Source organism: Rhinopithecus roxellana, chromosome 5 (assembly GCF_007565055.1).
Source record: "Rhinopithecus roxellana isolate Shanxi Qingling chromosome 5, ASM756505v1, whole genome shotgun sequence".
In the NCBI taxonomy this organism is placed as follows: Eukaryota; Metazoa; Chordata; class Mammalia; order Primates; family Cercopithecidae; genus Rhinopithecus; species Rhinopithecus roxellana.
In genome coordinates this window covers 70,764,991-70,837,079 of record NC_044553.1, presented here as the reverse complement: position 1 = coordinate 70,837,079, position 72,089 = coordinate 70,764,991, and positions in this window count along the sequence as shown.

Genomic DNA, 72,089 nt, shown 5'->3' with positions numbered 1-72,089 from the left:
GAACTAGAAATACCATTTGACTCAGCCATCCCATTACTGGGAATATACCCAAAGGATTATAAGTCATGCTGCTATAAAGACACATGCACACGTATATTTATTGTGGCACTATTCACAATAGCAAAGACTTGGAATCAACCCAAACGTCCATCAATGACAGACTGGATTAAGAAAATGTGGCACATATACACCATGGAATACTATGCAGTCATAAAAAAGGATGAGTTCATGTCCTTTGTAGAGACATGAATGCAGCTGGAAACCATCATTCTCAGTAAACTATCGCAAGAACAGAAAACCAAATACCGCATGTTCTCACTCATAGGTGGGAATTGAACAATCAGATCACTTGGACACGGGAAGGGGAGCATCACACACCGGGTCCTATTTTTAGGAGGGGGGAGGGGGGAGGGATAGCATTAGGAGATATACCTAATGTAAATGATGAGTTAATGGGTGCAGCACACCAACATGGCACATGTATACATATGTAACAAACCTGCACATTGTGCACATGTACCCTAGAACTTGAAGTATATATAAAAAATAAATAAATAACACTGCATGTTCTCACTCATAAGTGGGAATTGAAAAAATAATAATAATAATAAATATTTATTTTTATTGCTTGCTATGTCCCAGGTTGTTTTCATGGTTCTCATTTCTCTACGTCTTTCTGGTTTTCATTTCTCTATGTCTTTCTGTTTTCAGCACCTAAAATTCAATGCCTTGTCTTGTAACCTAAATTCAGTGCAATCCCCTCTTCATGTCATCCAGTGGTTTTCCTTTAACATTTTTTTTTTATTAAACTTTTTTTTTTTTTTTATTGAGCCATACTTTGCTAGGCTTAAAACTCTCCCAGGTGGCTATCTCAGATTTATTATCCCCCTTTCTTCAATCAATTAGCACAGTTTTTCTGTTTGCTTCTCTTCTACTTACTTTGGCAATTACTGGAGTCATACAGTAATTTATCTTGTTTGTCTGGTCTCCCCAAGAAAGAATTTAAATCATGTATGTTTTCAAGGGAGGTACTGTGCCTACTGTTTTAAATTCTTCTCATTTGTTCTATAATGTGGTCAGTGACAAAAGCACGTGACAAAAAGTTAACAAAATGGAAAAACAAATGTCTTTATGATTAATATGTTAAATTTCAAATGACTGCTACTCTATGTAGAAAAAAGTAGATTATGGATATTAGAAACGGGTGTGATGTAAATGTATTCATTGTAATACATTTTATTTCTTATTAATATATTTAAGTGTAGGTTGCACTGAACTCTTCAATATTATAGAAATGTGTCAAAGGGAGCTTATAAGAACACAATATTTCAAAAAGGCAGACCGGGGTGTGGCTGGCAAGATGGCCGAATAGGAAGAGCTCCAGTCTGCTGCTCCCAGTGAGATCAATGCAGAAGGCAGGTGATTTCTGCCATTTCCAACTGAGGTACCCAGCTCATCTCATTGGGACTGGTTAGGTAGTAGGCGCAGCCCAAGTAGGGTAAGCCGAAGCGGGGGGGGCATTGCCTTACCAGGGCATCACAAGGGTCAGGGAACTCCCTCCCCTAGCTAAGGGAAGCCATTAGGGACTGTGCCATGAGGAATGGTGCATTCCAGCCCAGATAGTATGCTTTTCCCATGGTCTTCACAATCTTTAGACCAGGATATTCCCTCAAGTGCCTACACCACCAGGACCCTGGGTTTCAAGCACAAAACTGGGCAGCCATTTGGGCAGACACCGAGCTAGCTGGAGTTTTTTTTCACCACCAAGTGGCACCCGGAACACCAGTGGGACAGAACCATCCACTCTTCACTCCCCTGGAAAGGGGGCTGAAGCCAGGGAGCCAAGTGGTCTAGCTCAGCAGATCCCACCCCCATGGAGCCCAGGAAGCTAAGATCCAACTGGCTTGAAATTCTCAGAGCCAGCACAGCAGTCTGAAGTTGACCTGGGACAACTTCAGTTTGGTAGGGGGAGGAGCGTGCGCCATTACTGAGGCTTGAGTAGGTGGTTTTCCCCTCACAGTGTAAACAAAGCTGCTGGGAAGTTCAAACTGGGTGGAGCCCACTGCAGCTTGGCAAAGCCTCTGTAGCTAGACTGCCTCTCTAGATTCCTCCTCTCTGAGCAGGGTATCTCTGAAAGAAAGGCAGCAGCCACAATCAGGGGCTTATAGACAAAACTCCCATATCCCTGGGACAGAGCACCTGGGGAAAGGGGCGGCTGTGGGCACAATTTCAGCAGATTTAAATGTTCCTGCCTGTCGGCTCTGAAGACAGCAGTGGATTTCCCAGCATAGCTGTGCTAAGGGACAGACTACCTCCTCAAGTGAGTTCCTGACCCCTGTGCCTCCTGACTGGGAGACACCTCCCAGCAGGCATTGACAGAGACCTAATATGAGAGAGCACCGGTGGGAATCTGGCAGATGCCCCTCTGGGACAAAGCTTCCAGAGGAAGGAACAGGAAGCAATCTTTGCTGTTCTGCAGCCTCTGCTGGTGATACCCAGGCAAACAGGGTCTGGACTGGACCTCCAGCAAACTCCATCAGACCTGCAGCAGAGGGGCCTGAGTGTTATAAGGAAAACTAACAAACAGAAATGAATAGCATCAAGATCAGCAAAAAGGCTGTCCACACAAAAACCCCATCTGAAGGTCACCAACATCAAAAACCAAAGGTAGATAAATCCGCGAAGATGAGGACAAACCAGCACAAAAAGACTGAGAATTCCAAAAACCAGAACACCTCTTCTCATCCAAAGGATCACAACTACTTGCCAGCAAGGTAACAAAACTGGATGGAGAACGAGTTTGATGAATTGACAGAAGTAGGCTTCAGAAGGTGAGTAATAACAAACTTATCTGAGCTAAAGGAGCATGTTCTAACTAACCCAATGCAAGGAAGTTAAGAACTTTGAAAAAAGGTTAGTGGAACTGCTAACTAGAATAATCAGTTTAGAGAAGAACATAAATGACTTGATGGAGCTGAAAAACACAGCATCAGAACTTCCTGAAGCAGACACAAGTATCCATAGCCGAATTGTTCAAGTGGAAGAAAAGACATCAAAGACTGAAGATCAACCTACTGAAATAAAGCGAGAAGACAAGATGAGAGAAAAAAGAATGAAAAGGAATGAACAAAGGCTCCAAGAAATATGGGACTGTGTGAAAAGATCAAATCTACGCTTGATTGGTGTACCTGAAAGTGTCAGGGACAATGGAACCAAGTTGGAAAACAATCTTAAGAATATTATCCAGAAGAACTTTCCCAACCTAGCAAGACAGGCCAACATTCAAATTCTGGAAATACAGAGAATACCACAAAGATACTTCTTGAGATGAGCAACCCCAAAACACATAATCATCAGATTCACCAAGGTTGAAATGAAGGAAACTATGTTAAGGGCAGCCAGAGAGAAAGGTCAAGTTACCCACAAAGGGAAGCCCATCAAACTAATAGCAGATCTCTCTGCAGAAACCCTACAAGCCAGAATATAGCGGGGGCCAATATTCAACATTCTTAAAGAAAAGAATTTTCAACCCAGAATCTCATACCCAGCCAAACTAAGCTTCATAAGTGAAGGACAAATAAAATCCTTTACAGACAAGCAAATGTTGAGAGATTTTGTCACCACCAGGCCTGCCTTAAAAGAGTTCCTGAAGGAAGCACTAAATATGGAAAGGAAAAACTGGTACCAGCCACTGCAAAAACATACCAAACCAAATTGTAACGACCATCAATACTATGAAAAAACTGCATCAACTAATGGGCAAAATAACCAGCCAATATCATAATGACAGGATCAAATTCACACATAACAATGTTAAATTAACCTTAAATGTAAATGGACTAAATGCCCAAATTAAAAGACACAGACTGCAAACTGGATAAAGAGTCAAGACCCATTGGTGTACTGTATTCAGGAGACCCATCTCACATGCAAAGACACACATAAGCTCAAAATAAAGGGATGGAGGAATATTTACCACACAAATGGAAAGCAAAAAAAAAAAGCAGGGGTTGCAATCCTAGTCTCTGATAAAACAGACTTTAAACCAACAAAGATAAAAAAAGACAAAGAAGGACATTATATAATGTAAAGGGATCAATGCAGCAAGAAGAGCTAACTATCTTAAATATATATGCACCCAATGCAGGAGCACCCAGATTCATAAAGCAAGTTCTTAGAGACCTACAAAGAGACTTCGACTCCCACACAATAATAGTGGGAGACTGGCAATATTAGACAGGTCAACGAGACGTAAAATTACCTCAGCTCTGGATCAAGCAGGCCTAACAGATATCTACAGAACTCTCTACCCCAAATCAACAGAATATATATTCTTCTCAGCACCACATTACACTTATTCTAAAATTGACCACATAACTGGAAGTAAAACACTCCTCAGCAAATGCAAAAGAATGGAAATCATAACACAGAGTCTCTCAGACCACAGTGCAATCAAATTAGAACTCAGAATTAAGCAACTCACTCAAAACTGCACAACTACATGGAAACTGAACAACATGCTCCTGAATGACTACTGGGTTAATAACGAAATGAAGGCAGCAGGAATAAGTAAGTTCTTTCAAAGCAATGAGAACAAAGACATACGTTGTGTCTTTGTCCCAGAATCTCTAGGACACAGCTGAAACAGTGTTTAGAGGGAAATCTGTCACCCTGAATAACCTCAGGAGAAAGTGGAAAGATCTGAAATAGACACGCTCACATCACAATTAAAGGAACTAGAGAAGCAAGAGCAAACAAATTCAAAAGCTACCAGAAGACAAGAAATAACTAAGATTAGGGCAGAACTGAAGGACAAAGAGACATGAAAAGCCCTTCAAAATATCAATGAATCCAGGAGCTGGCTTTTTGATAAGATTTAAAAAAAAAAAAAAAAAAAAAAAAAAAAGACTGCTAGCCAGAGTAATAAAAAAGAGAACAGAGAATAATCAAATAGACACAATAAAAAAATGATAAGGGGGATATCATCACTGATCCCACAGAAATACAAATTACTATCAGAGAATACTATAAACACGTCTATTCAAACAAACTAGAAAATCTAGAAGAAATGGATACATTCCTGGACACATATACCCGCCTAAGACTAAACCAGGAAGAAGTCGAATCCCTGAATAGACCAATAACAAGTTCTGAAATTGGGGCAGTAATTAATAGTCTGCCAAGCAAAAAAAACCTGGGACAAGACAGACTCACAGCTGAATTCTACCAGAGGTACAAAGATGAGCTGCTACCATTCCTTCTGAAACTATTCCAAACAATAGAAAAAGAGGGACTCCTCTCTAACTCATGTTATGAGGCTGGCATCATCCTGATACCAAAACCTGGCAGAGACACAACAAGAAAAGAAAATTTCAGGCCAATATCCCTGATAAACATCGATGCAAAAATCCTCAGTAAAATACTGGCAAAGAGAATCCAGCAGAACATCAAAAAGATTATTCACCATGATCAACTCTGCCTCATCTCAGAGATGCAAGGCTGGTTCAGCATATGCAAACTAATAAATGTAATCCACATAAACAAAACCAATCACAAAAACCACGATTATCTCAATAGATGCAGAAAAGGCCTTTGACAAAGTTCAACACTGCTTCATGCTAAAAACTCTCAACTACTAGGTATTGATGGAATGTATCTCAAAATAACAAGAGCTATTTATGACAATCCCACAGTCAATATCATACTGAATGAGCAAAGGCTGGAAGCATTCCCTGTGAAAACCTGCACAAGACAAGGATGCCCTCTCTCACCACTCCTATTCAACGTAGCATTGGAAGTTGTGGCCAGGACAATTAGGCAGAAGAAAGAAATAAAGGTATTCAATTAGGAAGAGAGGAAGTCAAATTGTCTTTGTTTGCAGATGACATGATTGTATATTCAGAAAACCCCATTGTCTCAGCCCAAAATCTCCTTAAGCTGATATGTAACTTCAGTAAAGTCTCAGGATACAAAATCAATGTGCAAAAATCACAGGCATTTCTATATACCAATAATAGACAAAGAGAGAGCCAAATCATGAGTGAACTCCCATTCACAATTGCTACAAAGAGAATAAAATACCTAGGAAATCAACTTACAAGGGATGTGAAGAATCTCTTCAAAGAGAACTACAAACCACTGCTCAACAAAATAAAAGAGTATACAAACAAATGGAGAAACGTTCCATGCTCATGTATAGGAAGAGTCAATATCATGAAAATGGCCATACTGCCAAAAGTAGTTTATAGATTTAATACTATCCCCGTTAACCTACCATTGACTTTCTTCACAGAATTAGAAAAAATCTACTATAAATTCCATGTGGAACCAAAAAAGAGCCCATATAGCCAAGACAATTCTAAGCAAAAAGAACAAAGCTGGAGGCATCACGCTACCTGACTTCAAAGTATACTACAAGGCTACAGTAACCAAAACAGCATGGTACTGGTACCAAAACAGATACATAGACCAATGGAACAGAACAGAGGTCTCAGAAATAACGCCACACATCTAAAATGGTCTGATCTTTGACAAACCTGACAAAGTGGTCTTGCCACTTCCCCCCTCTACCTGCCTCAACGTACCCCTGAGTCCCTGCGGCCCACCCAGGCCACCCTGCGGCCACATTTTCGCTTGTGGGAGTATTCTGTTAGATACCCAGGTAACCTGCTAAAAAAGTCTGAGGCATTACAGTCCATCTGGGACAGCCCTGGGGGCTTCTGGTATGGGAGAGGCATTCTTGGGAATCTCCCAGCATTCCCTGCAGTCTCGTCACTTTTCCCTTCTGCCTGCCTCAACATCTATTTAATAAATGGTGTTGGGAAAACTGGCTAGCTATATGCAGAAAACTGAAACTGGACCCCTTCTTTAAACCTTACACAAAAATTAACTGAAGATGGATTAAAGACTTAAACGTAAGACCTAAAACCATAAAAACCCTAGAAGAAAACCTAGGCAATACCATTCAGGAAATGGGCATGGGCAAAGACTTCATGACTAAAACACCAAAAGCAATGGCAATAAAGGCCAAAATTGACAAATGGGATCTAATTAAACTAAAAAGCTTCTGCACAGCAAAAGAAACTACCATCAGAGTGAACAGGCAACCTACATAATGGGAGAAAATTTTTGCGATCTATCCATCTGACAAAGGGCTAATATCCAGAATCTACAAGAAACTTAAATTTACAAGAAAAAAAAAAACCTCATCCAAAAGTAGGTGAAGGATATGAACAGAGACTTCTCAAAAGAAGACATTTATGTGGCCAACAAACAAGAAAAAAAACTCAACATCACTGATCATTAGAGAAATGCAAATCAAAACCATAATGAGATAGCATCTCATTCCAGTTAGAATGGCGATCATTCAAAAGTTGGGAAACAACAGATGCTGGAGAGGATGTTGAGAAATAGGAATGGTTTTACACTGTTGGTGAGAATGTAAATTAGTTCAACCATTGTGGAATACAGTGTGGCGATCCCATTACTGGGTATATACCCAAAGGATTATAAATCATTCTACTATAAAGACACATGCACATATATGTTTACTGCAGCACTCTTCAGAACAGTAAAGACTTGGAACCCACCAAATGCCCATCGATAGACTGGATACGGAAAATGTGGCACATAGACACCATGGGGTACTATGCAACCACAAAAAGATGAGTTCATGTCCTTTTCAGGGACGTGGATGAAGCTGGAAACCATCATTTTCAGCAAACTAACACAGGAACAGAAAACCAAGCATCGTATGTTCTCACTCATAAGCGGGAGTTGAACAATGAGAACACAAGGACACAGGGAGGGGAACATCACACACAGGGGACTCTCGGGGGGTGAGGGTCTAGGAGAGGAATAGCATTAGGAAAAATACCTAATGTAGATGACGGGTTGATGGGTGCAGCAAACCACCATGGCACATGTATACCTATGTAACAAACCTGCATGTTCTGCACATGTATCCCAGAACTTAACGTATAATAATAATAAAAAAGGCAGATCAATGGCAGATACTGTACTTCATTCTTAAATGAAGTTTTAAGAAATTTTAGAACAGTTTCCAGTCTCTTTAGGCTTTCTTATCAGTAAAACACAGTACTTAGATTTACATGAATAAATTACAGGTTTTGGAAAGTAATAGGAATTAGATAATGTAGAAATATGAGCTCATGGAGTTTATGAAATAGTTGTTTTTCATTACTTACAGATTTGGCTCACAAAATTATCTTTCCTCACTTTGCACCTTGTATTTATTTATTTTTTTATTAGTGAGCTTCCCAACAATCTTCCTGTTTCTTCTCATTATGTATATGGCTTCCCAGTGTTGAAAATGGTGTTGAATGAGAACAAGCATTGTCAGCTGGTGATGTTAATTGCTGTCCAGAGTTTGAGAAATGAGGTAGAGATGGATGCTCAACATAAGCTTAATGCTGAGCCCCTCCCCCTTCATCTAAATGAGTTGCAACTTTCTTCCAAAGTTGGAAAACCATCTGAGTCAAAACATATCTACTGCTTGTTATCTGGTAAAAGGGGCACTTTGAGAGCAGAGTCAGCAGAATTAAGGTACGTAAAAACTACCTGCATTTTTGAATTTCTTGATACTGAACTGGTTCCTTTTGATATGGCACTTACTTCATAGAGGCTTTTCTTGGGATGGGGTTCTCTGCTGTGAGGACAGAGAATGTCCGAGCCTTAGGTCAAGTTTTTGTTTTTTCCTGGTGGCCTTTCATTGTACATACAGTAACAACGGAAGTAGTTCATTGGGAGATGCAGGCAAGCGATCACAGATTAGTGTGATCTGACTTGGACCAGGCAGTGCAATATTGAATGTGATATCCAGGCAAGAGCTAAATACAACAAAATAAAGTCTGATTGATTGATCATTTGTCCTGAAGTCGCATCAACATTCATGTAGTTAAACTAGTGTTGATGGACAACTGAACGTAAGCATCTGGAGTTACACTGTCCAATATGGTAGCTACTAACCAGATCTGCCTACTGAACACTTGAAATGTGGCTTGTTTAAATTGAGATGTAACATAAGCAAACGGTTCAAAGAAAAGAATGTGATATAATAATTTTTTATATTTAATATATGCTGAAATAATATCTTAGACATATTGGATTAAATGGAATGTATTATTAAAATGAAATTTTCACTTGTTTCTTTTTTTCACTTTTTAAAATATGCTTAAAACAAAATATTTTAAAAATCACATATGTAGCTCACATTTTATGTTATTTGGCCATGCTTGTTGAGAGCTTTCTATTAAGACAGACCTGGCTTTGAGTCCTGGCTCTGATCCATGGAAGTCATTTAATTTCAGTAAGTCTCAGGTTCCTTCTTGAATAATAATAGTACTTACCATAGTGTTTTTATGAGGATTAATGGAGATAATGTTGGTAAGGTACTTGGTAAATTACCTGGCACAAAGGAAATAAACATTTAAATAAAAGCCTAAGACTAATATTCTGGAGATCTAGATTCTTTTGCCTTCTAATCACTCAGGCAGCATTGAAGGAGTCACTTATTCTCTCTGGCTTACCCATGTATAAAATTATGTCACTTTAACCATGTATAAAATTATGGGTTTGTGTAAAATATTTAAAATATTTACAGTATCTACTTGGGTAATTTGCATCACTTCTTTGTGAATCAAGTCTCCTCATTTGGGAAATGATGAGGTGGATTACATTACCTCTGTGGTCCCTTTCAGCTTGAAATTCTGCAATTTTATAACTTAAATCAAATATGAAAACTTTGTCATTGCTGACAAAGCATTTCTAGTAGGTTTGACTATGGCAGTGATTTAATTTAGATATGTTTCCCTTCCTGTCGAAACAGTGTGATATGATATATGCCACATCAAGAAGGCTTCTTCCAAAGACTTATTTCATAAAATAGGGAATTATAAAAGTGAATTTCAGTAACTAGTATCACCTCTGAACCTAACCTAGTTACAGTCTGTCAATGTTTTATTGCCTACATCTGTGCAATGGGCCCAAAGAATTTGTCAGATATCCGATTATTGCAAAGACAATAAATGGTTGTGCTCTGTGGAGGAAAAAATAATTCTCATTTGAATATGAAAAACAAAGAGTATTTCTCATGAAGGTGTCTCTAAGAATGATTTCATTAAAAAATGTAGCTATTTAAAAATATAGAGATGGTAACAGAAACAGATTTGCGAAATATCTCATGCTTCCAAGTACTTTGTATTTTTTTATGTATATCTTTTATATTCCCTACTGCCTGACTCTGGATATCAGAAAGGAGAATTCTTATTTTTCACTACACACTTGATCTTTCAGTAACTTGGTTCATGGGATTTTTCTGTTTGTAAACAATATTGCATGGGAACAAGTGACACAGAATGTTGTTTACTGAGCATATCTGTTACTAGGCATGGGTGAACACTGCGGAGTGGAATAGATTCTCAGCCTAGAGAGTGGGGATTATACATATAGGGGAGGTTGAATGATGAAATTTAAAAAAATACAATCACACCAAGAGTAAGAGAATGAGTAGAAAAGAGGCAGCAAATTCTTTGGGTCTACCATATATCTAGCTTTATGGTCACTGTGTTCTTATGAGACGTCTTTCAAAAACATCAATGTTGAAATTTTGGTTTCACTATTGGGCACTTGCTATTTTTCTAAATTACTGTAACCAAGAAATTGACTAACACACTAAGAGTTATAGTGAAATTGTCTGGGAGACAAAATCCCACTTTTACGAGTAGTGTCCCTTTCTAAGGCAATTTATCCACATAAATTGGTTGGTCTTCAAATAATTGAAATTTAAATTATACTTCAATGTCCCTTCTCTACCATGCCAGTTAAGTTGTAGTGTGAAACTTTGTAATCTATTACATTTTAAAATTTTTCAATGTGTTTGTCTTACTCTATTTTATTATTTTTATCAGGATTAGAACTCAAAATCTTGGTTATCGTTAGCAGCAGAGTTGATCCTTAACAGTATGACTAGCTTTGACAGTATGGACAAATCCTTATAATAGAACTCAAAGGCACTCGATGATTTGACACTAAAGTAAAAGAATGAAATTCAGACGAAATAAATGTAAGTATGACAAATCAATAGATGGAAAACTTTATACATGTGGTTTCTAGCCATTATCAAAGTCTGGAAAGATACAAACTTTTAAAAAAATGTTTACATAAACAGTGGTTAATATTCATAGGAAGGGACAAAATCTAAGTGACAAGCCTGTGACTAGGAAAGAAGGAAATCGATCATGTGTCAAACACTACACTACACATTTTCATATATATTAGCTCATTATGCGCTGGTAGTGTAAGTGGCCAAACTCTTCGTCAGTAAGCGATGGGATAATAATTCTAAAACCAGCCCCAGCTGATGTTTCTTACATTTGAGAGCAGAAGGGAATTAATATGAAAGGGCCTCTGTGAATCTATTATCTCTAGTGACTATTATATCATGATGAACTTATTTGTAAAAAATCTGCCTTTTAATGTTGGGGATTTATACGTTTAGGAATTCCTAAAACCCTGCTGCTGCATGACAATGGCATGCAGACAATACAAAGAGTAGACAGCAGAACTAGGACAGTGAGTGAGCTCAGTGCAAGGAAAAACTTGAAAAAGCTAACAACATCTTCACTTGAGATAATCTGCTGTTCTCATGGAAAAAGAAACTAAGCGATAAGTCCTCAGGAAAACTGGAAACGGGTGGCCAGCAGCATCTAAGATTGTTAACTCAGTGGATTAGGGAAGGAAATTAATAGCTATGAGGAAATACAGTAGCACATATAGCTCATAATTTTGAGCTTCTTTTCCCATATTGCTCCCATCTGTCATGCTGTTGCCCACTCAATGTCCAAAGCTGGTGTAACCACCGGGCAGCTGTGCTCTTAAGACGGGAGAGGTCTGCAGATCACAGGTCACTGGTGATTTTTTCTTTGTATCAAAAACAGTGTCTAACAAGTTACACAAACTTTAGTAATAGTAACCATGATGCCCCAAGCATTGAGACAAATGCTAGGTGAAATTTTAAAATGTGCCTTACAGGGTTCATGGTCATGTGAAGGAGAGAGACATGAATAACCAATGGAAAAGTAACATGCTTCCATAGGGCTAAAACTTAGGAAGCACTAAAATATTAATTCCCATATTGTCTTTACAAAACTGCTTAACTACTGGAATGTCAGTAGTGTTAGGCCTCATTGCTTTTCTCTATGAAATGGACATGATGGTAATGACTTCCTTTGCAGAATTTCTGTGTTGTATAAATGTACTGATATAATTCAATATATGTCCACTCTCTATTGTCTTTATCAAGAGGAAAAAAATTTGGTTGGGGGTAAAAAATGGAAGACAAATCTATCAAATATATTTTTATAAATAATCATTCAAACATTTCCTGAATAATTTTACATTACTTAATTTAAAATTTAAGGTCCTTATTAATAATTTTAGCATATAAGTATACTTTTAAATCCCCCTTTTGCACAGATTATAACACGAAGAACCAGAAAAATCAAGGGAATTTCTAAAGATTACTCAGCTAATAAGTGGTGGGGTCAGGCTTGGGTTCAGACCTTCTGACTCCTGCCTTGGTGCTCACATGCCTAGTTTTGTATCTCAGAGTATTGGACTTGGCTAGTGTCTTAGTCCATTCTCATGCTGGTATAAATAAATACCTGAGACTAAGTAATTTATGAAGAAAACAGATTTAACTGACTCACGGTTCCACAGGCTTAACAGGAAGCATGACTGAGAGGCCTCAGGAAACTTACAATCATGGTGGAAGGTGAAGGGGAAACAAGGACCTTCTTCACATGGTGGCAGGGGAGAGAGAGAAAGAGAGCAGGGGGAAGTTCCGCACATTTTTAAACTAAGTAATTTATGAAGAAAACAGATTTAACTGACTCACGGTTCCACAGGCTTAACAGGAAGCATGACTGAGAGGCCTCAGGAAACTTACAATCATGGTGGAAGGTGAAGGGGAAACAAGGACCTTCTTCACATGGTGGCAGGGGAGAGAGAGAAAGAGAGCAGGGGGAAGTTCCGCACATTTTTAAACCATCAGTTGTCATGAGAACTTACTCACATTCACGAGAACAGCAAGGAGGAAATTCACCCCCATGATCCAATCACCTCCCACCAGACTCCTTCTCCAATACATTCCACATGAGATTTGGGTGGGGACACTGAGCCAAACCATAGTAGCTAGATTTGCCAGTTTCTAAGTAGAAAAAGGACTATAACAGCAAATGTTTACATCACTTTTTTTGTCTGCTTAGCTTCTTTATCAATTTATTTTTATTAACATAAAATACTGTCAGCTGAGTGAAGTATGATATACCTAAAAATTGTCACTAAGTACTTCTGTATTTAAGCACATCTATAGAGAATTTTGTTACTGAAAGTGTAATCATGTACTTCCTAGGAGTTAGCAGAAAAAAAAAACCCAAGATTAATATAATCTTATACAATATATTATTCCCTTTTATGTCATCCAGATTTATTCCCATCAATATAAATGTATTCCTATACATTACCGTGTATTCATGAATTGGATTTCTTAGGAGCATGTGAGCTCAGACAATTTTCTATTTATACCAGAAAAGTCTTAGTCTTTGCAGTCATGGTCAATAAAGCAGTAATTTGAAATGTAAATCATAACATTTCCAAACAATATAATGAATAAATATAAACATAATATAACCTACCTTTATTCAATTTAATCGGTTTGTTCTTGATTGTACCTGAATGAGTTTGCTGGTTCCCCAAGTCCAAGTAGAAAATGTCTTACTCCTGTTCGATTTTCCTTGAGTCACTGTGGTAAACCTTTTTTCTGATGTAGAAAACACACATAAAATAAAACAAACGTTATTGATGGACTCTTGATAAGCAAATTCCCTAAAGGTTAGCTGAAACTCAACCCCTTTCTTCACACTAAGAAAGCATATCGACATGAAAGTTGTATTTTTAAGTAATAAACTAAACTATCTCTATCTATCTATCTATCTATCTATCTATCTATCTATCTATCTATCTATCTATCTCTATCTATCCATCCATCCATCCATCCATCCATCCATCCATCCATCCATCCATCCATCTACCCACGCATCCACCCATCCACCCATCCACGCATCCTCCCACCCATCCATCCATCCATCCATCTATCCATCCATTCAGTCATCCAATCTGTCTATCTTTCTGGCTAGCTGTTTTCAAGCATCAGTATGTTAGGTATTATTGGTAACTCAATGTATAACTGATCAGCTCTATCAAGGTATCAAGATTCCACTGGGATCACTCCAGCCTTAGAAGGGAGTAACATGGATTTGCATGGAATGCAGTGGATTAGTCACTGAGGCAAACACATCACCTTCTGATGGCCAGATCTACAGGACACCAGTATTATCTTGCAGTGCCTGGATTAGAAGTTATAGAACATGTGAAGACATTTAATGAAGTATCATTTTGGGGGTGTATTTCAAAATTTTCATGTGTAGATCGATGTTCAGAACTTTTTGGGGTCCTGTTTCTATTGATTAATCTAAAGAGTGTATATGTGTGTGTGTAGAGAGAGGCCTAATGACAAATTTTCATCATTACTTAATTTTATTGTTTTGTTGATTCAGAGAGTCTTGAGTTCCTGGGATTGCTGCAGATTAAAATATGACACGCTTGCGTAGAGTTAGTTAGGTCTCCGGCATCAGATAGACCAAGTGGGGGGTTCTGGCGTGGCCAGTGGAACCCTGATCTGTGACATTTACTCTCTGTCTGCTTCCTCATCAGGAAGATGAGAAAGATGATTGCAAGGATCAAATGAGATAATGCATATGAAGTTTTGTTTTCCAAATTCTTGGTACGTAATGTGCACTTAACAGTAATAAAAGTAATGATTCTATAATTTACACCAGGATTTAATCAGCAAGGCAGCAAACACCGATTTTATATTTGCCCTGGTTTGTTCTCTACAAAAGGTGAGATGTTCAAAGTGTATGATACTGCCAGCAGGTGCCTGTGCTTCCTGCCTCACTAAAGGGAGTTTCATGTGAATTTCAAAAGAAATTCCAAGTGATATTCTTCTAAAAGAGAAATAGCGTCTGTGGGTCACAACTGAGGAAGCCACTGATATACAAAAGTCTACTTTCTATAATACTGCTTTGGTATATTGATCGGTTTAACCAGCTTAACCTTTTAGAGTCTGTTACTCTTTCATAAATGTTGTTAGTGTTTGGTGTACTAGATGTTAAATGGATAGTACAGTGTATTGATTCTGAATCTAATTTTGGTTTCCAGGGTATTGAGGATAACTGCATCTGGCATTTAAAGCATTCCAGTACTGCATGATAATTTTTTAAAATATTTTTTCCGAAAAAAGACATTGTAAGCACATTTAAAGAGTTCCTAGTAAAAATTAAGTCTATGCAAATTTTTGTTATTGAAGATATCATTAGGCAGCATTGAAGAACTAAATTTATTCCAATAATCATTACAATAATGAAAAAATTCCTTGCTTCAATAATTGATTTATGCTTCATTTAAATGTACAGAGTAGTTCCAATATAATTTCTTATTAGCTCTAATGACGAATTTTAAAGTAGCATGACTCTGAAATAAAGATGAAAATTCTCCATACAACTTATTGCATTTAAATGGAATTAATATTTAATATTTAAAAAATCATTTGATGTAAATAGCCATCATGAATCACTGCAAATATACTAAGATGTAATTAAACGCTTTTTTCTTTTCAAATGCATCTACTTGTTTCATAATAAATTATTTTTGTACTCTTTCTTCTTTTAAGCTGTGCTATTACTTTTGAAATTATTTTTAATTGTGAAATAGCATCAACTCTAAAAATTAGCAAATTAAAATATCTCCTCCTAGGCAAATTCAAAATAGCTGAATTATTGTTTAACATTTGCTTTTATCTTGCAACTGTTTAAACCATGATAGTAAACACTCATTTTCTAAAACAGAATGAAAATGGGCAAAACTAGGGGGAAAGGCAAGATCCTGTGATTATAAAGCTTTCACTGCATAAGACTGTGCACATAGAGAAACTACTCTGTTACCTAACTCTGTACTTGACATTTTTGGGGGTCACAATATGTGTCACAAACTTGGTGGGGCAGGATTAGTATAGTTCCTATTGGCTAAATCCAGGAATCAGGCACCTAGGGGTATAGTGTTCAGAACAGCTGCCAGTACATCTGGGAGTTCTTGGGTCTATTTTGTGGCATTGTGAAATTCAGAAGGCTGGCAGTGTGGGCTGTTATCAGATTCTCTTTGGCCCATAAGGATCTGACCAATCTCTCTCTCTCTCTCTCTCTCTCTCTCTCTCTCTCTCTCTCTCTCTCTCTCTCTCTCTCTCTCTCTCTCTCTCTCTCTCTCACACACACACACACACACACACACACACACACACACACACACACACACACACACCAAATAAGAATTCAGGGGCAATCTCTATAGTCTATGGAGAATAAACTTATTTTAAGTAGACTACAAGACATCAGGACAGCAGCTCTTCTGCCTGAGTAGTAGTTCTTGAAGCACTCTGGACCCAGCTCTATACACTTAGTATGTTGAGAGGAAAAAGTCATGAAAAATAAGCCAAAAGTCCTAGTTCAGGTTCAATAACTCTCACGGCCTCAGTTTTCTCATCTGTTACATAAAATCCATGTCATTTTTCTGGTAGATCCTTGGGATTCATAGACTGACCATGTGAATGAATGCTTGTTAAGTTAGTGTGACTAAATTTTATCATCTAAACCAGGACAAGTTTGAGACTGCAGGAGGGAGATACTGTTAATTATACTGGTACAATATCCATAAACCAGGACTACCTGGGGCAAACAGGGTCATATGTTTACTCTAGGTATAGTGCTTTTAAAATTAGGAAGGTCTCTCTGACTATAAGATGTGATAGTGGCAGTGGTGATAGTATTTGACTATAAAGTGTGACAGTGGCAGAGGTGACAGTATCTAAAGCCTGGCTACCAAACCCGATTTGACAAGGTATAGTGAGTCTTTCTGTGACATCAGAGGAGGGAATATGAACAGCACAACCTGTGAAGTTGCCAACGTTCTGATGAGGAGAACATACAGATAGTGATTTTATACTTTCTTTCCATAGTAAACCATGGATGAAAAATTCTTGACTCCACCATCACATTCCAGCCATGACCATGTTAAGATATTTGTGTTATTCCCATCTGCCCTGAACTTCCCCTCTAACCCATTCAGGAAACTAGTATTTTTGGATGTCGAATATTTTCACTTCAGAAAGCTGGCTGTGGTGGCTCATGCCTGTAATCTCAACACTTTGTGAGGCTGAACGGGGAGGATCGCTTGAAGCCAGGAGTTCGAGACTAGCTTGGACAACAAAGACCCCATCTCTAAAGAGAGAGAGAGAGAGAGAGACAGAGAGAGAGAGAAAGCTAATTTCCCTGATAAAAGTTCACAGTGCCCTAGAGGTCAGTTGCTTGAAAAAGACAGATTAGTCCATAGTCCAATTCCTTTTAGCATTATGGATTTGTGTAATGGCCTACACTCGATACTGTCAGGTATGGTTTGCAATAGGGTACAATATTAAAATGAAATGGGTATTTTGAGAAAAGAATTCTTAATAAATTTCTTTGAAAATTTGAAATATCTTTATGCTTCAAAGCCTTATAGAATGTTTTTTAAAGATGTATCTATACTGTTTGTAAAGCAATAATAAGCGAAGTTCTTTTCTACAATTTTCCCTTGTATAAACCAGGCTTTCAAATAATGTAATCGGAAATGATGGATGTGAATATATTTGTATCTTCCCAGTTTAATAGAGCTCATAGAGAAGAAAGGTTGTATGCTATTCTTCAAGGTTATTATCAGTTATCACTATTAATTTTGGCCAGGAAAATGAGTCTATTGAGTTAAATAATCTTGATGTTTACTTAGAGAAAATAATTTTTTATTGCTAAACTATCTTTCTTCTTTCTATCATGCAGATTAGAGAATAAGGAAAACAAAAATACTAATTTTTGCAGCTGTTTGATTTAATAATAGAGACAAAAATCTGTTGACATTTGTATTATTTAATCAACATTGTACAATCTGAAAAAAATCGTATCAGCTACATTAAGGTTCCTTTTTTTCAAACAACTCTTTTTAAAGAAAATTTATTCTTTTATAATATTTTGTGTTAAGCTAATTGCTAGAATCAGTGAAATCAGGAAATTTTAACAAATAATAATCTAACTGGTTACAGAACCTTTATTCCTTTTATTTTTATTTTTATTTTTTATTTCAACAGGTTTTGGGGGAACAGGTGGTGTTTGATTACATGGATAAGTTTTTCAGTGGTGATTTCTGAGATTTTGGTGCACCCATCACCTGAGCAGTGTACACTGTACCCAATGTGTAGTCTTTATCCCTCACCCCTCTACCGCCCTTTCCCCTGAGTCCCCAAAGTCCAATGTATTATTCTTATGCCTTTGCATCCTCATAGCTTAGCTCCCACTTATGAGTGAGAATACATGATGTTTGGTTTTCCATTTCTGAGTTACCTCACTTAGAATAATGGTCTTCAATTCCATCCAGGTTGCTGCTAATGCCATTATTTCACTTCTTTTTATGGCTGAGTAGTATTCCATGGGGTGTGTGTGTGTGTGTGTGTGTCACATTTTCTTTATCTACTCGTTGATTAATCGGCATTGGCATTTGGGCTGGTTCCATATTTTTGCAATTGCAAATTGTGCCATCATAAACGTGTATGTGCAAGTATCTTTTTCATTAATAATTCTTTTCCTCTGGGTAGACATCCAGGAGTGGGATTGGTGGATCAAATGATAGATCTACTTTTAGTTCTTTAAGGAATCTCCACACTGTTTTCCATAGCGGTTGTACTAGTTCACATCCTTTATTCCTAAGAATATACAGGTGGTCTAAATTTAGGATTATCTAGTTCCACATAAGGAATATACGGATTTTCTATTGCATACAGCAGGTGGTATCAACAAGAATAATTGCCTTAGCATACACTCAGTAAAGACTAATAAGAAGAAATTACATTACCAAACAGACAGATGACGTTCATTTCCTTGATGCCAAACTGCACAGACTTAATAGCATTTTTTCACTAAAAAATTTAAAATCATTTTAAGTAATATATAGTAGAAACGGTAAGTTTAAAATCCAAAAGACTCTTCCTGGTAATTTATAGGACTCAATTTTTCCTTTGATGTATATGCATAAAAATTATTCTTCAGCCATAGCTAAAAACAAGGCTGGAAGTATTTAGAGTTGTTACCAAAGTCATGCAAACACTGTTGGCCAATCTGGAAAGAGGCAACATTTCACTGACATTTGAAATTGAATTGGAAATTCCATGATTGTTTTTAATAAAGAGTATTTGTTTAGAGACAGTGTCTCATTTGTTTGCCTAGGCTGAAATGGGGTGGCACAATCACAGCTCCCTGAAGCCTGGAACTCCTTGGCTCAAATGATCTTCCTGCCTCAGCCCCAAGGTGCTGGGACTACAAGCATGAGTCGCCATGCCTGGCCAACACTCTTTTTTTTTTTTTTTTTTTTTTGTAAAGGGGATGATTATAGTGAACCATACATTTTATAAATGAGTACCATTTCAAATATGCATACACTGGGTGCCTACAGTATTTCCTATCCTTTTTGAAATTTGTTTTTTTAAAACAAGTCATAGTGTATAACTTAAGGGCTTATCATCTCTTACTGTTTCTGAAAGGAAAAAAAAAGTGGACATAAATGGGTTTAAAATATGTTTGTTTCAAGTAAAAAAGAATGATTTAACATACAAGCAGCCAACAAACATGAAAAATGCTCAACATAATTAATGTTCAGAAAAATGCAAATCAAAACCACAATGAAATACCATCTCACATGGGTCAGAATGGCTATTATTAAAAAGTCAAAAAATAACAGATGTTAGTGAGGATGCAGAGAAAAGGGAATGCTTGTACATTGTTGGTGAGAATGTAAATTAGTTCAACCTTTATAAAAAACCATATGGAGAGTTCTCAAAAAACTAAAAATAGTACCACCATTCAACCAAACAATCCCATTATTGTGTATCTACGCAAAGGAAAATAAATCATTTATTTTAAATTAATAAATCATCTATTTAAATCATTATATCAAAAAGACACCTGCACTTGTATGTTAATTGCAGCACTAGTCACATTAGCAAAGATACGGAATCAACCTTAGTGTCCATCAATGGATGACTGGATAAAGAAAATGTGGAATATATACATCACAGAATACTATGCATCCATGAAAATGAATACAATCATGCCTTTTTCAGCAGCATAGATCAAGCTGGAGGCCATTATGCTGAGGGAAATAACTCAGAAACAGAAAATCAAACACTGCATATTCTCACTTATAAGTGGGAGCTAAACAATGGGTAAACATGAACACATAGAGAGAAATAATAGACACTGGAGACTCCAAAAGCAGGGAGAGAGAGTTGAAAAATTACCTCTTGGGTACAATGTTCATCATTTGGGTGATGGGTACATTAAATGTCCAGACTTCATCAATATGCAGTGTAACAAAACTGTACATGTACCCCTTGAATCTATCATTTTTCAAGAAGAAAATGATTTAGGAAACAGTTTTGTGACTTCAGTAATCCTCAAAATTTTGTTTACATTAAAGAGTCATAATAAAACTGGATTTTACAGTTGCTTCCTAATTTCAGCTGTATTATGCCATTAATCTATACACATAATCAGAGGGCATATCTTAGAATTTTTTTCACATATTATGAATTACGAAAAGAAAGGTAGCATACATTTAGAATGTGTTTCATAGATAGTATTTTCATATTTTCTGTTCTTAGTTTTTAAAGTGTGAAGGTTCAACATGTCATAGTCTCAATACTACTAATAAAATTATATTAAACTTAGTCACTTTTCATATGTAGTCCTTTATTTCTTAAAAAACAACTGGGATTTTTGACGGAAAAAAATGCAAATTGCTGGAGAGCAATGAATAATGCAGATTCACAGTGTTCTCCACATATCCTTACAGATAAGCTTACATTTATTGAGAACTTACTGGTTGCTGGGCACGGTGCTCTGTGAGGATCCAACTGATCCTCAAGAACATTTGCAAAAAGAATATAAGTAAATTGTTATTCTAGGTTCTTACAAATTTTGGTTCTAATGTTCTATAGTTGTCTCATGCACACCTCAATGTACAGTGATTACTTCTTCTAGAAAGTAATTTGTCTTCATTTACACATTCATAATTTCAATTTTTTAGAAATTGAAACTTTCTTTACATACTTTTACTTATTTATCTTATATATTTATAGATGTAATTCTATATATTTATATATTTAAGTTATGGAATTGCAATAACTATTACTGGCATAAATAGGATTGGAAATGAAAATGCTGTCAGAAGTATGCAACTCAATTGGTATTCAACATTGCTGTGGACAGCAGTCTATATGCTTTAAAGGGGAAATGAAGAATCTCCAATCTCTTCCCAGCTATAGGCTGTACAACTTTCTAGTTCTTTGTGTATTTATTCTTAGAATATGTCTGAATGAAAGAAGTTGTATAAATGCAAAGTAGACAAAAGGCAATGACAAGATTACAGGCTGCTGGGTGTGATGACACATAATCTAAGTGTTGTGATTATGAATAACATGTGCTCATTAAAATTTTTATATATATGTGAATATTCTAATGTGCTAATCTTTAAACATTTTGAGCAATTGTTATGTGTTTTTATACTTTTCTAAGAGTTTTCTACTGAAGTATCAAAAATGTTGCAAATGTGTTAAGGGCCACAATATATAACCAAATAAATTATGTTTCTTCATTCTAATATAATATTCTTAATGGTAAAAATGCTTAGCAGCTTACTCCAGAGCAATCTTTTATGTCATATACTACATTTAAATGACATGATAATTAAAATATATTTCAACTAAGGTATATATTTTTGATTTGATAAAATAATTTGAAAGATGTCAACTCAAAACATATAATGCCAATTATCTTAATAAAATAAAATAGAGTCAGTTTTTTTCTAATAAGAACATGTCTGGCCTAAAGTCACACTTTCTTGTGCATCTAACAGTATTCTCAATTTATCATAGTTTTAAAATCCACACCTCATACTGTGTTACCTTATACGGATAGTGCTAATGACACATGTAGTAAACCTTCTATTTAGCTCTGTAGTTGAACGGATTTGTTTAATTTCGGTTGTCAAATAATGTGAAAAAAAAATTCTAGTAACCCTGTGAGTTAAAATATGTTAGAACCATGAAAGCAAATGTTTCACAAACAGCAATAATTTATTGACCACATTCTCTGCCAGTATAAAATTAAAAGTTCAGAATATGTCCATTTGGGAAGGCTGATGACTTACTTTTCTGAGTGACTTAAAAGAAACTTTGAACAAGTTTCTTTTTAAAGCAGATAAAATGAATTAAATGCTAGGAATGTTGTTTCTTCCTTATATGTCACAAGGAATAATTCACTATGGTTCACAAAGCAGTTTCTCGGTGCCTTAAATTACAAAAGAAATAATCTCTAAATTTAATAATTAAAACAATAAAGGGATAAATAAAATATTCTCGGTTGCCCTTCTGCACCAGTCCTACACCCTTATTGATCTAGTATAAATGACTTCTTGTGCATCTTTTTTTGGTGCTTTCTCCTCTGCATTTATTAACCTGTGCAGACACATGGGTTGTTTTCACGTGAGCTCTCAAAATACAGACTCTGAGACAGGCTGTTGCATGCAGCAGGGTCTTTTCAGTGAGCACTTTGGAATACACCTCTCAGATATCCACTGAAGGAAGGCAGGAAGGCAGCACTGGACAGGAGAACAAGCTGATCTTGGATGAAGTTGCAACTGATGCCTTGGTCAAACTTACAGAGAAACTCTACAGGGAAGAGTGCTAGGATTTTGTATCCCCACATCAGTTATTGGCCAATCTTTGGAAGTAGTTCCCAGAAAAGTATAAAACGCAGAGTCATTATTAGTTGATAATCTGAGCAACTGCAGAATGGCCTTGAAGAGGGAATCTGCGTGGAGGACTCCACAGTATCCTTTATGTCTACATATGCAGTTAAGATTTCCATTGATTTAATAAAAAATAAAATCACATATGCATGACTTTCAACTATTTGCATTTTTATCTATGTAATGTACACATCCTTCTAAGTGAAAGTATATAGTTCTGTCTCATTCATTTTAGTGGTTACATAATAATCATAATATATATTTAATTTGTTTTTGTTTTCTTTGTTGCTAATGCAAACAATGCTACAATATCTTTTTATGTATGTTTCTCTGAATTTATACTTTATTAAAAATTTCATTTTACCCAATATGGATTTAAAAATTTTAATGAATGTAAAATTAACAATTTTTTACTAAGTAAATTAATTAATTAAATTAATAATATTAATTGCTAGGTAATAATTTTAAAATTCCAATAATTGTTTTATTATACAAATAATTTAACTTGTTAAATAAATTTCCAGAAGTTCAAGTATACATATATTTAAATAAACCATAGACTTTGCTAAATTGTTATAGTAACAAACTACCACAAAGTTTATAGAAATATGTTTAATCTAAAAGTTTTAAACATAAATATATTTATATATATTCAACATATATATATTCAATATAAAAAATATATTTTGCCAATAAGGACCAGAAAATGTTTTATTATTATTACACTTTAAATTCTAGGGTACATGTGCACAATGTGCAGGTTTGTTACATATGTATTACATGTGCCATGTTGGTGTGTTGCACCCATTAACTCGTCATTTACATTAGGTATATCTCCTAATGTTATCCCTCCCCCCTCTCCCCTCCCCACAATAGGCCCAGGTGTGTGATGTTCTCCTTAAGGACCAGAAAAATATTATTTGTAATTTTAATTTGGATTTTCTTGACCTTTGGCACATTTGTATATTTTTTAACGTTTGTCATCTATTTGTTTTGCCTACTTTTCCTTTTCCTCTTTTTTGGTGGCAGATTTTGTTTATCTTGTTCTCATAAATATATCCTATGTGTTTTAATATTTCCACCTAATGAATTGCTTAAATGATTTTGCTTTTGCATCTTTTAGATACAGAAGATCTACGTTTGTGTCTTTTAACTTAGTTAAGAAATCCTCTCACTGCAAGGTCCACAAATATTCTGCTATAATTCTTCTAAACTCATCCTAATTTTATTCTTGTATATATACATATTTAGATGTCTAGATCATACTTAGGAAGTGAAAAAACAAATTTCAGAGAAAAAAGTATAGTATAATCATATTTTGGAAAATAAAATAAATAATTTTAAAAACCCTAACATAGTTATGTGTACAGAAGCAGAGAAATCTCTTCTAATAAAAGTAAAGTCTGCAATAGCATGTGCATCAAACTGCAGATGACAGCACCTCTGGGGGATGGAGTTGGACCAAGGAAAGGGGAAGAATTTCATTCTTTATGCCTCTTGAAAAACAGAAAAAGTAATGATAAAATAGTGGAAAATTTTTATATTCTATTTTGGGCTTTACTTTTTTGGTCAAGTTTCCAATTATATATATATATATATATATATATTCTCTCTATATATATAATATATACTCATTAATTATATTTTAATTGTGTTTCATTACCAGAAAATAAAATTTAAGACTCTGAGGAATCCATCACTAAGTGGAATAGTTTTGAATATTTCTTTAAATTGAAGATGAATTATTTCTTACATTTATAGATTGTTAAAGCCTTGCCTAGGCCTTATAAAACATTCCTTATAATTATTCATCCCCTTGGGGAAGTGAGACTGGTACAAGTTGCAAAAGGATTGATTAAAGTTCAGTCCTATCTGAGGCTCGGTTTGCAGAAAAGGTAGGTCCTGGCAACAAATTTGTTCTCATTCCTGAGTCAGGTTCTCCCTTTAGGGCTTCCTGCCTACATTTTTAGTCTATCTAAAATTTTTTCAGTTTATGGTTTGAGGTAGGGATTTATTTTTTTCAACTTCAGTTTATATATAATTTATATACAGTAAAATGTTGAGTTTAACAAATTCATGCAGTCATAACTTGCATCAAAATAAAAATATATAATATTTTCACCATTTCTAAAAGCTCCTTCATGATCCCTTGTGGTTAATACCTCCCCTATACTCCCAATCCCTAGCAACAACTGATATGTCTCCTCTATAGTTCTGCCTTTCCCAGGAAGTCATACAAATGGAAAAATATAGTACGCTGCCTCTTCAGTCTGGCTTCTTTCACTTAGCATAATTCTTTTGAGACTGATCCATATTGTTGTGTGCATATCAGTAATTTGTTCGTTTGAATTGCTGAATAGTATTCCATTGTACGGATGTACTACAATCTGCTTAACCATTTTCAGTTGAAGGACACTTGAGCTGTTTCCAGTTTCTGGCAATTATGAAAATAATACATTGTTATAAACATTTACATACAAAGCTTTGTATGGATATGTTTTCATTCTCTTGGGTAAATATCTAGGACTAGATTTTTTTTTCATGGATAGTCAGGTATCCATTGATTGGATAATCTGTTTTTTCACTACTGGTTAGAATATGGTTTTAATAAAATACTAACTACCCCTCTTATCATTCTTTCACAAGATTTTCTTGGCAAATCTTACACATTTTTCTTCCATTTTAACTTTTGTGCAATTTAATTGTGTTTCAAAAAGCAAAGTAACAAACAATCCTGCCCTGCCTGGATTTTGATGTTAATACATAAACATATGTAACATATATAAATACATAAACATATGTTGTATCTATTAATTCAAGAAGGATCTGTATTATTATGATACAACAGTCTTTCCATCTAAGAGCATATCATGTCTCTCCATTCATGCAGGTTTTATATGTATTTTTTTTTTTTTTTTTTTTAAGATGGAGTCTTGCTCTGACCCCTAGGCTGGAGTGCAGTGGTGAGATCTCAGCACACTGGAAGCTCCGCCTCCCGGGTTCACGCCATTCTCCTGCCTCAGCCTCCCGAGCAGCTGGGGCTACAGGCCCCCACCACCACGCCTGGCTAAATTTTTGTATTTTTTTTAGTAGAGATGGGGTTTCACCGTGTTAGCCAGGATGGTCTCCATCTCCTGACATCGTGATCTGCCCACCTCAGCCTCCCAAAGTGCTGGGATTACAGGCGTGAGCCACCATGCCTAGAGCATCCCTGTCTTATTACTAAAGATAATAGAAAGGCTTTTAACATTTCTTTGACTTGCTGCTTATTTTGGCTTTTGGTAAATACTAACTAGTGTACATAGAAATGTTTCTTCAAATTCTTTCTTAATTATAGACTTTAAAAATCAGTTATAGCAAATGGAATTATGTCAAACATTTTGTCTACATCTATTAATATTTTTCTCCTTTTAAATAACTCATGTTGACAGACTTTCTACTATTAAACCATTCTTGCATTTCCAGACTAAATCTGATTGGTAGCAAATAATTAAAGTTACATTCTTGTATTTGTTTTGTTAATAATTTAAACATTGTGCTTTTAGATGCTGGATCTGGTTTACTTTGTAATCATATTAATATTCCCACAGAAAAGTGTTTGAATTAGACTTAGGAAGTCAGGTTTTTCTACCAAATCAATTTTTGAAAAGCACTTTTTGGTTTTGGATCTAAGAACTGGGGGAGATACTGTATAAGAATTTTATGCTTCTTAAAGTTCTATCTGTATCTGATCGTCTACCTTTTTCAACGGTAAAATGTTAACATCTTCTATAATTATTGGTATGCTCAAAATTTCTATTGTTGGATCAATATTTAACATTTATATTTTGTTGAGAATGTATCCATTTTCCTCTTTTTACATTTATTGCTTTGGTGTCGAGATGAGAAATCAATCAAGCATTGGAGTTTGGAACGTATCTAGGGTCTTGGATGAGAAAGAACATCAGTAAAGAAATAAAAAAAGAAACAGACAAAAAGCTGCAAGAAAAGGTTTGTTAGAGTAGGATTACATGAGTTAAAGGAAAGAAAATTTCAGATGAATTAACCTTGCTCTAGGTCCCAATTTACATAAATATTTGTACCCATTTAATCTGGGCTTTAAGTTTGAATTGGGCTGTCCGTATTACTGGTGTCTTCTAGAAAGTATCTCCTATAAAGGGAGAGGCTTCTAATACCAAATTAATCTTACCAGTGTCCTTGAATCTGCAGTCACTTAAAATCAGTATATACTCCTAAAAAGATACTGTGAAAAAGGACCTAGGGAGAGTTCAAGAGTGGCTTGGGATAACCTCTGATTTAGGAGAAGTCAAACAAACGTTACAGCGCTTCTTTTATTTCTCTCCCCCACCGCCGCCCCCCGACCCAGGGACAGGTTCTCATTCTGTCACCCAGGTGGGAGTATAGTCGTGAAATCGTGGTTCACTGCAGCCTCACCTCCTGGGTTCAGTTGATCCTCCCACCTTCCTGTGTTGTTGGGACTACAGGCACGTGGACTATGCTTGGCTCATTTATTTTTATTTTTGTAGAGAGGCGGAGGTCTCAATATGTTTCCCAGGCTGGTCATGAACTTCTGGGCTCAAGCAGTCCTCTGGCCTTGGCCTCCTAAACTGCTGGGATTACAGGTGTGAACCACTATGCCTAGCCTATTTTGTTTTTGTTTTTTTTATGCCTCCATCGATCCTCTTGAGGCAACACTCTTCATGGCACTGAATCCAGAATCTGTATTCAGATGCAATCTGTCCACTACATCATTGATATTTCACTTTCAAGATTAAGATGGGAAAATTTTGAGTTTTTAAGTCTTTCTTAAGAATAACTATCTTGCGAAATTCAGTCAATAATGTTCAGAGATCCTTTTGAACTATAAAGCAGACTTAACTACAGTTGAAATTTGTAATAGTTTCCTTCACATTAATATTAAATTCATATTCTTATTTTTTTCAGACCAAAGTTACTTACTGAGAGAAATCAATTACAGTATGAAAAACATCTAATAACTTAAATCCCTCAGTGATCAACTAGTGCATATATTGTTTTGGTTAATAATCCTGAGGCTTTCAGATTTAGAATTTATCAGGAAGGAGTAAAGGATGTTGCATGTTGTAATCTTCATCATGAGAGTTGTATTTGGATTTACATGTTTCTACCAGTTCTTGTATGTCACCATACAGTATTTCAGACAAAATATATTTCTACAACCCTTTGTTTAATGCTCCTACAGTCATTTAAAAATCTATATATTTTAAAATTTAAGTTCTGGGATACATGTGCTGAACATGCAGGTTACATAGTTATACGTGTGCCCTCATGGTTTGCTGCACCTATCAACCTGTGATCTAGGTTTTAAGCCCCACATGCACTGGGGAAAGGGGAGGGAGAGAATTAGGACAAATATCTAATTTGTTTTAATCTACTCTTGATTTGAATAGCTTCTATTTCCCAAAATTCCCATTTTAGAGTTTGAATTGTTTTAGCTGTTAATTTTTCTTTTCTTGCTGACCATGGACTAGACAAATAAATATTGACTTTCAGTAGTTGACAGTAGTTGACATAAACTTCTGGTTCCAGAAAAACAAAGGGGGTCTTTGTAATTGAAATAAAGACATGTTTACATTTCATCCTGTTAATCTGTCTATCGAAATAGATCCATGATACAGATGTTTCTAGGTAAAAAGCATCAGTTAGTGGTATTTACCACTTTATTCAAAGGCTTCACAAAACGGGCATTTTTCAATCAAAAATTGCTCTTTTCCTTGGCAATCACATCCAGCCAAGGTTTAAAGAGTGTGTTAGAAGATCACACAGTGATCTTTAATTTGTAATTAATTATTAATATATAGTTTTTTGGTTTTTTTTCTTCATTATACTTTAAGTTCTAGGGTACATGTGCACAATGTGCAGGTTTGTTACATATGAATACATGTGCCATGTTGGTGTGCTGCACCCATTAACTCATCATTTACATTAGATATATCTCCTAATGCTATCCCTCCCCCCTCCCTCAACCCCAGGACAGGCCCTGGTGTGTGATGTTCCCTGCCTTGTGTCCAAGTGTGCTCATTGTTCAATTCTCACCTATGAGTGAGAACATGCAGCATCTGCTTTTCTGTCCTTGCAATAGTTCGCTCAGAATGATGGTTTCCAGCTGCATCCACGTCCCTACAAAGGACATGAACTCATCCTTTTTTATGGCTGCACAATATTCCACGATGTATATGTGCCACATTTCTTAATCTAATCCATCATTGATGGACATTTGGGTTGGTTCCAAATCTTTGCTATTGTGAAGAATGCCGCAATAAACATACATGTACATGTGTCTTTATGGCAGCATGATTTACACTCCTGAGTATATACCCAGTAACGGGATGACTGGGTCAAATGGATTTCTAGTTCTAGATCCTTGAGGAATCGCCACACTGTCTTCCACAATGGGTGAACTAGTTTACAGTCCCACCAACAGTGTAAAAGTGATCCTATTTCTCCACATCCTCTCCAGCACCTGTTGTTTCCTGACTTTTTAATGATCACCATTCTAACTGGTGTGAGATGGTATCTCATTGTGGTTTTGATATGCATTTCTCTCATGGCCACTGATGAGCATTTTTTCAAGTGTCTGTTGGCTGCATAAATGTCTTCTTTTGAGAAGTGTCTGTTCATATCCTTTGCCCACTTTTTGATGGGGTTGATTTTTTCTTGTAAATGTGTTTTAAGTTCTTTGTAGGTTCTGAATATTAGCCCTTTGTCAGATGAGTAGATTGCAAAAAAAATTTTTTTTTAATTATACTTTAGGTTCTATAGTACATGTGCACAATGTGCAGGTTACATATGTATACATGGGCCATTTTGGTGTGCTGCACCCATTAACTCATCATTTACATTAGGTATATCTCCTAATGCTATCCCTCCCCCCACCCCACAACAGGCCCCAGTGTGTGATGTTTCCCTTCCTGTGTCCAAGTGTTCTCATTGTTCAATTCCCACCTATGAGTGAGAACATGCGGTGTTTGGTTTTCTGTTCTTGTGATAGTTTGCTGAGAATGATGGTTTCCAGCTGCATCCATGTCCCTACAAAGGACATGAACTCATCCTTTTTTATGGCTGCATAGTGTTCCATGGTGTATATGTGCCACATTTTCTGAATCCAGTCTGTCATTGATGGACATTTGGGTTGATTCCAAGTCTTTGCTATTGTGAATAGTGCTGCAATAAACATACATGTGCATGTGTCTTTATAGCAGCATGATTTATAATCCTTTGGGTATATACCCAGTAATGGGATGGCTGGGACAAATGGTATTTCTAGTTCTAGATCCTTGAGGAATCGCCACACTGTCTTCCACAATGGTTGAACTAGTTTACAGTCCCACCAACAGTGTAAAAGTGATCCTATTTCTCCACATCCTATCCAGTACCTGTTGTTTCCTGACTTTTTAATGATCACCATTCTAACTGGTATGAGATAGTACCTCATTGTGGTTTTGATTTGCATTTCTCTGACGGCCAGTGATGATGAGCATTTTTTCATGTGTCTGTTGGCTGTATGAATGTCTTCTTTTGATAAGTGTCTGCTCATATCCTTTGCCCACTTTTTGATGGGGTTGTTTTTTTCTTGTAAATTTGTTTGAGTTCTTTGTAGATTCTGGATATTAGCCCTTTGTCAGATGAGTAGATTGAAAATTTTCTCCCATTCTGTAGGTTGCCTGTTCACTCTGATGGTAGTTTCTTTTGCTGTGCAGAAGCTCTTTAGTTTAATTAGATCCCATTTGTCAATTTTGGCTTTTGCTGCCATTGCTTTTGGTGTTTTAGACATGAAGTCCTTGTCCATGCCTATGTTCTAAATGGTATTGCCTAGGTTTTCTTCTAGGGTTTTGATGGTTTTAGGTCTAACATTTAAGTCTCTAATCCATCTTGAATTAATTTTTGTATGAGGTGTAAGGAAGTGATCCAGTTTAAGCTTTCGACTTTTGGCTAGCCAGTTTTCCCAGCACCATTTATTAAATAGGGAATCCTTTCCCCATTTCTTGTTTTTGTCAGGTTTGTCAAAGACCAGATGGTTGTAGATGTGTGGTATTATTTCTGAGGGCTCTGTTCTGTTCCATTGGTCTATAGCTCTGTTTTGGTACCAGTACCATGCTGTTTTGGTTACTGTAGCCTTGTAGTATAGTTTGAAGTCAGGTAGCATGATGCCTCCAGCTTTGTTCTTTTGACTTAGGATTGTCTTAGGAATGTGGGCTCTTTTTTGGTTCCTTATGAACTTTAAAGTAGTTTTTTCCAATTCTGTGATGAAAGTCATTCGTAGCTTGATAGGGATGGCATTGAATCTACAAATTACCTTGGGCAGTATGGCCATTTTCACGATATTGACTTCCTATCCATGAGCATAGAATGTTCTTCCATTTGTTTGTGTCCTCTTTTATTTCACTGAGCAGTGGTTCATAGTTCTCTTTGAAGAGGTCCTTCATATCCCTTGTAAGTTAGATTCCTAGGTATTTTATTCTCTTTGAAGCAATTGTGAATGGAAGTTCATTCCTGATTTGGCTCTCTGTTTGTCTGTTACTGGTGTATAAGAATGCTTGTGATTTTTACACATTAATTTTGTATCCTGAGACTTTGCTGAAGTTGTTTATCAGCTTAAGGAGATTTTGGGCTGAGATGATGGGGTTTTCTAAACATACAATCATGTCATCTGCAAACAAAAAAAAAAAGACAATTTGACTTCCCATTTTCCTAACTGAATACCCTTTATTTCTTTCTCCTCCCCGATTGCCCTGGCCAGAACTTCCAACACTATGTTGAATAGGAGTGGTGAGAGAGGGCATCCCTGTCTTCTGCCAGTTTTCAAAGGGAATGTTTCCAGTTTTTGCCCATTCAGCATGATATTGGCTGTGGATTTGTCATAAATAGTTCTTATTATTTTGAGATACGTTCCATCAATAGCACATTTATTGAGAGTTTTTAGCATGAAGGGCTGTTGAATTTTGTCAAAGGCCTTTTCTGCATCTATTGAGATAATCATGTGGTTTTTGTCTTTGGTTCTAGTTTTATGATGGATTACATTTATTGACTGGTGTATGTTGAACCACCCTTGCATCCCGGGGATGAAGCCAACTTGATCTTGGTGGATAAGCTTTTTGATGTGCTGCTGGATTCGGTTTGCCAGTATTTTATTGAGGATTTTTGTATCAATGTTCATCAGGGATATTGGTCTAAAATTCTCTTTTTTTGGCCGGGCGCGGTGGCTCAAGCCTGTAATCCCAGCACTTTGGGAGGCCGAGACGGGCGGATCACGAGGTCAGGAGATCGAGACCATCCTGGCTAACACGGTGAAACCCCGTCTCTACTAAAAATACAAAAACTAGCCGGGCGAGGTGGCGGGCGCCTGTAGTCCCAGCTACTCGGGAGGCTGAGGCAGGAGAATGGCGTAAACCCGGGAGGCGGAGCTTGCAGTGAGCTGAGATCTGGCCACTGCACTCCAGTCCGGGCGACAGAGCGAGACTCCGCCTCAAAAAAAAAAAAAAAAAAAAAAATTCTCTTTTTTTGTTGTTGTGTCTCTGCCAGTCTTTGGTATCAGGATGATCCTGGCCTCATAAAATGAGTTAGGGAGGATTCCCTCTTTTTCTGTTGATTGGAACAGTTTCAGAAGGAATGGTACCAGCTGCTCTTTGTACCTTTGGTACAAAGAATTCGGCTGGTACTGAAAATTCGGCTGTGAATTCCTCTGGTCCTGGACTGTTTTTGGTTGGTAGGCTATTAATTATTGCCTCAATTTCAGAGCCTGTTATTGGCCTATTCAGGGATTCAACTTCTTCCTGGTTTAGTCTTGGGAGGGTGTATGTGTCCAGGAAATTGTCCATTTCTTCTAGATTTTCTAGTTTATTTGCATAGAGGTGGTTATAGTATTCTCTGATGGTAGTCTGTATTTCTGTGGGATCAGTGGCGATATCCCCTTTATCATTTTTTATAGCATCTATTTGATTCTTATCTCTTTTCTTCTTCATTAGTCTTGCTAGCGGTCTATCTATTTTGTTGATGTTTTCAAAAAACTAGCTCCTGGATTCATTGATTTTTTGAAGGGTTTTTTGTGTCTCTATCTCCTTCAGTTCTGCTCTGACCTTAGTTATTTCTTGCCTTCTGCTAGCTTTTTAATGTGTTTGCTCTTGCTTCTCTAGTTCTTTTAATTGTAATGTTAGAGTGATTTTAGATCTTTCCTGCTTTCTCTTGTGGGCATTTAGTGCTATAAATTTCCTTCTACACACTGCTTTAAATGTGTCCCAGAGATTCTGGTATGTTATGTCTTTGTTCTCATTGGTTTCAAAGAACATCTTTATTTCTGCCTTCATTTCGTTATGTACCCAGTAGTCATTGAGGAGCAGGTTGTTTAGTTTTCATGTAGTTGTGCAGTTTTGAGCAAGTTTCTTAATCATGAGTTCCAGTTGGATCACACTGTGGTCTGAGAGACAGTTTGTTATGATTTCTGTTCTTTCACACTTACTGAGGAGTGCTTTACTTCCAACTATGTGGTCAATTTTAGAATAAGTACGATGTGGTGCTGAGAAGAATGTATATTCTGTTGATTTGAGGTGGAGAGTTCTGTAGTTGTCTATTAGGTCCGCATGGTGCAGAGCTGAGTTCAATTCCTTTACATCCTTGTTAACTTTCTGTCTCGTTGATCTGTCTAATGTTGACAGTGGGGTGTTAAATTCTCCCATGATTATTGTGTGGGAGTCTAAGTCTCTCTGTAGGACTCTAAGGACTTGCTTTATGAATCTGGGTGCTTCTGTATTGGCTGCATATATATTTAGGACAGTTAGCTCTTCTTGTTGATCCATTTATCATTATGTAATGGCCTTCTTTGTCTCTTTTGATCTTTGTTGGTTTAAAGTCTGTTTTCTCAGAGACTAGGATTGCAACTCCTGCCTTTTTTTGTTCTCCATTTGCTTGGTAGATCTTCCTCCATCCCTTTATTTTGAGCCTATGTGTGTCTCTGCATGTGAGATGGGTCTCCTGAATACAGCACACTGATGGGTCTTGACTCTTTATTCAATTTGCCAGTCTGTGTCTTTTAATTGGAGCATTCAGCCCATTTACATTTAAGGTTAATATTGTTATATGTGAATTTGATGGTGTCATTATGATGTTAGCTGGTTATTTTGCTCGTTAGTTGATGCAGTTTCTTCCTAGCATTGATGGTCTTTACTTTACAATTTGGCATGTTTTCGCAGTGGCTGGTACCGGTTGTTCCTTTCCATGTTATTCATTCCTTCAGGTGTGCTTGTAAGACAGGCCTGGTGGTGATAAAATCTCTCAGCATTTGTTTGTCTGTAAAGGATTTTATTTCTCCTTCACTTATGAAGCTTATTGTGGCTGGATATGAAATTATGGGTTGAAAATTCTTTTCTTTAAGAATGTTGAATATTGGCCCCCACTCTCTTCTGGCTTGTAGTTTCTGCCGAGAGATCCACTGTTAGTCTGATGGGCTTCCCTTTGTGGGTAACTTGACCCTTCTCTCTGGCTGCCCTTAACATGTTTTCCTTCAATTCAACTTTGGTGACTTTCGTGTCTTTGAGTTGCTGTTCTCGAGGAGTATCTTTGTGGTGTCCACTGTATTTCCTGTATTTGAACGTGGGCCTGCCTTGCTAGGTTGGGAAAGTTCTCCTAGATAATATCCTTAAGATTTTTTTCCACCTTGGTTCCATTCTCCCCATCACTTTCAGGTACACCAATCAGACACAGATTTGGTCTTTTCCCATAGTCCCATATTTCTTGGAGGCTTTGTTTTTTTTACTCCTTTTTCTCTAAACTTCTTGCTTCATTTCATTCATTTGATCTTCAATCACTGATACCCTTTCTCCCACTTGATCGAATCAGCTACTGAAGTTGGGGCATGTGTAATGTAGTTCTCATGCCATGGTTTTCAGCTCCATCAGGTCATTTAAGGTCTTCTCTACACTGTTTATTCTAGTTAGCCATTCATCTAATTTTTTTTCAAGGTTTTTAGCTTCTTTGCAATGGGTTCGAATATCCTTCTTTATCTCAGAGAAGTTTGTTATTACCGATCGTCTGAAGCCTTCTTCTCTCAACTCGTCCAAGTCATTCTCCATCCAGCTTTGTTCTATTGCTGGCGAGGAGCTGTGTTCCTTTAAAGAAGATGCGCTCTGATTTTTAGAATTTTCAGCTTTTCTGCTCTGGTTTCTTCCTATCTTTGTGGTTTTATCTACCTTTGGTCTTTGATGACGGTGATGTACAGATGGGGTTTTGGTGTGGATGTCCTTTCTGTTTGTTAGTTTTCCTTCTAACAGTCAGGACTCTCAGCTGCAGGTCTGTTGGAGTTTGCTGGAGGTCCACTCCAGACCCTGTTTGCCTGGGTATCACCAGCAGAGGCTGTAGAACAGCAAATATTGCAGAACGGCAAATGTTGCTGCCTGATCCTTCCTCTGGAAGCTTCGTCTCAGAGCGGCATCTGGCTGTATGAGGTGTCTCCCAGTTAGGCTACTTAGGGATCAGGGACTCATTTGAGGAGGCAGTCTGTCTGTTCTCAGATCTCAATCTCCATGCTCGGAGAACCACAACTCTCTTCAAAGCTGTCAGACAGGGACATTTAATTCTGCAGAAGTTTCTGCTGCCTTTTGTTCAGCTATGCCCTGTCCTCAGAGGTGGAGTCTACAGAGGCAGGCAGGCCTCCTTGAGCTGTGGTGGGCTCCACCCAGTTCGAGCTTCCTGGACACTTTGTTTACCTACTCAAGCCTCAGCAATGGCTGAAGCCCCTCCTCCAGGCTCGCTGCAGCCTTGCAGTTCAGTCTCAGACTGCTGTGCTGGCAGTGAGCAAGGCTCCGTGGGCGTGGGACCTTTCAAGCCAGGCGCAGGATATAATCTGGTGTGCTGCTTGCTAAGACTGTTGGAAAAGTGCAGTATTAGGGTGGGAGAGTCCCAGTTTTTCAGGTACTGTCTGTCATGGCTTCCCTTGGCTAGGAAAGAGAATTCCCTGACCTATAGTTTTTAAACAAGTCTCTGAATTAGACAAAATGCAAGGTTAGTAAAAGAAAAAAGAATCTGATAAGGTTTAGTGCTTGTTCATATTTTGTTTTAAGGCTGTCTCACTTATCATTCTCCCATATAGCATAATTATTTTTGGTACTGCTCGACTGAGATTCCTAACTTTATGAAACATGGAAACACTCCATTTTGTGGCAAAATTTCTGTTTTTTGTTAGTAGATCATTGAAATGACATTTTGGATAACAGACCATCAGAAAGAGGCAAGGAAGAAAATCCAGAATAAATGAAAGAAGTGCTGGGAAGCAGCACTGTGAAACATGATTTGGCGGGGAAATAGAGAATTTTCGGTGTGAAAAGTGAAATGTCCTTTTTGGAGGCATCTGTAAATCCTGTACCTCATTATAGAATAATCCTCTTAGCATACTTCACAATATATTTTTTTCTTTTTTCAATTCAGTTTTAATAGTTTATTTTTTCAATGTATTTGGGTAAGTTTAATTTAGAAGGAACTTAAGATGCTTGGACAGCCTCAAAATCATGACTATAAAGTTCTTTTTTTCCAGAAGAGCTCTCTTTTTTGGCTTAAGCTCTCTTGGTGCATTTCCTAATCATCTCTGTTGGAACTGATCCTGTCGAAACTCTCTTAGGAAAAATTTTAAAACTCACCTGCCTTTGGTATGAGTTTCTATATAATCTAGGGACTTATATACATATGTAACCTCTCCTTCCCCCACTGACTAGGTACCAACCAACTTGGGGGTCAGTCCTGTTTCATATCCATTTTGAAAAAAGGCAGCAGGTAATAATTAAATTAGTAAACAAATAAATATGCCTGTGGTTACTGACTAGATCTTGCTCATCTTTGTATGACTTGCAGCACCTATGGAAGCCACAAATAATGCTTAACAGATATAATCTTACTGTGCTTTAATCCCACTCCCAACCAACCTTCATATTGATTGATACCTAAGTGACTGTTATGATATACAAATCCTTTATTATTATTCCCTCACTTAAAATTCTCTTGATATAGAGCTGCCTCGGTCTCTGTCTCCTATCCTCAGCTACCAACGCACTGCATGCTTTTTACACCATATAGATACATAAAACTTAGTCTGAGTTCCTCACATGCTCTCTCAGGCTCTTTCACTACTCTGAACCATCTTGCATGCTGTTCCTTTAGTACAGAATATCATTTTTCTTCTAAGTCCTTTGTGTCCTTTAAAACTCATTTAGTTTATTGGAATTTTTTTCTAGATGCCCCACTTTACCTATTGACTTTAGTTCCCAGGTATAGTCTTCCCCTAGAACATCCTTTGTATGTATCTTTGGCCAAGTTTTAAAAATGTATTATAATTGTTGGCTTACTTGACTAATTTCTCCTAGAATACAGAACTTCTGAAGATAGTATGTAGTCTAGTGCTTAGCAGAGTACAGCCACATAATTGATTCTTGATAAATAACATTGACTGAATAAATACTGCCTTTTGCACAAATCCAAGTTATTCTAAAGCCAAGGATTGGAAAGAAAGTCATTGAACCACTCTCAGAACACAAAAACATATGTGAAATGAGTATAAACAGATAATTATAGTAATCAAATTGTTTTAGTGTGATAGGAGCTTTGGGAAAGTAATGTTATATTTTTTAAAGAAAGTGTCAATAGTACTATCAAAATCTTATGACTGCCAGTCATCTGTTTTAAGCCAATGGCTCTTAACAAGGGCTGTGCATCACTTTTAGTAGTCCAAGATTAGGTATGGGCTGGCTCCTGGGCATATGTAATATCACCAAGTTTCCTACAATATTCCTATGTGTTCTCAGTGAAAAAAATGTATGGAAGTCTATCAAATTTTTTAATAAATCTCTTTAGTCAAAAGCAATTAGCATGCCAATGTCAGTGTCATCTTTTTTCCACTCCTAAAATTATTCATCTGTCCCTAAAAATATTTGTATTGCTGTTGACACATAAATATTAAAATATTCTTGATCCCAATGTTCAAACCAGTACCTGCCTTAATATCCAGAGAGTTTGCCATTATTATTTTTAAAATTTGTATAAATTTAAGGAGTTCAAGGGCAGTTATTTTACATTACATAGTGGGTAAGTCTGGGCTTTTAGTGTAACCATCACCTGAGTAATGTACATCGTACCCATTAAGTAATTTATCCTTTGTCCCCGTCCCATTCTCCCACCCTTCTGAGCCTCCAATGTCTATTATTCCACACTCTATGGTAGTGTGTACACATTATTTAGTTCCCACTTATAAGTGAGAACATGTGGTATTTTACTCTGTTTCTGAGTTATTTCACTTAATGGCCTATAGTTCCATCCATGTGTCTGCAAAAAAAAATCATTTTACTCATTTTTATGGCTGTATAATATTTCTCTCTCCCTATATATATATATATATATATATATATATATTCTCATATTTTCTTTATCCAGTCATCTATTGATGGGCACTCAGATAAATTCCATATCTTTTCTTTGCTATTGTGAATAGTGCTGTGATAAACGTATCAGTGTGCATATCTTTTTGATATAATGATATAACCTATAGTGGGATTGCTGGATCTAATGGTAGTTCTAGTTTTAGTTTTTTAAAAATATCCATACTTTTTTCCATAGAAGTTGTACTAATTTACATTCCCAGTGACAGTATATAAGCATATAACTTTCTCTGCATCCTTGCCAACATCTGTTAATTTTTGTCTTTTTAATAATAGCCATGATGACTGGTATAATATCCCATTGTGGTTTTGACTTGCATTTCTCTGATGATTAATGATGTTGAGCATTTTTTTATATGCTTCTTGGCCATTTAGTATGTCTTCTTTTGAAAAATGTCTGTTTATATCTTTTACCCACTTTTTAGTTGGGCTATTTGTTTTTTGTTATTGTTGTTGAGCTGTTTAAATATCTTGTAAATTTTGGATATTTGTCCTCTGACAGGTACGTAGTTTGCAAATATCTTCTCCCATTCCGCAGGCTGTCTGTTCATTTTGTTGATTATTTCTTTTGCTGTGCAGAAGCTTTTTAGTTTAAATAAATCCCAATAGTCAATGTTCTATTTTGTTGCTTGTGCTTTTGAGGTCGTAGTTATGAATTCTTTACCTAGACCAATGTCAAGGAAGAGTTTTCCATAGGTTTTCTTCAAGTATTTTTATAGTTTCAGATCATACACTTAAGTCTGCAATTCATCTTGAGTTGATTCTTGTGTATAAGAGACAAGATTCCAGTTTTATTCTGCTGTATATGGCAATCAAATTTCCCACCACCATTTATTAAATAGGGTATATGTTTCCCTGGTGTATGTTTTTGTTGACTGTGTCAAGGATCAGTTTGCTGCAGATATGTAGCTTTATTTCTGGCTTCTCTATTCTACTCCATTGATCTATGTGTCTATTTTTATGTCAGTACCATGCAGTATTGGCTACTCTAGCCTTGCAGCATAATTTGAGGCTAGGTAATGTGATACCTCTACCTTTGTTCTTTTTGCTTAGGATAGATTTGGCTATTCAGGCTTTTCTTTTCGTTATATATGATTTCTGGGATTATTTTTTTCTAATTATGTGAAAAAAATGACATATATTAACTTTATTCATTCTTCCTTCATTAACAGAGAACCCCAGCAGAGTACACTAAGTACTCGGGCAGGCAAAATAGCTCAGATTGAAAAAAGGGATGGACATTTAGTGCCTGCTATTCCTAAGAAAAGTATGAAAATAGTCAGTGTTATATAGTATAATTTGCTGGGAGGAAACAATGCCTTCTTGGTTCATAGCAATAAAGACCCTTTAAAAATAAAACCTAAATTTTGTATTTGACACAAATTGCCAGTCAAGTCCTTGACACAATGATTTTATAGGTATTTACTCGAGCAAGAATGCTCCTACTTCATCTCTTTCTCCAGTCAACTTTTGCTCACACTTCATATCTTGGTTTCAAATAGACTTCTTTTAGAAAATCTGGCCAGCAGCAGGTGGCTCACACCTGTTAATCTTAGTACTTTGGGAGGCTGAGGCTGGCGGAGTGCTTGAGCCCAGGAGTTCAAGACAAGCCCAGGCAACATGGCTAAACCCTGACTCTAAAAAGTTACAAAAAATTACCCGGTATGGTGGTATGCATCTGTAGTCCCAGCCACTCAGAAGGCTGAGATGGGCGAATCACCTGAGCCTGGGAGACCGAGGCTGCAGTGTGCTGAGATCACACCAGTGCACTCCAGCCTGGACACCCAGAGTGAGACTCTGTCTCAAATAACGAAAAGAAAAAAAAAAAAAAAAAAAGAAAAGAAAATCTTTTCTGATTCCCCAAGGCATTTAAATGGCCTCAGTTCATATGAATTCTCATGCTAACCCTGTACATGGCTTAACGCAGCACAGATCCAAAGGAATGTAGACCTAGTAGGGAACAAGATTCTTACCAGCAGGGATTGGACCTTGAAGCCCCAGTTCATAGGACAGAATCTGAGCATTTGCTCAACACATATGTGTTTAAATAAATACATAAAATAATGAATCAATACATATGATCACACCATTACAGGGACAATCATTTTGTTATGGACCAGCAGTGAGGTAAATTAGAAGTTTACATCTGGACATGATTATGTATTATTTGGAGATTATAATATGTATGGCCATTTAAGGTATTATTTTACATAGTAAAGAGTGGATTTCTCACTCCAATGTATGGTTGTAGTCATTTGCAACCAATACTACAGTCATCTCCCAAAAAGTCTGAAGTTTAGAAATACCTTCTGGTATTTTTATAGAAGGATGTGCGAACTTAGTGTAACCTCCCTCACATCCACCCCTCCTCAATGATTCTAGCTCCGATTCCAAAATTCACAGGATTCAAACTCAGAGAAGCAGCACCATTTACAGAATGTGCTTATAGTCAGGTTTATAGCTAATTGTTGCACCAGGTGTTACATGTTACAACAGCCTCAATCGAGTAAAATATCTGACCCAATAAAGCAACAGAAAAACCCAGCTTCCCTCTTTGGAAGTTATAGGAAACCAAAAAAGATTGCAAACTTTTCAGGAAGAGCTTTGAATATTCCCAGGAAAAGCTAACTTGGACTAGTACACTCAAATGGCAGAGAATGAAGGGTAACCCAAAATATTTCAAAAAATAACTGCAAAGTAGACCTTGTTTGAAAGAAAGTTTTCTGTCACTGGAGAATGAAAATCAATCTGAATAATAGGGTGCTACCAGAAGCACATTCTCAAGGCTTTTTGCCTTAAGATAGTGGCTGTGAGCACAAGCCATGGCCTTGAAAAACTAGAACCCAACTTAAACTTGACTTTTTCCTAGCTCTTATTAGACCATGGGCATGTCCAAAGGCAGTCCCATTTCTTTGGCTTAGCAATAATGGGGCTCTTTATAGGTTTTTTAATTCATAAGAATCTCTCCCCACAGCCTCCCTGTTTCTTTCTCTCATCACCAGCTGCTGGTAGAGCTGATTTCTTCATTTGACTCTCCTTCATCAGTCTTTCTCTACCTGCCACAGGACATGGGACTAAAAATAATGCGCTACTTAGTCCAATTCTATGCATAACCTCAGCATGCTAGGACTCATGTCTTCAGATTGTTCTCCCTGACTGGTAAGATCTGCTATCCCCTGACTGCCTCTATCTCTTTGAACCTCTCCTGAAAACAGCCCATTTTGTCAAGCTGGTTTGCCCATGAATAAAGTACTTAGGAATTGTTTAGCTGTTGGTTGCTCATGTGAAAATTAGAAATAAGTATTATTTAGACTGTCAAATTGTTAATATTAAAATTGAAAAATAAGATGTCACTAGCAAGAGCAGATGTTTGGGCACATCTTTTTTAGTGCATCTGTTTACTAATGAGGGGTAAGCAGGAGCTTTGTGAACATGTGGCTCTATGTATTTAAAAAAAAAAAATCCCACTGCCTTTCAATTTACATCATAACAAAAGTGTGTATAATGCGGCAGAACTGTTTCATGTGATTAAAAACTGTTTATTCTGGATTTGTAATTAATTTAATTGTAACATCAAGAGGACTGCAATTTTGAAAAACTTTCACTCCTGATTGCCTATTATTCACATGACAACACTGAAACAAAGTGACATTATGATAGATGGAAACATAACAGGCAGTCGTCCTGATTTAATAACATTTTGAAAGAAAAATAGATAAAATTTTTATATAAATCAGGTATGTACACGATATATACAAATAAAATTCTGCTTTCTCTTTAACTTTGAATCAGAGCTAGAAAGTGCACAATTTAATAAACATCTTACAAATGCACTTTCATTATCTTAAATTAGCCTGAGATATTTCATATCTTGATAAAAACAGAGAGAGGAAGAGAACTAATTCAATTGCTCCATCAAAGAATTTCCTTAAATTCAGGTCCCATTTGAGGTCAGCAACACACCTTCATTTGTTTGAACTACGGTTTCACTAAATTCAATCAAACTTTAAAAGGAAGTACTTAATTAGTTATGCTGCACTAACAAAGAAAAGTTATCATACCATACTATTATATGTTATGGTAAAACCCTGACCCCATAAAAATGATTAGTGCCATTAAGAAAATTCACATATAAATTTGTCTCCAAAACTGAATTGCATTGTGGAAAGTGTTAATAAGATGAACACAGAATAAGTTTGTGGTTTCCACCTCCATTTAACTGATTTCATTTCAAATAAATTATAGCCAGTAAGTAGTTTTACATTCAAAATATTGTAAATATAACATCTTTACCACCTGAAATACTTAAAGATTTCTAAGGTGACGATCTATGATCTATTTGTAGATTAGACATGGAGAGACTTTGCGTATTTTTACCAAATACCCAAATTCAAATTTGAGTACAACTGCTCTCAAATTATTAAAAATTTTGAAAATAGGAAAAAGTGGGAAAGAAGGAAAAACCACTTGCAAATAACTACTGTTCACTTTTAATGTTTTCTTTCTATAATTTTGTATAAAATGATTTTAATTTTTCTTGCTCTCTAAAAGATACTTTTATTAAGCTTGTCTGAACATTTGAAATGACTTCATCTTTCTCATATAAAAATACCTTTGAGTTCTTGATATTTGTATATTAGATCATAATTATAGAAGTTGGAAGTTTCCTTCAAAACAAATGATGTACATACCATGTGTCTATTTTTTTTTTAATGATCATTTAAAACTTTCTTTCCAATTTTTTTTTTCCTTTTTCCTGAGATGGAGTTGTGCTCTGTCACCAGGCTGGAGTGCAATGGCACGATCTCAGCTTACTGCAACCTCTGCCTGGTTCAAGCAATTCTCCTGCCTCAGCATCCTGAGTACCTAGGACTACAGGTGTCCGCCACCACACCCAGCTAATTTTTGTATTTTTAGTAAAGATGGGGTTTCACCATATTGGTTAGGCTGGTCTTGAACTCCTGACCTTGTGATCTGCCCACCACAGCCACCCAAAGTGCTGGGATTACAAGCATAAGCCACCACACCCAGCCTCTTCCCAAACTTAAAATTGGTAACAGCTTTACAAATAAATTCCAATGACCAAGTAGCCATACTTTAGCTTATAAGACTTTCTACTATGCTTAAAGAATTCACAGAAGGTCAAAAAAGTAGACTGAAAATGTTTTTTTATTTTTATTATTTTTTTATTTCTTTACCTAGCATATACGATAAAAATATTTCTATGGCTTAGGTAGACTTTATATATGTAGGAATAAATATAGTATTATATAGAGAGTTCATGAATTTAATATACAACATGTTCTGAAAATCAGAACAAGAAAACCTAATGGGTGAGGTAAACAATAAACCAATGTATTGTGAACTGCAGGGATAGGGAGAGATTTTCAGAGAGCTTATATGATAAATATAAGCTGATTTATATTGCTTTTTTAGGCATAATCTTTGATGAGACATTCCCCAACATTTCATATACGATCATGAATATTGATCTTTTCTCTTATAACTGAAATCAATTGGCTCAAGTCCAATAAAGATATGAATGAAGCTAAAGTCTTGTAGCTTTTAGTCCAACAGTGGTTTCAAAATGTGTCTCATCAATATTAATTTTGTGAAGCTTTTCTCGTATCTAGGATTTAGTATTAGCATTTGCACGGTAGAGTTTCAAAGATGAAATAATACATTAAAATAATCAAATAATCATGTACGTTCTACTGCTCAAAAGTTGCAACAGACCAGGCACAGTGGCATATGAGTGTAATCCCAAATCTTTGGGAGGCCAAGGTGGGAGGACCACTTGAGGTCAGGAGTTCTAGACCAGCCTGGACCATATAACAAGACCCCCATCTCTAAAAAAATAATAGTCTGGTCAACTTATATGGCAGCACTTTCACTTGAGTATATAAAAACACCTAAATGAAATTTTTGCTAACTTTTGGTATGTTACAATCTTCCCCAAATAAGTAGGTTGGGGCTAGGCACCATGGCTCGTGCCTATAATTCCAGGACTTTGGGAGGCTGAAGTGGGAAGATCAGTTGAGGCCAGGAGTTTGAGACCAGCCTGGACAACATAGAGAGACCATGTGTCTGGGAAAAAAGAAAAAGGAAGAAAATTTAGCTGGGCGAAAAATAGGTGTACATTTACATGGGCATTTAATAGATGCCTAATAAATAAAAATTATTCTAAAGTCCTTACGGGTTACAACTTTTCTAAAAGTAAAAAGTGTTGCAAATAATTTACTTTTTTATTTACCTTGGAAATAAAGGTCATGGATTAGTCTCTCAGAGTATTTTCTAAAATTCCTAGAGTGCTCTTTGGAATTGGAGAGAATTAAGCTTTTGAAAGGATTATAAGGTCAATGTCACTGCTCACTTTTCTGTTAAAATATGTAAACTGATATCTGCAGCATCTAACCTTTACCAAAGTGTTCATCTTGCAGTAATTTGGACATGTAGCGCTCCATACAGAGTCATTCATTGTCCAGTACATTAGTGGATGATGTATATTTTGCAGTTAATGGAGTTGAATAGATTTTCACATTTCACAGCTCAGTGAATGTGTACTGCATTTTCTTCCTGGACTCTGCTGCTAGATATAGAATAGTTTTATACATTGAAAATACATTTTTGAGAAGCTAGTAAAATCTGCTTAGATATGATTAGAGCAGACTGAAAAGGTATGATCAGAATAATATAATTATTTATGTTACCATAACCATTGGACCAAATTTCTTGGTATTTTTGAATCGTTGAATTATGTTCTAATTAGAAATAGTGTGTGAAATAGAGCCCATTGTTTTCAATCATGCTCACTGTAAACAATTATTGAGTCACTAAGAATAAATTATTAAAACACTAGTATAACTAAGAGGTCAAAGATACCATTAGGAAGCTATTTAATACAAATTAAGTGATTTGGTTTGGCTGTGGCCCCACCCAAATCTCATCTTGAATTGTAGTTTCCATAATCCTCACATTTTATGGGTGGGACCTGGTGGGAAGTCATTTGAATCATGAGGGTGGTTACCCCCATGCTGTTCCTGTGATAGTAAATTCTCACAAGATCTGATGGTTTTATAAGACACTATTCCCCCTTTGCTTGGCACTTCTCTCTCCTGCTACCATGTGAAGAAGGATATGTTTGCTTCCCCTTCTGCCATGATTGTAAGTTTCCTGAGGCCTCCCCAGCCATACTGAACCATGAGTTACTTAAACCTCGTTCCCTTATTGTCCAGTCTTGGGCAGTTCTTTACAGCAGTGTAAGAAGGGGCTGATACTGTAAATTGGTACCAGGAGTGAGTGCTGCTATTAAGATACCTGAAAATGTGGAGGCAACTTCGGAACTGGGTAACAGGTAGAGGTTGGAACAGTTTAGAGGGCTCAGAAAAAAAGACAGGAAGATGTGGGAAAGTGTGGAACTTCCTAGAGACTTTTTTAGTGGCTTTGACCAAAATGCTGATAGCGATATGGACAACAAAGTTCAGGCTGAGGTGGTCTCAGATGAAGATAATTAACGTGTTAGGAACTGGAACAAAGGTAACTTTACCATGCTTTAGCAAAGAGAATGGCAGCATTTTGACCCTGCTCTAGAAATTGGTGGAACTTTGAACTTAAGAGAGATGATTTAGAGTATCTGGTGGAAGAAATTTTTAAGCAGCAAAGCATTCAAGAGAGGACAGAGCTTAACAGTTTGGAAAATCTGTAGCCTGATGATACAACAGAAAAGAAAAACCCATTTTCTGAGTAGAGATTCAAGCCAGCAGCAGAAATTTACATAAATAATGAGGAACCAAATGTTAATTGCCAAAATAATGGGGAAAATGTCTCCAGGGCATGTCAGAGACCTTCATGGCAGCCTCTCCCATCACAGGCCCAGAGGCCTAGGAGGATAAAATGGTTTATTGGGCCCCGTCCAGAGCCTCACTGCTGTGTGAAGCCTCAGGACTTGGTGCCCTGCGTCTTAACCATGCCAGCTCCAGCCATGGCTAAAAGAGGCCAAGGTACAGCTTGGGTCATTGCTTCAGAGGGTGCAAGCTCCAAACGTTGGCAGCTCCCACATAGTGTTGAGCCTGCAAGTGCACACAAGTCAAGAACTGAGGTTTGAAAATATCCACCTAGATTTCACAGGATGTATGCAAACTCCTGGATGTCCAGGTAGAAGTTTGCTGCAGGGGTGAAACCCTCATGGAGAACCTCTGCTAGGGCAGTGCAGAAGGGAAATGTGGAGTCAGAGCCCACACAGAGTCCCCACTGGGGCATTGGCTAGTGGAGCTGTGAGAAGAGGGCCACCATCCTCCAGACCCCAGAATGGTAGATGCACCAACAGCTTGCACCATATACCTGGAAAAGCCGCAGATACTCAATCACAGCTGTGGAAGCAGCCAGGGAAGGGGACTGTACCCTGCAAAGCCACAGGGGTGGAGCTGCCTAAGGCTGTGGTGGGAGCTCACCCCTTGCATCAGCATGCCCTGGATGTGACACATGGAGTCAATGGAGATCATTCTGGAACTTTTAGGTTTAATGACTGTCCTATTGGATTTTGGACTTGCATGAAGCCTGTAGCCCCTCTGTTTTACCCAATTTATCCCATTTGGAATGACTGTATTTCCTCAATGCCTGCACCCCCATTGTATCTAGGAAGTAATTAACTTGCTCATAGGTGGAAGACACTTGCCTTCTCTCAGGACAGATTTTGCACTTGGAATTTTGGGCTAAAAATGCTAGAATGAGGTAAGTCTTAGGGGACTGCTGGAAAGGCATTATTGTGTTTTGAAATGTGAGGACATGGAATTTGGGAGGGACCAGGGGCAGAATAAGGTTTGGCTGTCTCCCCACCCAAATCACATCTTGAATTGTGGTGGTTAACTTCATGCTGTTCTCATGATAGTGAGTTCTCATGAGACCCAATGGTTTTATAAGGAGATTTTCCCCCTTTGCTCTGCACTTCTCTGTCCTGCTGCCATGTGAAGAAGGATGTATTTGCCTCCCCTTCTGCCATGAATGTAAGTTTCCTGAGGCTTCCCCAGCCATGTGGAACTGTGAGTCAATTAAACCTCTTTCCTTTATAAATTACCTAGTCTTGGGCAGTTCTTTATAGCAGTGTGAGAATGGACTAATATATTAAGCATATGTTTTGTCCACCTTGATTTGGTCACATTTTAAAAACTTCATAAAAATGTCATTTTTTTATATTTAATCATACATTTCTAAGACCAATTGTTTAAGAACTTTTGATCTCAATAATTTCACAGATTCAAAGGCCTCCAAAATAACCCTATACTAGCTTTACATAGCACTTCACAAGTTATTAAAAAAAAGAAAACTTTGACATACAGTAGTTTCATCTACACAAAAGAGGTAGAAAGGACACATTGCTATTACTCCACAGATTTGACCTCTAAGGCTGAGTATTCATGTGACTTATAATAGAAGATTACGGTACTTTAAGTGCTTGGAACTGGAATCACAATTATATATTTGTTCTGGATCTGAAAGACTAGTACAACACTGTTGGAAATGATATTGGAAAATAAGTTCCAGGGATTGGCAACTCCATAGTCAGCCTCCCACATTTTTGTAAATAAAATTGTATTGAAAAACAGCCATGTCCATTTCTTTACATATTGTCTATGACAGCTTTCATGCTACAGTAGCAGAGTGAAGTACCTGTGACAGGGACCACATGGCCGAAAAGCTGAAAATATTTATTCTCTGCCCCTTTACAGAAAGAGCTTGCCAACCCTTTTTATAAACCAAAGAGGTTATGTATACTATGAAAGGTAGAAGAGATAGAATCTGGAAACCATTAGAAAGCTCTGACCACCAAAGGAACAAATAAAATTATGTCAAAGTAGATGCATGACTGTTCACAACATCTTTCACTGAAGAGTAATTAACAGTACTACTGATCACAGCAATAGAGGAAATATAGAACTGGAAAACAAACAAACCCATAATCATGTTATCTCTTTCAGATATTTAATATTTTTTGAGTTTCTTATGAATGTAATACATTCTGCTAGGCATTGATTAATGAATGACCCTCTTAACTAGGTATTTTAATGGTCTTCCAAGTGCAAGCATTTGGTGGTGATAATGATGTGAGCAATCAAGTATTTATCAGGGCAGTGGAGGAAGGCTACAGCATGGATAATCAAAAACCTTAATCAATAGACATTAGTGTCATTGCTTCCTTAGATAACCCCATTTTCTTTCTTTCTTATCAATCCAGAAATTCTCTCAGGGAAAGGAAAGAATTAGATGTAGCTGCTTGGCAAAATGGCTGCCATACCTGTATATCAGTATTTTAAGAAGGAGCTATGTCCCAACCCTGAAAGTCTTGGGGGAAAGTAAGAAAACGTGACTTAATGTATTAGATACCTTTATAATTTTCTTGACCAGATCTTACCTTTAAGACAGAACTCAGAGGAAGGTATATAGCTGGGTGATTGGAAGAGCAATTGATAATCCTGAAAATGCATCCACATTTATTCTTTTCTTTTTTTTCTGAGCACCTACCCAGATCATGGCACTTATTTGGCATTACGAATAAAATAGAAAAATGGATGCCTTTAAGAATCACACAATCTAAGGGAAAGATGGACATCTACACAAATAACTGTAATACAATAATCTTTCTTGTTGCTGGAATTTTATGAATGGACCAAGCATGAAGGCAGAAGAAACAAATCACCAAAACGCATATGTGTAACTAACACTGTCTGGATTCAAGACACCATGTCCAAATGGCAGGATACAGAAATTATTGGTGTAGTGTAGCCAGTGCGAGACAGAGCATTTTAGAAATACATTTAGTATAGTTCAATGAAAAATGTTCAGTCAAGAGATTCAATTTTAATTAGTGAAACGGTAATATTAGAACCATTGAAATCAAAGACGGACTCATGCATAATTGTTTTGGAACCCTAAATTAGAGTCTCTGGTTTCCTTCTCTGTTCTTCAATCCCAGAGTTTTGCATTAAATTATATTCCCTTCATTGAGTTATATCAGATAAAAGTTCTGTCCCCTTCTTGATGGCAGCAGCTGAATCAGCAACTCAAGGAGCTCAGCTTTTGTGCCATCCCTCTATTACTGTAAAGCCACAGTGGTTAGTGCTATAGTCTTGAACTCAGACGTGAATCTATTAATATGTAAATAGTCACCTTTGTGTTCTTCATTAATACACGTAATAAAATGTGCATAATATATAAAAGACTTTCAAAAATACTTATTGTCTTAACTTTTCCCCTTTTAGATTTGTATTAATTATCCTGTCTTCAGATTTTCTGTAAAATAATTAAGTTAGGTGAGATGGCATTTAAACTGCTTCTTACTTCCACAAATATATGCTTTTATACAATGTTCCTAAACAAACAAATCTCTGTTGAATTTTACTGTGACCCAACTGGCTGCTTCACTGGTCACTGTTTCCTATCCCAGAGAGAAAGTGACCCTGTTCATTAAAATGGGTACTTTGCTTTTATTATTTAATTTATGTGAATTTTATGTCCAATAATATTTGATGATAACTATGACAGTTGATCAATGAAGAGCTAATTTTTAAAACAACTTGGAAATTCTTCCACTCAAATTTCCTGAAGTGGAGATATTTTCCTAGCCTTTCTCAATAGAGTATGTTAAAGTATTAAGGAAATAGTCTCATATGAAATGCGATTTAAGAGAAATATGATTTGACTGTCCCCTAATGATCATTAATTAATTTAGATCGATATCTTTTGATAGTGATATTGGAGTTAACTATTGGACACAAAATATATGGTTAATCAATGGGACTAAAAATTTATCTTAAATTTCATTTTCTAGCAACAGAAAATCTCATAGTGTCTACCTTATGTACCCCTCAGTAAATCACTGACATCAGTGTTATAGCAAGTTTAGTCAGGAACTAAACATGTACAAAGTGCTGTGCAACTACCAATCAGTTTGCATGGAAACAACGCAGCAGCGTTTACTTACACGTGGGTAAATGGAGGCAAAGGCAACCTGAGGAGAGGACTCTGGCTAGCCTTTAAACCAGCAGGGCTCAAATTATTATTTTATTTATTGAATATAAATGAGCCTACATTAAAAAGTATAATGTATTGAAACACTTCACAAATTTAATTTTCCCCTCATCAACAAAGAGAGCATTTACAAGCTGAATAACTTGCATTTTTAAAAAGATGAAATTAATGTAAAAAGAAGAAACAGCCAAGCTGCTAAAATGCACAGTATATATCCATATTCACAATCTCTTAACAAAATGAATATTTTCAGTGTACCTTTTGTCTTTGGGAAAAAGAGAAAGACAACGAAATTAATATTTTTGTAATATAGATATCATCTTATATTTCATGCCTGACTCATTTGAAAATGTAGATTAATTTGCAAACAATTTAGAAAGCTGAACTATTGAATTGGGTCCTCTAAGATTTAGGATTTGTCATCTTTTAAAGTTGACACCCAGCGAGAGCTTGTCAATTACAAAGAAGTGAAATGAAGTGAAAATAAGTCTCATCTTCATCTTCTTGTTATATGCTTGGTTGGTTTTAGAGAGACACCATTTACAAGCTGAAAATAATTATTCAGAAAGTTACGCTTCACTTTAAAACCAAATGTAAGCAATAGAAAAGTGCTATTCTGCAATGGTTATTTTATTCAGAGGGTGGGGAGGTTTGGTGGAGAGTGGGAAATGCTACTTAGTCCCTTAAGGCTCACGGTTAGAACAGCGCTAGTGTTTTCCCACTTCTTAGATTAGTGATAACAGACATGACTTCAGGTTATTACTTTAAAAACAAACAACCCTATTTACCATACTACTCTATCACTGTTCAATAAAAGCGAGGATTTAGGAAAACTAATTATAATGTTATTTACACGTTTTATCAACATGTGAATCGAAATACCCATGAAAATTCCACTCCTTTGACCTCACCTTTTAATTGCTTTTTATTCCATCAATAGATATAAGAAGCACAATGTTATAATACCTTGTTAGATTCAAACAAAAATGAATTATTTGTTGTAGTAAAATTAACAGATAAATTCAGAAAAGCATACTGTAGTGAAACTTACACCATCTATCTCTTGGCACCGATCTTAATATCTAAAGCTAATGGACAAGGTTACTTGCCCTAGGAAATGGGACAGTATTTGGTGGATGTAGCAACCCAATAAATTCATTCCCAGTTCGTGTTCAGCCCAGAAATGTTAAGTAGACTTTAAAGTTCTGCCTCTGAGAATGACTGGTAGAGAACAATAGAACCAAAGTATTGCTTGAAGTTGAGCATGTTCTAATAGCATTTTCCTCCTTCCTGTACTCTCTTAGGACCACTTAGTACCACACACTTTTTCCTCCCTGAGGAGAGGAGAGAAGAAAGAAAAGCTAGAGGGAAAGCCAGAGGAAGTGTGTGATAAAATTTAAATCTTTCAGAACAAAGAATTGAGACATCATTCCTTCTCCACTGCCTCATCAAAAACCCCCAGGCCAACACTATTTCCATCATAGTGAGAGGGCAAAGGTCCCAAGTGAATTATTTGATACTTAAACACCTGCTCCTTCTTTTTTAAAAAAATGACGTATAATGTTTGAAATCACTTTATAGACATGATTGGGCAAAGCAAGCATTCTGTCTCTCTAAATTCTATTCATTTTTCAAGGCCTTGCTGAAGTCTCCTCTATGAAAATGTCCCTTGTGACCATGACCACAATGATAATTCGTTGCCTTGTCTCAAAGCCTATGACCCTTGTTTAAGGTACTTTGAGACTTTTTGTCCACTGCTCTGTAATAATGCTTAGCCTAAAAAACAATTATAAAAATGTAATAATATTAAAGAATTTGAAAAACAGAGAAAGACATCATCCATAATTCAATGCCCTAAAGTAATAACCATAATTATACATTCTCCTTATTTTCATAATGCTATATTATATATTTGCAAAAATATTGTTCATATAGTTTTGTACACTGAACTATTATTGAATACTAACTCACATAAACTTTTCCACATCACAATGGTCTATGAAAAATGTTGGCTAGTATTCCACTAAGTAGATGTATCAAGATTACTTAACAATACACTATTGCAATGCCAATTAATATTTATGGTATTGTTATAGCCTATGCTATTTCAAATATCTATGTGATTATGGGTTTTTTAATATTTACATTATTTGGCAAATTCTCAGAAGTTACTGGCTTAAAAATATGAACATTAATAATACAATTGAAAGAATACAAGCTTGAAAGCCATACACCTGGATACCAATTTTAACTCACCCATTGATACAGTCTAAAGCCTATCATTTACTCTTTTGTAGACTCAGTTTCTAGTTGGATAATACAATAATATCACGTACTATGTGTTCTTTATGTAAGGATTAGGAATAATATGTTAAAATGTGGCTGGGCACGGTGGCTCACGCCTATAATCCCAGCACTTTGGGAGGTTAAGGCAGGTGGATCATGAGGTCAAGAGTTTGAGACCAGCCTGGCCAATTTGGTGAAACCCTGTCTCTACTAAAAATACAAAAATTAGCCAGGTGTGGTGCACACCTGTAGTCCCAGGTACTCGGGAGACTGAGGCAGAAGAATCACTTGAACTCGGGAGGCAGAGGTGGCAGTGAGCCAAGACTGCACCACTGCACTCCAGCCTGGGTAACATAGTGAGACTCCGTCTCCACACACACACCCCCACCTCCCCCCCCCAAAAAAAAACCCCTTGGGCAAGGTAAAAACAAATGGTGGTCATTATTATTTGTCTTTTCAAAAGTATTAAACCAATTTAGAATAACTTTAGCTGTGTATAATATCAGATTTTTCATAGCTTTGTTATACACAGATATCAAAGTGACAGAGATTTAAAAAATGCTATTATATTGTTTTGTGCACATGCCTTTGATTGCTAGAATGATTCTGTACTTGGTAAGTTCTCTTTTTAAATCACATGTTGATGACCTTTGCTTGTTTTGGATTCCAAGTTTCTTTATTTAATCTTTGCAACTTACCTATACAATATTGTTGTGATAATTATCTAGATATCTATCTTTTTAGTATAACAATGTGTTTGGTATATAATATGTTTACATACACAAATACACTGTTTTGAGATCTAGGGCAATGTCATTTGCTTTTTTTTATCATGTAAAATAACTTTCACAGCAACCTGCATATAATAGTTGCATAAAAATGTATTAAATAAATATTAGATATCACTTTTTTCTTTGAAGATTAAATGAAATCAGCTAGGTATAGCCAATGATATTCTCCAAGGTTACAGAAATTTTCAAGAACCTAAGTTGTCATGCCAATTTCAGGTCATATGTTCCCACTCCTGCTAAATTCTAGATCTCATTGGTATATCCCCTACATGTTCATTCAATTCCTTCTTCTTCACATAAACCATTTTGGTATTTTGCCAAAGGCACTTCCTTTTCCATTTAAGACATTCATGTTTGAAAGAGTTTGGTGAATTTTTGAAAATTTTTGAAAATTTTACATTGCAGTAACAATTTGCCATTATCAGAAGTTCTCTGATGTAGCAAGACATCAAGTTGTCATTATATCATTCTCCTGCATGGCAGAGACATTTCTCTTTGAAGACTTTTCATTTCTCAATTACTGTATTTTATTATTCAGAAAAGTAAGCTCAGGCTTACTTTTGCATATAAAATCTAGAGATGACCCATTACTACATATAGTAAGCACTTATTATATTTCCTTAAATTTAAAATTCAATTGACTGTAAATTATACCATTGCTTTATGTACTACTCAAAAGAAAAAAAAATGCCGCTACATGAACTATGGTAACTCATTGACTGTAAGACATTTTCTAATTATAGAGGAATTAAAATGTAAAATAATGTGAAATTTAGAACTGGTGAAAGATGACATGCACAGTATTCTGGTTCTTACCCTTCTACATCAGGAGAAAACTGATTGTTTTTAAAGATCCAGTCTTCTGTTTTTCCCAGCTCTACCAACTGTTTGTATGAGAAAGATAATGATACAGAAATTTATTTCATGTTGATTATAAAAAAAGAAAATGACCTAATCTTTCCACTCCTCTGCTGCCTTCTGACATATTTTATAACCATTCTCTTAGTGGTGAACCTTGAAATTACAATTGTGTTTTTGATATCAGAGTTAAAAAGAAGTAGAAATTTCCAGTGTCAAGACCTTAGAACACTTTAATATTTACTTCTACATGTTGTTATAGTTTCAATGAATTTCAAGATTAGATGTATGCTTGAAATTCACTTTATTTTGTATACATTGTTTTGTACCAAATTAACCCATTCAATTGTTTGTACTTTCTTTCTGAATTTTTGTGAATCCTTCTGGGATCATTTTCTTTCTGCCTACAGATTCTATTCACTCTTTCTTTTAATGTGTGATTGTTTCTGAGAAATTCTTTCAGATTTGTTTATCTGGTAAAGTATTTATTTTGCACTCTGATTTTAGTTTTGTTTTATTTTTGACAACTGTATCAGTTCCTTCTCACACTGCTAATAAAGACACACCCAAGACACACCCAAGACTGGGCAACTTATAAAGGAAAGAGGTTTAATTGATTCACAGTTCCACAGGGCTGGAGAAGCCTCATAATCATAGCAGAAGGCAAAGGAGAAGCAAGGGCATGTCTTACATGACATCAGGCAAGAGAGTATGTGCAGTGGAATGCCCCTTTATAAAAGCATCAGATCTCATGAGACTTATTCACTATCAGGAGAATGGCATGGGAAAAACCCACTTCCATGATTCAATTACCTCCCACTGGGTCCCTCCCATGACATGTGGGGATTATTACACTTCAAGGTGAGATTTGGGTGGGGACAGAAAGCCACATCATTTTGCCCTGGCCCCTCCAAAATCTCATGTCCTCACATTTCAAAACCAATTCTGCCTTCCAACAGTCCCCCAAAGTCTTAATTCATTCCAGCATTAATCCAAAAGTCTAAGTTCAAATCTAGTCTGAGACAAGGCAAGTCCCTTCCACCTATGAGTCTGTAAAATCAAAAGCAAGTTAGTTACTTCCTAGACACATGCAGGCACAGGCATTTGGTAAATACACTTGTTCTAAATTGGAGAAATTGGCCCAAACAAAGTGGGCTACAGGCCCCATGCAAGTCTGAAATCCAGCAGGGCAGTCAAATATTAAAGCTCCAAAATCATGTCCTTTGACACCATGTCTCACATCCAGGTCATAGTTAAGGAAGAGATGGGTTCCCATGGTCTTGGGCAGCTCCACCCCTGTGACTTTGCAGGGTACAGCCTCCCTTGGGGCTGCTTTCAGAGGCTGGTGTTGAGTGTCTGTGGCTTTTCTAGGTACACAATGCAAGCTGTTCGTGGATCTACCATTCTGGGGTTTGGAGGACTGTGACCCTCTTCTCACAGCTCTACTAGGCAGTGCCCCAGTGGGGAATCTGTGTGGAGGTTCACACCTCACATTTTCCTTCCACACTGCCCAAGCAGAGGTTCTCCATGAAGGCTCCACCCCTCCAGCACACCTCTGCCTGGACATCCAGACATTTTCATACATCCTCTGAAATCTAGGCAGAGGTTCTCAAAACTCAATTCTTCTATGCACCTGACAGCCCAACACCACGTGTAAGCCACCAAGTCTTGAGGCTTGCACCCTCTGAAGCAACAGCCTAAGTTCTATGTTAGTCCCTTTTAGCCATGGCTAGGACACAGGGCACCAACTCCTGAGACTGCACAAAGCAGCAAGGCCCTAAGCCTGGCCCATGAAACCATTTTTTCCTCCTAGGCTTCTGGGCCTGTGATGGGAGGGGCTGGTCTGGGGGCCTCTGACATACCCTGGATACATTTTCCCCATTGTCTTGGTAATTAACATTTCGCTTCTCATTACTTATGCAAATTTCTTCAGCCAGCTTGATTTTCTCCCAAGAAAATGGGATTTTCTTTTCTATCACATCACCAGGCTGCACATTTTCCAAAATTTTATGCTCTGCTTCCCTTTTAAATGTAAGTTCCAATTTCAAATCATATCTTTCTGAATACATAAAATGAAATGCTTTTAAGAACATCTAAGTCACCTCTTGAATACTCTGGTACTTAGAAATTCCCTCTGCCAGACACCCTAAATCACCTCTCTCAAGTTCCAAGTTCCACAAATCTCGAGGGCAGGGTCAAACGCTGCCAGGCTCTTTGTTAAAACATAGCAAAAGTCACCTTTGCTCCAGTTCCCAACAAGTTCCTCATCTTCATCTGAGACCATCTCAGCCTGAACTTTATTGTCTGTATCACTATCAGCATTTTGATCAAAGCCATTCAGCAAGTCTCTAGGAAGTTACACACTTGCCGACATCTTCCTTCTTCTGAGCCCGTCAAACTGTTCCAACCTGTGCCTGTTACCCAGTTTCAAAGTTGCTTTCACATTTTTCGGTGTCTTTACAGCAGCACCCCACCCTACCAGTACCACTTTACTGTATTAGTTTATTCTCATGCTGCAAATAAAGACATACCTGAGAGTGGCTAATTTATAAAGGAAAGAGGTTTAATTAACTCACAGTTTCACATGGCTGGGGAGGCCTCACAATCATGGCAGAGCACAAAGGGAGGAGCTAAGTCACGTCTTACATGGTGGTAGGCAAGAGAGCATCTTCAGGTGAATGCCCCTTTATAAAACTATCAGGTCTTATGAGACTTATTCACTATTAGGAGAACGGCATGGGAAAAACCCACCCCCATGATTCAATTACCTCCCATCGGGTCCCTGCCATGCCATGTGGGGGCTATTACACTTCAAGGTGAGATTTGGGTGGAGACCCAAAGCCAAACCATAACAACAAAAATTACTTATATAGTTTGGCTCTGTGCCCCTACCCAAATCTCATCTCTAATTATAACTCCCACATGTCAGAGGAAGGGCCTGGTGGGAGGTGAGTGAATCATAGGGGCGGACTTCTCTCTTGCTGTTCTTGTGACAATGAGTTCTCATAAGATCTGATGGTTTAAAAGTGTGCAGCACCTCCCCACCCCACCTCCTGTTCTGCCATGACAAGATGTGCCTTCTGCTTCAGCCATTATTGTAAGTTTCCTGAGGCCTCCCACTCATGCTTCCTGTTAAACCTGTGGAACTGTGAGTCAATTACAACTCTTTTTTTCATAAATTACCCAGTCTCAAGTTAGTTCCGTATAGCAGTGTGATAAAGGACTAACACAATTACATATATTTGTTAAAGGGTATTTTTGCTAGATAAAGTTTTCCTGTAGGGGTTATTTTTGTTCAGCCTTTAAAAAAATGTCATTTTATGGACTTCCCAATTGAACCTAAATGGACTACCTGGGAGTAAATAGTAAACAAATGAGAAGAGAACTAACTGCTATAGGAGAGTTCTAGGCAAAAAGGGGGAACCCAAGCAAAGAATAGCAGAACTGAATTGTAGAAATGGAGCTGAGAGACCAGCGCAACCAAGTCAGGGAGAGTGCTCAAAACAAATTACCAGAGTGGACAAATTTGCACAAAGAGAGAACTCTGTAGATATGAGGAGGGTCCCCTTCAAGTATTCAGCCAAATAATTGTTATCATATATGTGTGAGGAAACTATCTGAGCCCAGAGAAAGAGCCATCTGACAGAATTAGCAATAACGGTGCCTGGTATTCACATAGGCACAGGAATAGTGCCTGTTGTCACCAGCCAGATGGAAAAATCTCATAATTTATATGGCATTAAATAAAATACAGAGAAAAGCCTTGACTAAGTATGGGGGATAATTAGCTCTAGACTAAATGCTATTTTGGTCCCACCTAACAAATCTTAAAAGCAAGACTTAAAAGGATCAAACCATTTCCAAGTAATTTAACTATGTACTAGAACAAAGCTCATAAATATTTATAAGAATACAAAAATACCCTGATGTAACAAGGTACAATTCACAATGCTTGGCATCCAATTGAAGACTGCTAGGCATCCAAAAAAGCAAGATAATATAACTCATAATAAGGAGAAAAATCAACTAATCAAAACAGAGTTAGATTTCATACAGATGTCAGAATTTGCAGACAAGGGATTAAAACAGTTATAATTATGTTCCAGATGTTCCAAAGGTTAAGTAAACAAAAACAAAAAAAAGCCAAAAACTCAAATTACAGACATACATATAAGTGCTAAAACTATGAAACTCTTAGAAGAAAATAAGGCATAAATCTTTATGACCTTACTAAGGCAAAGATTTCCAATATAGGATACCAAAAGCAGAACTGATAAAAAAAATTAATAAGTCTTTATCAAAATCCAAAACTTTGATACTCTGGTACTTCAAAAGGCACTCTTATACAAGTGGAAAAGTAAGTCAAAGACTTGTAGAAAATATTTCAATTTGTATATCTAGTAAGAATCTTGTATCCATAAGATCTCTTACAACTTAAAATAATAAAAAGATTCTTATGGAACCACAAAAGGCCAAGAATAGCCAAAGTAGCCATAAGCAAAAAGAACAAAGCTGAGGGCATCACATTACCTGGCTTTAAAATATACTACAAAGCCATAGTAACCAAAATAGTATGGTATTGGCATAAAAAATACATAAGCTAATGGAACAGAATAGAGAACCCAGAAATAAATCTATGCATCTACAATCAACTCATGTTTGACAAAGATGCCAACAACATATACTGGGGAAAGGAGACGTTCAATAAATGTGCTGAGAAAACTGGATATTCATATGCAGAAGAATGAAATGAAATCCCTACCTCTCGTCATATACAAAAAGCAAATAAAAATGGATTGACAACTTGGATGTAAAACCTGATACTAAAATAATTAGAAGAAAACAAGGGAAAACGTTTTAGGACATTGTCCTGGGCAAAGATTTTTTGAGTAAGACCTTAAAAGTACAGGCAACCCAAGCAAACATGGACACATGGGATTAAATCAAGCTAAAAAGCTTTTGCATGACAAAGGAAGCAATCAATGAAGACACAACCTACAGAATGGGATAAAATATTTGAAAACTATTCATCTGACAAGGGATTAATAATTAGAATATATAAGAAACTCAATAGCAAAAAACAAAATAATTTTATTTAAAATGGGCAATAGATCTGAATAACCATTTCTCAAAAGACACAAATGGCCAAGAGATATTTGAAAAATTTTCAACATTACTAATCATCAGTGAAATGCAAATCAAAGTCATAATAATATACCATCTCACCCCAGTTAAAATGGCTATACAAAATACATAGAAAATAATAAATGCTAGAGAGGATGTAGCGAAAGGGGAATGCTTGTACACTGCTGGTGGGAACATAAATAGCACATCCACTATGGAAAACAGTATAGACATTCCTCAAAAAACTAAAAACAGAACTATCATATGATGCAGCAAACCCACTGCTGGGTATATATCCAAAGGAAGAGAAATCAGTATATCAAAATGACAGATGTTTATTGCAGCATTATTCACAATACCCAAGATATGGAATCAACCTGAGTGTCCATCAAAGAATGAATGGATAAAGAAAATGTGGTACACAATGTGGTATACAAAATGAAATATTAGTCAACCATAAAATGTAAACTTCTGTCTTCACAGCAACATGGATAGAATTGGAGGACGTTAAGTTAAATAAACCAAGCAGAGAAAGACAAATATTGCATGTTCTCACATACATGTCGGAGCTAAAAAAAAAAAAACTGATCTCATAGAAGTAGTGAATGTATTAGTGGTTAACAGAGGCTGAGAATAGAAGGAATAATATCTAGCGTTGATGGCACAGTAGAGTGACAATATTTAACAATAATATATTGTATATTTCAAAATAACTAGAAGAAAATATTTGAAATATTCACTGCACAAAGAAACGGTGAGTCTTTGAGGTAATGGATATCACAATTATCCAGATTTGATCACTACACATTGTATGTCTGTATCACAATATTACATGTACCCCCTAAATATGTACAATGACTATGCATCCATAAAATTTAAAATAAACACCCACAATAATGACAAAAATTTACATGAGACAATTAAAAGTGAGTAAAAGATCTGAATAGACATTTCACCAAAGAAGATATACATAAGGTTAATAAGCACATAAAAATGTTCAACATCATTAGTCATTAAGGAAAGGCAAGTTAAAATCATAATGAGATACAACTTCACACTCACAAGAAAGGCTATAATTTAAAAAAGCAATAGCAAGTATTGATGAGTGTGCAGAGAACCTGGAAGCCTTGTACATTGCTCATGGGAAGATAGAACAGTTCAAACACTTTGAAAAATAATTTGAGTTTCTTAAAATGTTAAGCATAGGATTACCTTATAAGCCCCCAACTCCACTCCTAGATATCTAACCAAGAGAAACAAAAGCATGCCTGCATAAACATTTGTACTAAAAATGATTGACTTACACACTTAAAACAGATAAATTTTACTGTGTATAAATTATACCTCAATAAAGTTGGTTTATAAAAATAAGCAGAGACATGGAAAATATTAAAAAAATACTAAATGTAATTAAGGGCTGATTAGATGTCACAGACAAAATGGTTAGTGGACTGGAAGACACAGTAATAGATATGATATAAAACGAATTAAAGAGAATGAATTTTAAAAATTAGGATAATATCAATGAGCTAACAGACAACTTAAAACACCTATGTGTAATTGGAGTTCCCAGAGGAGAAGTAAAAATTATAAACCTACAGTTTCAAAAATGAACCTCAAACACAAGAAACATGAAGAAAACCACACCAAGACACATCATAATAAAATTATTCAAAACTAGTGATAAAGAGAAAACCTTAAAGCAGCCAGAGGGAAAAAAAGGCACCTTACATAGAGAACAAGATAAGAATGACAACATCCATTTTTCATCAAGAAACAATGTAAAAGACAGTCCTTAAAATTCTAGAACTAGCGAAAATATTTTTCAAAACAAACATAAAGACTTTCAGATATGCACGAATCAAAGAAATCACCATCAACAGACCACCTTACAAATGAAGTTCTCCAGAAAGAGGAAACTGAAATAAGGTGAATATATGGATCTACACAAGGAATAAAGAACATCTGAAATGACAACTATAAGGGTAAATATATAATATTTTTATATTCAAATATTTTTTTAAAATCGACAACTTAAAAATTCACAATGTGTTTGATGGTTTATAGCATAAATAAGTAGAATATATGACAATAAGGCTAAAAAAATACTAGTATTGTAAAGTTCTTATTCTACATGTGAAGTGATATATTAACACTTGAAGATAGACTGAGATTTAAATAAGTACACTATTACCTGCAAAATACTAAAAAAGTTATAATTAATGAAGAAAGGAAATAGAATTGAGAAATTAAAACATGTTCAATTAACTAATAACAGAGTAAAAGGACAAATAGAAAAATGCAAAAAAGATACTTAAATATAACAATAATCACATTAAATGTAAATTGTCTAAAAATCCAGTTATAAGGCAGAGATTGTCAGAGTGGATAACTAAAAAAGACCCAATTACAGGCTACTTACAAGAAACCCAGTTTACATAAAGAGACAGAAATAAGGTAAAATTAGAGGATGGAAAAAGATGAGCCTTGCTAACATTAATTAATTCAAGAAAAGTTGAAGTGGCTATATTAATATTAGATAAAGTAGATTTCAGAGCAAAGGATACTACTAAGCATAAAGAAGCCCATTTTATAATGATAAAGGGGTCAACTGATAAAAGAGCATTTGATTTTAAATGTTTAACTGGTATAACTGAGTATCAAAACACATAAAACAAAAACTGATAGTACTGAAAGGAGAAATAGACAAATTCATAATTATTGTCAAAGATTTCAATTACCCTCTCTTGATAATTGATTTGAACAATTGATAGAATAATTAACAGAACAATGACACAGAAGATTTGAACAACACCATCAACAACTTTGACCTAATTGACATTTATAGGACATTCCAACCAATCACATCAGAATAAATATTATTTTCAAGTACATGTTAAATTTACCAATGTGTACCATGTTATAAACCAAAAAATGAGCGTGAATGATATTAAAAGGACTTAAGTAGTGCGAAGAATATTTTCTGACCACAATAGAATTAAATTAGAAGATTTACAATTACAGCAAGATACTCAGAACAGTTTCAGTTTTTTGGAAGCTAAGTAATATAACTTCTAAATGAACTCTGAGTAAAGAAAAAAAGTAAAGTGAAATTTAAAAATATTTTGAACTTGATGAAAATAAAAATATAATATATTAGGATTTGTGGAATGACCTAAAGCAGTACTTAGAAGAAAATTTATAGCTCTAAATGCCTACAATACCATAGAAGGAAGGTCTTGTCTGAATGCCTCAACTTTCACCTTAAGAAACTACGAAAGAACACATGAAACCCAAAGTAAGCAAAAGAAAGGAAATAACAGAATGGAAGTCAATGGAACAGAAAATAAGTAGAACAAATTAATGAAACCAACCTTGGCTCTTTGAAAAGACAGATATAATTGATCAACCTCTAACTAGTCTGACCAGGAAAAAAAAAAAAGAGAGAGAAGACACAAGTTAGCAAACCAAGAGTGAGGTTTGATGCCATTAGAGATTCTACAGATATTAAGATAAAAATTAGGAAATATCATGAGCAATTTTGTGCCATTAAATTTAATAATTTACATGAAATGAACCAATTTCTTGAAAGACACAAAATACTACTAAAGTTGATTCAAGAACTGAGTAGCTTTACATCTATTAAAGCAAGGTTCCTCAAACTTGGCATTATTGATATTTGCATCAAATAATTATTTATTATAGGGCTATCTTATACATTGTAGACTGTTTAGCAACATTCCTGGTCTCTATTTACTAGAGGCTTACAGCAATTCCTTCTCTTTGTTGTGACAACCAAAAAATGTTCACAGACATTGCAAAATGTTCTCCAAGGAGTCAAAAGTGCCCTGGATTAGAAACATTATATTTAAAGAACCAAAATTGTAGCTTCAGCCCTTCCCAAAAAAGTTGCAGGTCCAGATGTCTTCATGGTTGATGTTTATCAAATGTTCAAGAACAAAATTAGACTAATTCTATCTGAAAAACCTTTTTTAGAAAATTAAAAGAGAGGGAATACTTCTAAACTAATTATATGAAGCCACAATTATCTTGATAATCATAACTGTAAATACATGACTAGAAAAAGACTACATATCAATATCTCTCATTTTGCATAAATGCAAAAGTTCTGAATAACATTTTAGAAAATTGAATCCAGCAATATGTAAAAGAAATAATATGGCCGGGCGCGGTGGCTCAAGCCTGTAATCCCAGCACTTTGGGAGGCCGAGATGGGCGGATCACGAGGTCAGGAGATCGAGACCATCCTGGCTCACACGGTGAAACCCCGTCTCTACTAAAAAATACAAAAAACCAGCCGGGCGAGGTGGCGGGCGCCTGTAGTCCCAGCTACTCGGGAGGATGAGGCAGGAGAATGGTGGGAACCCGGGAGGCGGAGCTTGCAGTGAACTGAGATCTGGCCACTGCACCCCAGCCTGGGCGACAGAGCAAGACTCTGTCTCAAAAAAAAAAAAAAAAAAAAAAAAAAAAAAAAAAAAAAAAAGAAATAATATATAGTGATCAAACGGGGTTAATTTAGTAACATAAGATTGGTTGAACAAATTAAAATCAATGTAATTCACCACATTAAGAAAATTTTAAAAATCATATCTCAATCTCAGAAAAGCATTTCACAAAATCCAATATGCACAATAAAAACTCTCAGAAAGCTAGAAATGGAACATATCAACCTAATTAAAAGCATCCCTGATAAACCTAACATTAGCATTAGACTTAATGCTTTCAGAAACCAGACAGGGATGTCTGTTGTCACTACATCTATTCATGATTATACTGCAATTTCTTGCTAATGTAATAAAGCAAGAAAAAATATTACAGTATACAGACTGAAAAGAAACAGTATTATTTTTATTCACAGATGTCATCACATCTATACAGAAAATCTGGTAAAATCTACAAAAAGATGCTAGAACTAATAAATGTACCTCACAAGGTGACAGATAAAAAAAATTATACAAATATTAGTTGTATTTTTATTTATTAGCAATAAATAATTGAAAAAATGAAAAATTTAAAATAATATTGCCAAGAGCATAAAAAATATAAAATACCTAAGAATAAATCTGACAAAAGATTGTGTAAGGCTGTACACTGTAAAATACAAATCAATGCTCAGAGAAACTTTTTAAAAAAACCATATAGAACAATATATCTTGTTACGGGTTGGAAGACTCAATAGTGTTAAAATGTTGATTCTCTTCATATACCAAATGATCTAGTCATTTATTCCTAGGCATTTACCCAAAAGAAAAGATAGCATAAAGCTATATAGAAACTTACACATGAATGCTTATAGCAGCTTTATATGTAATAGCCTTAACTGGAAACAACTCAAATGTCCATCAAAAAGTGAATGCATAAATGAATTGTGATATATCCATACAATGGAATCCTACTCAGCAATGAAAATGTAACAAACTACTGTTACACATAATGACACAGATGAGTGAAAGAAGCCAGACAAAAGAATGTATACCCTTTATTTCTTAACACTAGTTATTGTATTTTCTATTTTCTAAAAATATATTTTTAATAGAGTCCAGTTATCTAAAACATCTCCAATCTTTATTTTCTTGAGCATATTAACACAGTTAAAGTAATTGATAGCTACAAGACAGAATTATCTATTGTTCTGTTTCTATTTTCTGATTCTTCTCTTCAGCCTGTTCCCCTGTCGGCCCCATAATTTTGATTTGAAAGTCAAATATTTGGTTTGAAAAACTGTGGAGGATCTGTGTGATGTACTCAACCTCAAGAGAAGATTTAACCTATCCTCTGACATGTCAAAACAGTAGGAGCAGATTACCTCAATCCAATGAGGTTTGGACTCTGCTAAATTTAAGACTTTGTAAGGCTCTGCCTACCTCTGGGTCTCCTTCAATACTAAGAAGGAGTCCCCTTAAGAACTCTGGGTATTTAGCAGAGTACCTCCTTCTTAATGCATAAATTCAATATCAAATTTTGTGTCATTATGAGACTACCAAAAGTTCTGAACTTTTCAGGTTTTTTTTCTATGGGGTTTAACAATTGGCAAGTGCCTGAAAGAGAAAACTAGTCCTAGTGTCAGAATCATTTCCCCATGTTTCCTTTCCCTCTGGAATCTTGCTCTCTCAAATACTGACTACTTTGGGAGGTCCAGACTTCAATGTTTGCCTCTCAGAGCCCTCTGAGATTTCTAAAAGCTCTGCTGTCTTCTCTGCCTCTTAGTGGCTGTACTCTGTTCAGCGTCTAAGCATTTTGCTGCATCAGGCTGAAGACTCAGCAAATACCTTCAGTAGAAATAGAAACTCAGAATGTTGGGTTCACCTCTATGAGTCTCTTTGATTGTATAATATATACAGAGACATGTTTTAGAGGGGCTCAGAGTGAAACCAAGTAGCAGATATCACTTGCCAAATTACATGCCAAAAGAGTAATAAATGTTATAACATGAGTATAACAGGAGTCAAAAGAAATTAAGGGTTTCTATCTCAGGTAGAGTAGGTTTTTATTCCTTATAACTAAAATCATTTTTATCAGAATTAGACATTGAGGGATATTAAGTAACACTAGTACCTAACTGCTTGTGGGGAAAGAAGAATGAGAAATGGTTGAAAAAAAGGCCAACATTTCAAGCTTTTGTAATCAGTAAAGTGGAAAGCACACAGAATGGGAAAGAAAAAGCCAGGTGTGATTTATCATTCTACTAACTTTCAATATATGGCTGTGGCTCTCCAGGAGAGATTGTATTAGTCTGTTCAGGCTGCCATAACAAAATGCCACAGACTGGGGGATTAAATTACTGGTATTTATTTACTTGCACTTCTGGAGGCTAGACATCCCTGATCAAGGTGCCTAGCGATTTGGTCCATGGTGAGAGCTCTCTTTATGGTTTGTAGAGAGACATCCTCTTGCTGTGATCTCACATATCCTTTCTTCTAAGAATATGGTAGAGGGAGAGGACAGAGAGTCAAAGAGGGAGGGAGGGAGGGGAGGGAGAAGAGAGAGAGGAGAGAGAGAGAGAAGGGAGAGAGAGAAGGGAGAGAGAAGAGGGAGAGAGAGTCAGATATCTTTTCCTCTTATAGAAGATGAGCCTTGATGGATTAGAGTTGGCCCCTTATGACCTCACTCAACATTCATTACCCCCTTCCTTATAGGCTCTATCTCCAAATGAAGTCACATTGGAGGATAGAGCTTTAACATAGGAATTTTAAGAGAAAACAATGTAGTCCATGGCAGAAATGCACTAGCTCTCTTGCACTTAAAGTTATACTACTTTCTCTCCTCCTGTTCTAGACATAATATTTCTTCTACTAAACAACCCATATCTAAGACCATTTTTGATAATTCCAGGAAAAACTATATTTCCCTTTATTCATGTTGAATAATATTTTCTCTTCTAGAAAACAAGAAAGAAAAAGTCACTTTAAAGAAATTATATTAGTATGGCAGTCTAGTATAAATCTATACCCTAGCATTACTTGGCAAAAACCTTTTCCAAATTCTAAAATTTTCCTTTTTGATAACATCTTTTTATATGCCACTTCCACTAGCAATACCGTAATTTTTGCTCTTTATAACAAGTAATTCATGTAGACAGAACTAAATCATATGAACATTACATTCTGCAAGGGTGCACTTCATAGTGTTGACAATGCTGAGAATTGGTCATTTGATCTCCATATTAATCTAGCAGCACTAGGTCTTTCCCCAACTCCAGAAGGTGCTTCTTCTTGGCACTACTGTTTTTCTCATCTAAGGCTTCTTAAGAGTCTGGGTCTTCCACAGCTAATGGGTTTACTATGGCAGTCCTGCCTCCATTTCTCTTAATCACCATCAGAAAATTCAAGTCATAATCCACCAGATAATGAGATCCCCCTTCTGTGTTAGAGTGTAGGAGGGAAAAAGATAGGTGTATTGGTCCATTTTCACACTGCTGATAAAGACATACCTGAGACTGGGGAATTTACAAAAGAAAGAGGTTTAATTGGACTTACAGTTCCACCTGACTGGAGAAGCCTCACAATCATGGTGGAAGGCAAGGAGTAGCAACCCCCATCTTACATGGATGGCAGCAGGCAAAGAGAGAGCTTGTGCAGGGAGACTCCCGTTTTTCAAAACCATCAGATCTCATGAGACTTATTCACTATCATGAGAACAGCATTGGAAAGACCTGCCCTCATGATTCAACTAATTCCCACCGGGTCCCTCCCACAATATGTGGGAATTCAAGATGAAATTTGGGTGGGGACATAGCCAGTCCATATCATTAGGGATGAATCCATCATTTCCTTGCTACAGTGCCCTTCTCCAAGATACTAAAAACAAAACAAAAAGCACAAAGGACAAAGCTGTAATACATTTTATAATTAGAAATTGGACCCAACTCACCCATGGATGATGGAAGTCACCCAGAAACATAATCTTTCACAAAGCAAAGGGCACCTCAGATGCTTTTCCCCATCTAAACCTCCCTCAGATTCTCAGGCAGGGCTCCAGACACTCACTCCCTTTTTCACACCTGTCATGGTGAATGATGAGTCTCCCACCACACGGCAATTACCACCCTTTGTCTCAGGAAAGTGTTTTAGTTCTTAAATCTTTTAAAACTGTGTGGGAGGGTTCTTGGTATTTTTTTTTTTCCTATGCTTGACTATTGGAGGTAGGTTACCTTTCAAATCTTTGAAAAAAAATTTTTCAGGATCATAGTTTAAAGTCATGTTGAAGGAAAAAAACAAAACAAAACAAGTTTGCCTGTTAATGGCAGGTTACCAAAAACTCTTGCCCTTGGAGTTAATGGGTACTGATCATCTTTTGAAAAGCATTTGGTTTCCTCAGTTTTCCACCAGGGCACTTACAATGTGAAACACAAAAACTACTCTGGCTTATGAAGGCTGCTTTGTCATCCTTGGGATTGTGTCAAATTAAAGTCTTTCTATTCACTGTCTCCCCCATCCCCAATCCGTGGAGTGGAGGGCAGTGATTGTAATCATCTGCTACATTTTTATAGTAATACCTTACCTGTTAAATTACATATCTAATTACATTACATTTACCAACATAAGATTTTATAAAAATTTAACCTAAGGCCAAAAAAGAGAACTTACATACTTTATCCTGCACAGACTCAAGCATATCTGCATCAGCAACTCCACAGACAACCTGGTCCCTTCTCACCAAGGGTTATTTGGGTCTCCTTTCTCCAGGAACAATTTCCTGAAACTTCTCTATACGTTGCACTAGACTGCATCCTACCAGTGTGCTGGAATGCTGTTTTTGCATTGCACCCCACTTATTACTAGGATTACAGATTTCACATCTACCATTAGTCTTTCACTCTAAGCAGGGTCTTTGCCCTCCTCCAGTATGTCTTTGGAAGGCCATTGTGTTCTTTACTATGAACCTCAGGAAAACTTCTCTGTCCCTGAGCTCCCTGTCTGTGTTCCTTCTGTTGGCCCATGCTGTTTGCTCTTGGTATCTTTCTTTTTTTTTTTTTTTTTTTTCCCTTTTTTTTTTTTTTTTTTTTTTTTTTTTTTTTTTTTTTATTATACTTTAAGTTCTAGGGTACATGTGCATAACGTGCAGGTTTGTTACATATGTATACTTATGCCATGTTGGTGTGCTGCACCCATCAACTCGTCAGCACCCATCAATTCATCATTTATATCATGTATAACTCCCCAATGCAATCCCTCCCTCCTCCCCCCTCCCCATGATAGACCCCAGTGTGTGATGTTCCCCTTCCCGAGTCCAAGTGATCTCATTGTTCAGTTCCCACCTATGAGTGAGAACATGCGGTGTTTGGTTTTCTCTTCTTGTGATAGTTTGCTAAGAATGATGGTTTCCAGCTGCATCCATGTCCCTACAAAGGACGCAAACTCATCCTTTTTTATGGCTGCATAGTATTCCATGGTGTATATGTGCCACATTTTCTTAATCCAGTCTGTCACAGATGGACATTTGGGTTGATTCCAAGTCTTTGCTATTGTGAATAGTGCCGCAATAAACATACGTGTGCATGTGTCTTTGTAGTAGACTAATTTATAATCCTTTGGGTATATACCCAGTAGTGGGATGGCTGGGTCATATGGTACATCTAGTTCTAGATCCTTGAGGAATTGCCATACTGTTTTCCATAATGGTTGAACTAGTTTACAATCCCACCAACAGTGTAAAAGTGTTCCTATTTCTCCACATCCTCTCCAACACCTGTTGTTTCCTGACTTCTTAATGATTGCCATTCTAACTGGTGTGAGATGGTATCTCATTGTGGTTTTGATTTGCATTTCTCGGATGGCCAGTGATGATGAGCATTTTTTCATGTGTCTGTTGGCTGTATGAATATCTTCTTTTGAGAAATGTCTGTTCATATCCTTTCCCCACTTTTTGATGGGGTTGTTTGTTTTTTTCTCGTATATTTGTTTGAGTTCTTTGTAGATTCTGGATATTAGCCCTTTGTCAGATGAGTAGGTTGCAAAAATTTTCTCCCATTCTGTAGGTTGCCTGTTCACTCTGATGGTAGTTTCTTTTGCTGTGCAAAAGCTCTTTAGTTTAATTAGATCCCATTTGTCAATTTTGGCTTTTGCTGCCGTTGCTTTTGGTGTTTTAGACATGAAGTCCTTGCCCATGCCTATGTCCTGAATGGTACTACCTAGATTTTCTTCTAGGGTTTTGATGGTATTAGGTCTAACATTTAAGTCTCTAATCCATCTTGAATTAATCTTCGTATAAGGGGTAAGGAAAGGATCCAGTTTCAGCTTTCTACTTATGGCTAGCCAATTTTCCCAGCACCATTTATTAAATAGGGAATCCTTTCCCCATTTCTTGTTTCTCTCAGGTTTGTCAAAGATCAGATGGCTGTAGATGTGCGGTATTATTTCTGAGGACTCTGTTCTGTTCCATTGGTCTATATCTCTGTTTTGGTACCAGTACCATGCTGTTTTGGTTACTGTAGCCTTGTAGTATAGTTTGAAGTCAGGTAGCGTGACGCCTCCAGCTTTGTCCTTTTGACTTAGGATTGTCTTGGCAATGCGGGCTCTTTTTTGGTTCCATATGAACTTTAAAGCAGTTTTTTCCAATTCTGTGAAGAAAGTCATTGGTAGCTTGATGGGGATGGCATTGAATCTATAAATAACCTTGGGGAGTATGGCCATTTTCACGATATTGATTCTTCCTATCCATGAGCATGGTATGTTCTTCCATTTGTTTGTGTCCTCTTTGATTTCACTGAGCAGTGGTTTGTAGTTCTCCTTGAAGAGGTCCTTTACATCCCTTGTAAGCTGGATTCCTAGGTATTTTATTCTCTTTGAGGCAATTGTGAATGGAAGTTCATTCCTGATTTGGCTCTCTGCTTGTCTGTTGCTGGTGTATAAGAATGCTTGTGATTTTTGCACATTAATTTTGTATCCTGAGACTTTGCTGAAGTTGCTTATCAGCTTAAGGAGATTTTGGGCTGAGACGATGGGGTTTTCTAAATATACAATCATGTCATCTGCAAACAGGGACAATTTGACTTCTTCTTTTCCTAACTGGATACCCTTGATTTCTTTCTCTTGCCTGATTGCCCTAGCCAGAACTTCCAACACTATGTTGAATAGGAGTGGTGAGAGAGGGCATCCCTGTCTTGTGCCAGTTTTCAAAGGGAATTTTTCCAGTTTTTGCCCATTCAGTATGATATTAGCTGTGGGTTTGTCATAAATAGCTCTTATTATTTTGAGGTACGTTCCATCAATACCGAATTTATTGAGCGTTTTTAGCATGAAGGGCTGTTGAATTTTGTCAAAAGCCTTTTCTGCATCTATTGAGACAATCATGTGGTTCTTGTCTTTGGTTCTGTTTATATGCTGGATTACGTTTATTGATTTGCGAATGTTGAACCAGCCTTGCATCCCAGGGATGAAGCCCACTTGATCATGGTGGATAAGCTTTTTGATGTGCTGCTGAATCCGGTTTGCCAGTATTTTATTGAGGATTTTTGCATCAATGTTCATCAGGGATATTGGTCTAAAATTCTCTTTTTTTGTTGTGTCTCTGCCAGGCTTTGGTATGAGGATGATGTTGGCCTCATAAAATGAGTTAGGGAGGATTCCCTCTTTTTCTATTGATTGGAATAGTTTCAGAAGGAATGGTACCAGCTCCTCCTTGTACCTCTGGTAGAATTCAGCTGTGAATCCATCTGGTCCTGGACTTTTTTTGGTGGGTAGGCTATTAATTGTTGCCTCAATTTCAGAGCCTGCTATTGGTCTATTCAGGGATTCAACTTCTTCCTGGTTTAGCCTTGGGAGAGTGTAAGTGTCCAGGAAATTATCCATTTCTTCTAGATTTTCTAGTTGATTTGCGTAGAGGCGTTTATAGTATTCTCTGATGGTAGTTTGTATTTCTGTGGGGTCAGTGGTGATATCCCCTTTATCATTTTTTATTGCATCTATTTGATTCCTCTCTCTTTTTTTCTTTATTAGCCTTGCTAGCGGTCTGTCAATTTTGTTGATCTTTTCAAAAAACCAACTCCTGGATTCATTGATTTTTTGGAGGG